Source organism: Gastrolobium bilobum, unplaced genomic scaffold (genome assembly GCF_033153095.1).
Source record: "Gastrolobium bilobum isolate Gb01-03AN ecotype WA unplaced genomic scaffold, APGP_CSIRO_Gbil_v1 utg146098, whole genome shotgun sequence".
In the NCBI taxonomy this organism is placed as follows: Eukaryota; Viridiplantae; Streptophyta; class Magnoliopsida; order Fabales; family Fabaceae; genus Gastrolobium; species Gastrolobium bilobum.
Genome location: NW_026898785.1, coordinates 1 through 61,264, shown reverse-complemented (window position 1 = coordinate 61,264; position 61,264 = coordinate 1). Strand labels below are relative to the sequence as shown.

At 35.3% G+C, this 61,264-nt stretch overlaps 3 protein-coding genes and 1 pseudogene across 3 annotated transcripts; all 4 read right to left on the bottom strand.

Moving 5' to 3' along the window:
* Positions 1 to 13,859: 13,859 nt before the first annotated feature.
* On the bottom strand, positions 13,860 to 17,375 carry LOC133284128 (phosphatidylinositol 4-kinase gamma 3-like; annotated as a pseudogene).
* Positions 17,376 to 18,462: 1,087 nt separating this feature from the next.
* On the bottom strand, positions 18,463 to 21,409 carry LOC133284126 (calcineurin B-like protein 4). The gene is made up of 8 exons (XM_061481115.1): positions 21,208 to 21,409; positions 20,382 to 20,464; positions 20,229 to 20,288; positions 19,874 to 19,982; positions 19,633 to 19,685; positions 19,152 to 19,232; positions 18,958 to 19,070; positions 18,463 to 18,834 (listed from the first exon to the last, which is right to left on the bottom strand). The coding sequence occupies exons 1-8, from the start codon at positions 21,287 to 21,289 to the stop codon at positions 18,801 to 18,803; spliced, it is 615 nt and encodes a 204-aa protein (XP_061337099.1). The 5' UTR covers positions 21,290 to 21,409; the 3' UTR covers positions 18,463 to 18,800.
* A 9,859-nt stretch (positions 21,410 to 31,268) lies between these two features.
* On the bottom strand, positions 31,269 to 39,377 carry LOC133284127 (E3 ubiquitin-protein ligase SINAT5-like). The gene is made up of 3 exons (XM_061481116.1): positions 38,669 to 39,377; positions 32,270 to 32,656; positions 31,269 to 31,938 (listed from the first exon to the last, which is right to left on the bottom strand). Exons 1-3 carry the CDS (start codon positions 38,909 to 38,911, stop codon positions 31,576 to 31,578), a joined length of 993 nt encoding a protein of 330 aa, XP_061337100.1. The 5' UTR covers positions 38,912 to 39,377; the 3' UTR covers positions 31,269 to 31,575.
* A 13,068-nt stretch (positions 39,378 to 52,445) lies between these two features.
* LOC133284129 (CLP protease regulatory subunit CLPX1, mitochondrial-like) lies at positions 52,446 to 57,225 on the bottom strand. The gene is made up of 9 exons (XM_061481117.1): positions 57,013 to 57,225; positions 56,772 to 56,828; positions 56,176 to 56,246; positions 55,977 to 56,076; positions 55,760 to 55,864; positions 55,385 to 55,447; positions 55,002 to 55,124; positions 52,772 to 52,924; positions 52,446 to 52,618 (listed from the first exon to the last, which is right to left on the bottom strand). The coding sequence occupies exons 1-9, from the start codon at positions 57,103 to 57,105 to the stop codon at positions 52,550 to 52,552; spliced, it is 834 nt and encodes a 277-aa protein (XP_061337101.1). The 5' UTR covers positions 57,106 to 57,225; the 3' UTR covers positions 52,446 to 52,549.
* Between the last annotated feature and the right edge of the window lie 4,039 nt (positions 57,226 to 61,264).

The following is a 61,264-nucleotide window of genomic DNA, read 5'->3' as shown; positions in this document are numbered from 1 at the left end:
CATATTTTCAAGGGCACCATGTTATAGTTCGTTCGGACTTGCCAATACGGCAGATCTTACATAAACCTGACTTAGCAGGGAGAATGATGGCTTGGGCTGTGGAGCTGTCAGAGTTTGACATATCTTTTGAAAGCCGGAAAGCAATTAATTCTCAAGCATTGACAGACTTTTTCAGGGAGCTTACTTCAATCCAAGAGGAGAGCCCGGCAAAGCCGAGCACATGGAAAATTTATGTGGATGGGTCCTCAAACTCTAAAGGAAGTGGAGCCGGGGTAATTGTTGAGAACCCGGAAGGAATCTCGGTTGAGTACTCTCTGCAGATGAAATTTGAAACGTCCAACAACCAAGCAGAGTATAAAGCATTCATCGCCGGGTTGCAGCAGGCCAAAGAGCTTGGAGTGAAGAAGCTGAAAATCTTTAGTGACTTACAATTGGTCACGTCGCAAGTCGGAGGAAGCTACCAAGCTAAAGAACCATTGCTAGCAAAATACCTAGATTCCGCAAGACAGTTAATGGCGGAGTTTGAGGAGGTAGAAGTTCGCCACATCCCACGAAATGAAAATGGCAGGGCCGACATATTGTCGAAGCTAGCAAGTACCAAAGGATTGGGAAACCACAGGACGGTGGGGGAGCAGAATATCCTGGAACCCACATGTATCATGCAGATATCTGAGAGCAGAGATTGGCGCAGCACCATTATCAGTTACATAGAAAACAGAATGCTCCCATCCCAAAAGGAAGAAGCTCGGAAGTTGGTTAGGGATGCTGCGTTGTATGCAATGATGGAAGGACAATTGTATAGGAAAGGCATTTATTCCCCCTACTGAAATGCCTGAGCTCGGATAGGGCAAAATATGTCCTATCTGAAATCCATGAGGGGATAAATGGCTAGCACATTGGGGGCAAAGCGCTAGCTCGGAAGGCCCTCAGAGCAGGATATTTTTGGCCCTCTATGGTTCAAGATGCAAAGGAACATGTGCAGAAGTGTGATCAGTGCCAGAAGCACAGTAAAAACCTGCTGGCACCGCCAGAGGAGTTAAGCTTGATCACAGCTCCATGGCCCTTCTTCAAGTGGGGCATGGATCTTTTAGGCCCATTTGCTGCGACTGAAGGCAATTAAAATGGTTGATAGTAGCTGTTGATTACTTCACCAAATGGATAGAGGTAGACCCAGTGGCTACAATTACCACCACGAGGGTGCAGCGTTTTTTTGAAAGGAATTTGATCTGCAGATTTGGGATTCCAGCCGAGGTGGTCACTAACAACGGAACCCAGTTTACAAGCAGAGCTTTTCAGGAGCTAATGGCGAATCTGCACATCCGGCATCGCTTTGCATCCGTGGAACATCCTCAGTCCAATGGCCAAGCTGAGGCAGCAAACCAGGTTATTATAGCTGGGTTGCGTAAAAGGATGAAGTAGTGTGCTAAGGGGAAATGGGTTGAGGAACTATGGTACGTACTATGGGGATACAGAACCACGATTCAATCCTCCACTGGAGAGACCTCGTTCAGAATGACCTACGGAATCGAGGCCATGATCCCAGTGGAGCTGGAAGAACCGTCACGGCGAAGGGCTCAAGCTTTATCGCAAACAGAAAAGGAGAATAGTAGCAAGTTAGCTATGGAGTTAGATTTCATCGATGAAGCTCGGATTACAGCACATTGCAAGAATGTCGCGGCAAAGCAACTAGTGGCGAACCGCTTTAATAAAAAGGTCAAGCCGCGATCATTTGATATTGGAGACCTGGTCCTTCGGAGGGCAGACATTGGAGGTCGAAATGCAGCTGAAGGGAAATTGGCCCCAAGATGGGAAGGCCTATACAAAGTAAAAGTTAAACACTCAAAAGGAGCTTATGTTCTGGAAACTTCAAAGGGGAAGCAAGTTAAAAGGACTTAGAACGCGGACAAGTTGAAGAAATATTTTAGTTAAATTTTTTTTTCTCACTCATAAATTGTAATTTTCCAATTCAGATTTCAATAAATGAAATAATCCGCAGTATTTGAAGACATAATAGTTGTGCAAAATCTTATTTCCAAGAAGAAATTTGAAGTATTGGAACCATATTGCCCATGGGCGCAGGTTGCAACGTCGAGGCGAACGAATTCCGGCTTATGGGCAGGGTTCTAGCCCGGCCAAGAACGTCGAGGTATTTGAACCTTCTAACCTACGGGCCGAAGGTTCTAGCCCAGCTAAGAACGTCGAGGTATTAGAACCGTCTAGCCTACGGGCAGAGGTGTCTAGCCCGGCCAAGTACGTCGAGGTATTGGAACCATCTAGAATACGAGAAGAGGTTCCAACCCGGAAAAATTTGTCGAGGTATTTGAACCCTCTCGCCTACGGGAAAAAGGTTCTAGCCCAGCTAAGAACGTCGAGGTATTGGAACCATCTAGCCTACGGGCCAAAGGTTCTAGCCCGGCCAAGTACGTCGAGGTATTAGAACAATATATCCTACGGGCAGAGGTGTCTAGCCCGGCCAAGTAAGTCGAGGTATTGGAACCATCTAGCCTACGAGCAGAGGTTCCAGCCCGGACAAATTGTCGAGGTATTTGAACCCTCTCGCCTACGGGCAGAAGGTTCTATCCCGGCCGAAAAACGTCGGGGTATTGAAACCATCTAGCCTACGAGCAGAAGGTTCTAGCCCGACCGAAAAATGTTGCGATAGTTGGCCAACTTCCCTACGGGAAGTTGGATTTAAACATCCGTGCCGACCTACCAAATTGAGGAGGGACTTAAGGGGACGCCCTTACTTCCCTAACATCCTTAAAGGAGAAGGTTCGTTGAACGAATACCGGCATGCATAAATTACAAATATTAACAAGGATAAAGGCAAAATTGCCATATAAAACATGTTTGGATAGACAAACAGAGTTCTCAACATTGATTGGAAAGCAAAAAAGAAGTTACAAAATAAATTGAATCCCAGTTCTTCACCCCGAAGCATCCACCTGCATCATCCCCCTCACCTCTGCCTCAAACTCGGCACCAGCGGCATCCATTCCGGTCTCCGCATCCCCTTGCGCAACCTCTGTTTGAGATGTGCTACTTTCTGGCAGACTGTAAATCGATGGAGGAGGAGGATAGTAAACGTTGCCGCGAACATAGCCAAAACATTCAAGCTGAACAAGCCGCAGAGGATATTCCGGGTTAAAATACCTCACCTGGTTTACCCTATTTTTAAAAGCACTAATAGCGGCCTTTTGCAGAGCAGACTGGCTAAAGTCATAGGCTTGCTGCAAATTTTGGAGATCTGACTTTAATTTTTCAACCTCGGCGGTAAGACCGGATACACTCGCACTCCTTTCAGCCAGCACGTCGGATTGATCTTTAAAAAAATCCAAAATATTATCTTTGCCGGGGGTAATACTAACAGCTTCGGCAATAGACTTCAGCTCAGACTGGGCAGTTTCCACAGCAGCTTTTAGTTCAGCAGAGCTGTTTGTTAGCTCTTCGTTGACAAGCACAGCTTTTCCATACCTCACCCGAAGCTCGTCCAGCTCGGTAATGGCCTCGGAATGCTTCTCCCAGAGCAAGGAGTATGGCTTTACCATGGAAGCAGCCTTAAGGGTGTACAGCTCTGCCTTCTGGAGTTCCTCCATCTCGGCTCTAGAAATGATCCCAGTTCCGTAGTATGCGGGCGGAGGACGAATGACACCCCAGAACTCGGCTGTGATCCCTGAATCCCATAAAGCACCTATCCTAAGCCCGGATGGGAGTACTGCTGGTGCGGGAGAACCCCGGGGAAGAGTAATTTCAGCATGAGTTCCGCCCCCACTAATCCAGGTCGAATGATGCGGAATCCTGCCAGCCTCGGTGTCTTCAACATCCCTAGTAAGGTCCAAGATGGAGACGTCAGAATTCACTGGAAACGTAGAAGCGGCCCTCACCGGGCTTCCTGTTTGGGGCCTCTTGGTTGGGGGAGCTTGTGGAGCAGCGGTTTGACCTGTAATAGACAAGATGTAGCCCAGACCTGGCCCCTCATCTTCTTCATCGAAATTCATTTCGGAATCTGCAAAGAAAAACAAGTCAAGTTGTAAACAATAACATGAAAATAATACATGTATCGAGATGGGAAGCACAACATACTGGCAGGTTCTGGAATAGGCTCTGGGGAAGAATGAGATCTAGCTACCAAGGAAGCTGCGCTCAAATGACCCTGGGAGCCCACATGATCCAGCAAGATCTTGGCATTAGTCTTGTCGGCTTGTGTTAGTTTTAATTTGTAGTCGGGTGGCTTGCGTCGGTGATGATCTTGTTTTCAGTACAATGGGAACTTCGGCTCCCCATCATCGCCAATGAACCATGGCCTCTTTCCAACCTCGGCCACTACTTTAAAAAAATAAGCCTTGAAGCCCTTAAAAGATTCGCTGTATACGGAGAACAGCTTGCGGGAGGGATTGCTAACTCTACCTCGGATGCTACTCCACCCCTTCAGTTCAGGAGGTTCTGAGCCAGTGTGCGAAGTATAAACAGTAAAGAAATGAAAAAACAAAGGCACGGTACAAGGAAGGGACAACGAGTCACAAAGGCTCGAAGGCAACAATATAAGCCCAGCCGTTGGGATGGATCTGGGCTGGTGCGAGCAGCAGGTGGTTTAGAAGTTGCACTTTGAATGAAGAAAAAGGAAATCGAATCCCAATCTTCGTCACCAGATCCCGGTAGAAGAAAAAAGAATGTGGTTCCTCAGGATTTCGGCCGGAGCAAACAGGTTCGTCATCGGCAGGAACGAAGGTGTTGAAATCAACCGGGTTGCCTAAGGGAAGCCCGGACACTTCTTCGGTTGTCATCTCAGAGGTAAAACTCAGCACTTCTTCCGTAACCCAGGGATATTAGGCACGAAGATGATCGGTTACTGACGTCGGACCCTTCTCCGCGGTACTAGTCCCGACCTCTGGACCCTGGTTGGAAGAAGCGATATTCGCATTTGATTATGTAGAATGGGACTCCTTAAATACCTAGAACAGTAAAATGGAGGATTAAAAAGCAACAATAGCACGTAGCAAAAGGGATACGTCCCGGAGCTAAACAAACTACTATCAGAGGAACTAGAATCACCAGATGTGAAGACAGGAGCAGGGGTTGGTGAACCCGGAACGTGTGAACAGCCACCTAAAACTAGATTGGCCATGAAGTCATTACCCCTCTCCACAAACTGGGCACCAAGGTATACACAATTGAAACAAGGCTTCAGAGTTGGGAATGCTAGGCCGGGAGGAGACTCTCACACTCTGGTTTGGAGATTGAAAAGGTGTAATACAGCGAACCGGGATGGAACTTAATGAAAGAGAAGTTGCCCTGGACGGGTTGCCCGATTTACGGGGTTCAACATCCTGACCCCGGGTGGAGGAACCAGAAACCCTTCTACCTTGAAGACGCCTCCCACGACCACGAATTGAGGAGCGAGATGAAGAAGCTCTCCCACGGCCACCACCTCGATAGCCGCCTAGCAGAGCAGCCTGCGTTTCTTCCGTGGTCTGAGGTCTACCAAACAACCAGTACCTCGAACTAGGTGGTAGGCTTTGAATGAACCTTTCCTCTTCTTGCGCACGTCGTTCTTCCTCTTCAATGTCAATTTCATCACCAAGACCGAAGACGCGGAGGCATGTGGGCCTCCCTTGAATAGCATAATTTCGTTCCCCCATTTCACGAACTATTCAGAGAAGGGTGCGTAAGGAGTGAGCCAAGTGCAAATAAGCTCACATAAAGTGCAAGACCAATACAAAAGGTGCAATCACATAGAGAAGCAGGCAAGTAAATAGGCTTGGAATAAAGAAAGGCATTATAAAACCAGCAGCCATGGCTATGATTAAATGTAAATGGAGAACATGCCAGAAAAGAGAATCAGAGTGAAAGAAAATACCTACGAAGGAAGGTGTTGCAGATACTGGTAGATACTGGAGGAGGAGGCTCTGGTAGGACGAAACCCTTCGATAGCGAAGAAGAAAATACTTCAGGAACGATTCAGAACAGCAACAGAAGCAAATGAAAGATAAATGAGGCAAGTGGTGTGAAACATTGAAACCAAAGGTTTAAACCCGCGAAAGCCAAAAGGCAGGGGTACTGCGGTAATTTTGCAGTGGACAAGACAGTTGAGGGACGTTTTGGCAGAGGCATTAAATGCCAAGACGGTGAGAAACGCACCACGCCAGACGTCGCGCCTATTAAGAGAGGGCACGTGGAAGGATAATCATTAGGAGGAAGGGAAACCGTTTCTCATTTCAGAGCAACCGTCAGATGGCAGTGACGCACAATCATATTCCGCGTTGCCGACATTTGTGTTTGCATCCGGGTTCACATGCTGGGTTTAAGATTGCGACCTACCTTAGACAAGGAACTCGGCTATTTATGCCTATTAGGCTTACAGAGGCCAGGAGTGACTTCCAGGGGAAGTTTTCCCTCTCAAGGCTAGGCAAGGGAGCCGAAATAAACAATCAGCCAGATGACCAACTTCCGAACTAAAGCATAGCAGTCGGACTGGACATCCCGGCAACCTGAAGAGTCAGTCTACCGGGCTGGGGGGCAACTGTTATGGACCAGAGAAAGGCCCACAGCAATATGAAGCCCAACCAACGTCAGCCCAGAGGTAAGTTCTATAAATAGGACTAAAGATCACATGTATGACTGATCTCTCTAACCCTATTTGATTGAAGACACGACAGTGCACACACACACCCCTTCTGGCTAAAGCCATCATATAGTGTGTAGTGATCAGTTGTCCCCAAGATACCTAATTCATAGGTATCTAGAGAAAAAGCTCTAGATCCAACATCAAAGACCCGACCTTCTGTCGGACATATCTGCTTCAGGCAGAACAGCATTGTTGAACGAAACGAAGAACAAACGAAGTGAAGAAAACAGTAATCGTCAGAAAGAGTTTTGGGGGTATTTTAGTCTCTGAAAGAGTTGTTCTGATTTCCCTTCATCGGTAATCGTCAATTACCACACAATTTTTGGTAAACAAAACAGTAACTTTACTTTGTAAATGAGATTACCGTAAACGTTGGATACCCGGGAACTGAGTTTTGTATTCTTGTACCAAATATGGTAATCTACCATTACTAAAGAAGGTTTATCGGTAATCTCTCCAAAACCTTGTACCAAACATACCCCTATAGTACACATCTTAAACCTACAAATATAAGCCCATTGTTATGGTGCAATGATTGAGACTTTAAGAGATTGACTATAAACCAACCAAGATATCCATATCTAAGATATATCTGAGCGCATATCATATAAAATAGTTCTACGATTCTTTAGGACCGAACAGTTAGTATAATTTTCATTTCAGTAATGTTCGGTCCTAGAGAACCGATGGTTTACACCAAGGAAGCACGGACACTTGTAAAAACAGGGAGAGTCGTGTCCGACACGCTCCGACACGGTGTCGGACACACGGTCAACTTTTCCCGACACGCGAATTTGACCGTGCCCGAAACGGTCAAATGACATTTTTGTAATTTTTTTGTAATAATTTTTTTAATTTTTTTTAAAAATTAAAATATATTAATAAAGCTTCCACCTGATCATATCAATTTTATCTTTTTGTCTTTTTCCCCCTTAAGTAGATAAGAGATCATCACAACATCATTGTTGTCAATTCCTATCACGCTATTGTTGTATCTCTTTGTCTCTGATCTCTCTCTAATATGATTTGATCTCTCTATCTGATATTATATCTCTCGCTCATCCCAGTTCTTATTTTTTTTATTAAAGCTTCCATCTTTATAACGTGTTGATGGGGTATTATTAATTTAGTTTTATTTTTTTGTTAAATTATTAAATATTAAATGTAATATACACTTTAATATTATTTAATATTAAAACGTGTTCCAACGTATCGAAATCCATAATTTTTTAGGATTGACGTGTCGAAGTGTCGTGTCGTGTCATGTCACGTGTCGTATCGGTGCTACATAGGTTTATACCATATGGTATACGCTCAAAGATATCTTAGAGATAGATATTCTGATTGGCTTATAGTCAATACTCTAATCACTGTGCACTATCAATGGGCGTGTAGCAAAGACGTGGGTATGTGCACATTGTTAGCAGTAATAGTAAATAGGTCAAAATTGTGTTCTTGATGTCTTTAGCCTCTTATTTATAAGAATTACTTTCATAGACTTGGTCTTTGAGATATTCCATTTGATATGAAATCTGCCTTGATTGATGGGTATATAAATCTTATCCATTGATTCATTCTTTTCTTGGAAATATTCCAATCGGTTCATTGTTTTGCAACTAATCCGATTCGGGGCGGGTCCATGAATAAAGCTTTAAACCCCTCCCAAAGGTAGTACTGGGGAGATTCGAACACACCCCCACCTGCTTAGCTCCCATACGTCAACTGAGCTACCACTATTTGGTCCTTTGATTCTTTCTAGATTATATGATTGTGATATTCCTATTAAATATTACTAGCAATATAATTGTTAGGATATAGATCCAGTACATAACCACGGGCATACATAAATATGAAAGGAAGGTACCATAATGGTTTCAGCATATTGACTGTTTCTCAGTAGGCTTATTATATTGTATCATGTGACAGACGTGGGTTGGCTCGTGTCGGGTCCTTCTTTCCTCTCTTTTTTAGGGTCCTGACTCCTGAGGCTCAGATTTGTTAGTCATTTTTGAATGGTGTTGGTAAGAGTCACCCTCTGTTTTCTACATTAATTAGACGACAACAAAATGTTCCTCGTGTGGTCCTTGTCGCAAGCCCAACCCACACGTCTAGAATTTGATTGGTTTTCTTCCACATGCTTTTCATTAATTTTTTTTTAAACTACGAGTTATTTTTATAAGTTCGGTTTTTTTAAATTATTTATAGAATTAATTTTCGCTCGATTACAAAGTATGATAATTACATAATATCTCCAAAAAAGTTATTTTCTCTTTTTTAAATAGAACTCTCATTTTCATTCTATGGATTTAAAATTTTTAGCTCGATCCACTCTTTGTGGTCATTTGCTTTTTGATTATTTGATATATTTAATAATCTAATTTCTTTCTCCCTTAAATCACGCCAAACACACAATCAATATAAGAAAGCTTTTAGATGAAATGATATTAGTCTTATAATCAGCTCAAAAAATTAAAACTTATGAGAATGTCTGAGAAACTTACTTAGCTCAAAGAAGTAATTAGGATTGATATAAAAAAATATATGATTGGAGACAAAAAAAAAAGATTAAAATTAAAAAAATGTAACGACCAACAACCTTATTTTTGTCCGATAGTTACTTAGTTGGGTCCTACTTACAAAACAAACATCTATTATCTTAAGCATATGGATCCTACTTAACTCCCTTTTCTCATGAGCATATAAACGAAAACAATTTTGTGATACTTCCACTATTTTCGCGTAAAATTAGAGTAAAATTTGGTTTAAAAAGTAAGATCAACAAATTATATTGGTACATTGTTTCAAACAATAATATTAAGAAATTATATCGTTACATATTACACATTATTGTCGAAAAATTTACATGAGTTTGGCATAAATTTTTGGTGTAAGAGCATTTCTTTCTTTGGCTTTCTTTTTTTCTGGCAAGAAGGGACAGAAGCCCAAGCTCTTCTGAACATTTCTTTGGCTTAAATTTCTTACTTCGTACATAGAAGGATAGTGTTGTTTATCTTGTCTAATATTTATCATGAGTGAAGTACAACATAGAATTATGTTGTGCAATATTATATTTATGGGTAATACTTTTCTTATTTTACATAAAAAAATATTATCTTCTACCGAAACAATAAATAGGAGAGTGAAAAGAGTTGAATATGAGAGAAAAAATTTATTGTGCCCCATTTGAAAAAGGGAAATGAATCCGTAATGTTATTGTAAAGAATCTTGAGATACACCACCCAAAAGCTAGCTCAAATGGTGGGAGTGCCCAAGGCCTTATAAAGGCCATATTAGTTGCCCATCCAATCAATGTGGGACTATATATCTCAACACGCTCCCTCACGCAAGAGCCCTTTAGGCTAGAAGGGTGGAAATTGCACAGGCCCATTTTTGTTTTTGGTTTACCTTTTGTGCTTTTTTTTATTTTTAATTCCACTTTAAAGCGGGGGACGGTGAGACTCTGATACCATGTAAAAAACATTGGGATACACCACCCCAAAAGCTAGCTCAAAAGGAATAAAAATAACATTCATATAGACACAATAGAGAGAGAGAGAGTGAGATGAGAGGAAGAAGAAAAAATTGTGGGCCCCACATCTTTATTGTATGTGCAGGAACAAACAATAACTTTTCTGTTACATGATACATATATAAATAACCCTTTAAAAAATGAGAGTGTAGTCATTATAAGGTGGTTATTAGGGGTGAAAGTGGGCTGGGCTGGGCCGAGCTTTGTCCCGAAAAGTCCAAGCCTATGCCAAAAAATTTCAGTTTGGCCTGGCCCGAGCCTAGTACGAGTCTAACTGTTAGCCTGACTTGACCCATTTATAAAAAATAAATGGTCTGGCTTGCCCCATTAGCCTGTTAATTTTTAATTTTCAAGCAGAACCATGAATCATCTTCACACAATACTTAAATTATGTTACTAAAACAAAAAAACACAATTTCAACGTCCAAACAGGATCATGAATTACAACAAAACTCATCACAAACTACATTTAAATCACTTTCAAAAGTAAAATGCTCAACATATATTTCATCAGATCCAACAAACAAATCTATACTATGTAAATTAAAATAAGTACATAAATCCAACAAACACATTATGATACTTGTAGTAGCAAAAAAATTATCTTCATCTTCTCTCCCATACAAGTATAATTCCAAGATTACATAAGTTGGTAAACAATTTGTAAGTGTAGAAAAGAAAAAACAAGAATAAAGAATAGAAACAAAAAAAAATAAGATTAAGAAACAAAAAATATTTTAATAGATTCATATAGGCAATCTCATATACTGAGATGATGGTTCCTCTTATATAAAAAATAAAGCCAAATTTCTATTAAAATTTAATAGAATATAATTAAATTATAAAATAATTTCAATTGATTAAATTTATACCTTTTGTTTTTTCTTAAGTCATACCTATTACGTAGCCAATCTCCATCGTATATTAACACTTGGATGGTATCTTCAGCCAAGTTAGAACTACAGGCATCAATAATGTTGATTTTTATGGTACTGTAGAGATTGGTACAGATCTTATGCAACTCTCAAAGATAGTATTGGTGAGGGAACGAACCTAGGTCCTTCCACCACCTACTTAGCTCATATGCACCAATTGAACTATATATCGTCATTTGGTACTACTATGAATGATATTATTTTATTTAATTTAAAATAAATAATATGATATAGGCCGACCTGTAGCTTATATGCCTGACAAGTAAAAAAAAGCCTATCACCTACTTTTAAAATAGACTTCTTTAAATGCCCGGGCCTGTTCTATTTGACTATATGTAATATGTCAAGCCCGACCTGATATAGGCTAGGCCGTAGGCCCCTGTAGGCCGACACGACCCACTTTCACCCCTAGTGGTCATTATAAAACAGTATAAAAGTTGTTAATAAGAGAATTTTTAAATTATCAAAATGACAAGTATCTCGTGCAAATATTTTTAATTTTATACAAAATATTAAAAGTATAAATTAAAAGGAAAAAATATTTACAAATTATAAAAGGAGAAATATATAATTAATTTAAGTAAAATATTAAAATTATAAATTAAATATATTTAAAATTATACAAAAGATATATATAATTAATTAAAAAAAATTAAAATTTAAAAAATAAATGCTAAAAATGACAATATTACGTGAAAATCAAATATATAACTGATAGTTCTTAACTTCTTATTTTTTTATTTTTTTTTTGGATTACTTAACTTCTTATTATTAGTATATACTACTGCGATGCCTTAATCATGAAGTTATTCACCTCCTAAATTTCTATCAAACAAATACCCAAAAAGTCTTTCACGTGAATATCTTATCAATGACTCATTGTATACAACTTTTTTTTATGTAACCAAAGCAAAAAGGCTCAGTGCAATTACATGGAAACTTATTGAGCATACATGGACAAGCCATTTATATATTAACGAGGATAGAGCACCACATTAAACAACCCACATGGTGGGTGTCCATCTTTTTTTTTTTTGAATACAAAGGAACTTAAAAACAAAACGGTGGGTGTCCATCTTTAACTAGGTAGTAGTTGGCTAGTTGCCCATCCACGTTTTGGTTCAATTACTTGAGGCTCTATATATGTTTAACTAAAGATTTTTACACAATTTTGTATGGATTAAAAGAAGGGGAAACATCATTATTACTTATTAAATAAATTAAATGATATTTCTGATAAATTTAATATTGATATATGCCTGATTAAAAAAATAATAATAAAGTTTCAATTTTTTTTTTTTTTTTTGATAACAATGTTTCAATTTTTATCAATATATATTTGCAATGTCGGAAAAGTATGCCTTGTTGGATTCCTCACGGCCTCACCCCAAATTTTGATTAAGAAAAAAGTTAAATAACATTAATAAAAGAGGACAACCGATATGATTATGAATATAAATATTCTTTGGACCTTTATTGGTGATTATAATGATTATAATTTATATATATGTTTGCAGTCAGATATTCTGCCAGCAATATGGTGATGACTGATGATATAGGTTAGGTTAGGTTAGGTTTCTACTATGCAGGTATGCGAAATGATGGTATTTTGGGTCCTTCTGTACTTGAACTTCTACGCTTTGCAAAGTTGAAACTGAAAGTGGTCAATTATGAGATGTTCATGGTGGTAATTAACCGGTTGGCAATGAGGGTATCCTAACAATTGGTGAGTTCCACTTATGTTGTTGCCTTGGTGGTCCTGAAATTTAAGTGCAATCTGATGCTTGCGAAATCTTGTAAAGGCTCCTCCATACATAAGAGTTAGGGAATATACTCTCAACAGCTGGCTTTAGATTTAATTATCCTTTTCTTTTCATCCGAGACACTTGACAAGCAAACCAAAAGTGCTCTTCTAAGATGAAGTGCTTCTTTAACTCAAATTCAGATTCTTTTTAAATAAAGGAAATATAATTTCATAAAATTATCAATAGTGTCAATAAGGGACTAAATTGCAAAAATTGATATATGGGATTAAATTGACAAAAAAATGTGAGTAACAAAAATAGAGTTTTTGTCTAAAATGTTGGCTCAATAAACGTCAACTAATAACTTGGCGTAATACTTTGGTTCACCTCATGTTAGAGGACCAAACCGTAAAAGAAGGTTGTATCTCTCTCTCCTTCTAAAATTGTTCATTCATCTCAATGATAATTTGCTCATATACTCTCTCTCTCTCTCTCCTTCTAAAATTGTTCATTCATCTCAATGATAATTTGCTCATATAGTAGGATCCGATTTGCCATCTAATGACCAAAGTACCTCATCGAACGTCTATAATGTATTAAGAGAAACAAGAAGCATACTTATTAAGAAAGATTATACTTACAACCTCTTATAACCATATCTTAACCGTTAATTTCCGTCAATCAACGTTTATTATTTTTACAAATCAAACTCATTAATTAATTATTAATTCACAATAAATAATAACCATCGATTGGCGAAAATCAATAGTTAAGATATGATTGTAAAAGGTTATAAATGAAAATATGTTATAAATATAACCTTCCTCAATGATTTTATATTAAAATCTTTAACACATCTACTCATATAAGAACCCTTAGCCTTAAACTTACCTCTTTAATTTTATTAGAAAATGGGGGCAATAAGATTTGAACACTATTACCATATAATGAAACCAATTCAATCAAATAACTTAAATTGATTAGTGATTATCATATTAATAATTTTATATCAATATCTCCAACAATATTGCAACACATGCATGCAGTACTTATATAGTTAACGAGCGTAGGACACAAGTTCTAACCACAGTACACAAAACGAGGTTGAGGAATCCACTATAACGACCAATGGAGCAGCATCATGTATCTTATCAACAGTAACGTAATTATGTGAACCAGGTGTATATTTACTCATGGGAATAGCACTTCTAAACGAATATCCATGAACAATGAAACAAGATCAAGAAATCTAGCTTCACTTGTTCCTGTAACTGTAGCTTCCTCAGCTTCCTGAATAATCTGCTCAATGACAGAATTTTTCTCCAATTTTTCCCTACACATGAGGCTTCCGATAGCAAAAGGAGTAAGTCCTCTCCCTGCACCTTTCTTGAGAAGCATGGTTGATATTCGAAGGATGCAGGCACATTCAGGAGGAATTTAGGTGCCATCCATAAAATTTCAAAAGCTTAATATCTTCTTCAGGATCCAGAGATTTTATGTAGTCAATGATGTCAGGGGAGTAAGACTCCTGAGTCCTGAGCTTGTGGCCAATATAACCAATCGAAAGTAGTGCAGTCATCAAACTACAAAAAGGGGAAAAAAATTAAGGAAAAGAAGCTTAGCCAAAATTTTAAATTTTTAAAGAATAGGATTAACAAAAGTGAAAGAGATTGTAGTAACGTTGGTTCAATTTTAAAACCCTTCCCAAGCTAGTTAACTACCTACGTCCAGTCTCAACCTTAAAAAACCATTTGCAATTGTAAACTGGCTCAAGGATGATAAGACAACATCATAAGCATATATTCATATATTTATTTTTTGATAGAAGAAGAAATTCATTATGACTACGAGAAGATGATATGATTCCAAGTAGTGACGAGACTAAGAGATCCTCCTTAAAACAGAGAAAAACAACAGAGAACCAAGAAAACATTAGTGAGGCAAAGCTACCAAGTCCCTCAACATAATGTGAGGGCAACCCCTTTAAAAAGACCATGTGTTTCACACTTGTAGAAGCTGGTCACCTAATGTTATCCCAAAGTTTCCGCTCATCCAAAGAAATCTCCTTAAAGATGTGAGTTACATTCCAACCAAATGCACCAAAGTGTGGCATAGATTGAACATTACCACAAAAAAATGGTTTCTTACTTCTACCAAAACCAGTTAATCTAGTCATAAAAAATTGGAAAAGAGACGGGGCTAATTTGAGAAATCAGGATCACAGAAACTTCAATAAAGGAGAAAGCAAATTCCGTATTAAAATACAAAATATAAAAAGAGAATGCATAAATTTAGTGTGTTCAAGAACTTAAGTTCTCAGGCAATAGCCATGATCAATTGGAGTAAGTATAATTGTACCATCTTCACCATCCTTTGTAACTAAAATGTTCCCAGCATTCCTTCTGCATTTGCCAACCTGATATCCAACACAGAGATCTTGTGCACCTCTTCCACCGGAAATGCATGAGGTCCGATGTCTTCACAAACTTCCAATATTTCTCACAAACATCTGAAGCGACCCTATTTTAACATTTCTTGAATAATACTTACAACCTTCAGGACGATGGAATCCCTTGTACAAGCATTTGACCAGGATCGTTGGAGGCACTCCAGCAAATCGCTGCTCCTCATTGTCATGATAAAAGCGAGCTCCTTTCCTAGGATGATCCAAAATGTAAGCTGCAACTTCTCTCAATGCACCTTGCCCCTTTTCTTTAACCCTTCGCCATTCACCGAAACAGGTAAGCCTCGAGGATTGTTAATTGCCATTGGCTCCTCATCAATAGGCTTGAAAACAAAAACATACTTTAAACCAGATGAATCTTGCATGAAATAAGTACCTCTTGTACCCTTTGAAGATTGAATTGGTTTATTGCCTCTCTCTAACCCTGAGAAGTGGTTTTAATAAGCTCCTGGATCACTAGCGGGACTCTGATAGTGGAGTTCACAAGAATCGGTTCCAACAGAAAATCTCTGATCAATTGCTTCCTCTCCAGAACCTTTTTTGTTAAAAACACTGGCCCCAACTTGTCTGCACCTAAATTTCCTACCGTATTGTGTGTGTATGATGCCTCAATTGATAATTCAACATCTTTCTCAATCGGTTTAGACCTTACCTTGGCATCTGATATTCTGACCAAAAGATGAATGACAGTATCTTTGTCCTTACAGATCTCCTCAGTGAGTTTATGGTCTTCAAGTGCCTCGCCATCAAATATCAGTTCTTGATTCTTGAGGTCCACAAAACCTTTCCCTTTCCTTGCAATATGCTGCTTCACATAACCCACACTCCTATTCTTCTCAACATAAAACCTGAACTCCTTTCCACATGTAGTTGTAACAGTAATTGCTTGAAGATCATAAAGCCTTAGCACCAAGTGCAGCACATTCTCATCTGCTACACCATAATCGCGGACACAAGATTTGTTGTGGGTCTATTCCTTCCCTTCAAAAACTTGTTTTTGTTTCTTCACAAAAAATCCTTTGCACGTTTGAATTCTCAGCTTCACAGAAGCAATTGAATCTGTCTACATAATATGCATGGGAATCACAGATCCACCAAGAGTCATGTAAATCAAAATTGAGTCCCTCAAATGAGGAATATTGCAGCTGGAAAATTCAACATGGTTGTTAGAATACTCTTCATACACTGGACAAAGCGCCACACTAGCCATTGTCAATTTAGAGGTTCAAAACCTTGCTAGCTCAAAAATGAACAAGCTATGAACTATATAATCAGTAGTAGAACGCAAACGTTCTAATCAGGGATTTAATAGGGAATCACAAAAGAGGCAACCTGAAAATTTCTTTTTAGTCCTTCTCTTAATTTACTTTTATTGCCTTTTACTCTTATAATAAAACCAGCCCGTGCCTGAACACAAGCATTAAAGAAGAAATAGAAGCATAAAATATCTATTTTATAGTTCCTTTTTCCTGCACAGTGCAAATTGTCTCTAGTTTCACATGAAAGCCGACTCAATTTTAAAATAAAAAATAAAAAATAAAAATAAAAAACAACGAGAATTTCTGCTTTCCTCATTTTCCTCTTTTTTTGATTTTTTTTTTTTTTACTAAATAACCACAGCAAAAGAGTAAAGTTCAAATAGCGAAATACAGAAAATTTCAAACTTCTATACTTGCTGAGAGAATCAAAATGAGAATCGTAAATCCTAAAACAAAAACATCAAACAAAAATGAATTGAATTTCTCACGGCGCGTCAACGAATAAATCATCTCAATCAATGCAACAAGATTTAAACACAAAAAATCCATAAATCTCACTCCTATTTGAAGCTAGCCAAACAAGCGACGCCGACAATTGACAATCCATAAAATGAGCATTAAAAGAAAAGAAGATCAGCAAAAATCTGAAAAAGGAAAGAATCAAAGTGAACGATCAGCTTACACAACACAGTGGAAGAAGAAATTCAGTTACGAAGAAGCTGATAAATGAATTTAGCGCCATTGCTGAAGTGATCAGAAATTCTTGTTCGCAGGTTTCTCAGAATCGGTCATTTTCCTAGCTTCCCAATTTTCCAGGAAAGACATGACTCACTATTGTTGTGTTAAGAAAATCGAAAAAATATTTCTCTGTGTATCTACATTTACTCGCGTCATTTTAGAATTAAAATATTAAAAAATTATAATAATTTTAAAACAAATTAAAATTATAAAAATATCATAATTTTCGTTCTAAAATAATATAATATTGAACTTACCGCAATAACTTATCAATAATAACTACATAAAAAGTGAGAAAATTATACTCTGAGATAATTATATTACATTCCAATTGTTTTATGTGATAAATCTGAAATGCCAGCTATTTATAGGGCTTATTAGGTGGTGGAAATTCATGACTTAAGCTGAGTATTAAGTATTAATCACACTTAAAATAGACGTTACCATTTTAATTTACTTCTTCAAGACGTAAATAATAAATATGTGTGCCAATAGCAATACTAAGTTACATTTTTAACATTTAAAAGGTAAAATTTCCAGAACAATAATTGCTTGCTAAGTCAAAGAAAGATAATTTTATTTTTGTAACGTGTTTTAATTGGTTTTTATTTTTTGCCAACTTTCTTATGCAAATTACATAATAAGTATAGCTCAAGCGTTCTTATATATAGATAATTGTTAATAAAAAGATATTAATTATTCCCAAAATTAATAATTAGTAGTGAATTTTTTTTATATAATTAAATTTCATAGTTACTAATAGTATTAATATATAGATAAAGTTCTTTATTATTCAAAAGTTTACAAAGTTAGATGTAGGAGTCAGATTGGTAACATTTTATCATAAAATAAATTTACTTTCAATTTTAAGGGAATTTTATTATGTGAAAGAAATATGAGATTTGGATAAGATTCATGACATAAACATGATTCATTGTTAATATATTTAATACCAATTATAATTTTTTAGTTAAAGAAGTTATTAATACATTGACAGTACAAAAAGGTATTTATTGACGGAAATAATTTATTAATAATTTAAGTGATTAAAAATATTAAATATTAAATTGATAGATTCTTATATTTAAGAATAATTTGTGAATAATTCATCAAAATTGTGGTTGTAAAGTTTGGTCGCGGACCACATAATGAACCAACCCTCCTTTTCAATACTATAAAATTCTGATACCACATAATCCACGTGGTCTAATTACACCTCTCGTACATACAGTATAACTGTACAAGCTTTGCATTAGAATAAAAAATCACAGCCACCATTCATAGTCCTAGATAGTAGATAACAACATAGATTCATTCAGCTAGTAGAGGAAAACTCTCAGTTGATGGATGACAGGCTGAGCGACCGTAGAACCCAGTGTAGCAGATTTTCTTTGGACCATGAGAAATTAAGGTGATGCTTAGTATCCATCTCAGGAGATGAAATCAAAGACAGCATCCTCAGTGAAACCAAAACCTCACACCTCTTGAGTCTTGGGTTTCTGTTCTTACAAAAAACTGGGAAATGCCAAGGTTGTATCCCTGCAAAATCGGGAGGGTACATCCATTAAAAGAAGCCCACTCATCAAAAGTGTCGTGTTTGTATCACAAGTGAACCAATGATGTAATAGGAAATCGTATTTATTGAGAAAAATGTTCACCCACTTTAAATATGGTAGAGTCATGTTCTTTATCAAGGATGGATGTTCAACCACAAATGCTTTCCATTCTTCTTGATCGATCCTACCATCACCTTTTGTATCAGCATCACTAAAAGTCTGCGGAAGAAGCTATGAAACTTTAGGAACACTAATTTTAACGGAGCTCTGAAATTTTTAACAAGGTAAAATTTTATGAACCTTATCCACAATGATTTCAATAACTTCATCTGAAAGTACAAGATCTGACTCGTGCAGAAGTGCTAGTACCATCTCCTTTAACTGCAGGTAAACCATTACTCTTAAGAATAGTACACACGTAGAAATGGAAGTACCAATTAATAACTAAAATTGTTCATAACATTAATTTAATTTTGATGTATATCCTAAGTAATATTTTTATAACACTTTTGTCCAGTCATACATTTCAACAATTAATGATTAGCCGAGTTTACGTGCCAATATATGATAAGATTTCATTACGTTAATTGCCAAGCACGTGAATCAACTGTTAAGGAATTGTTCCAGCTTAACTAGTAATTTCGAGTTCGAGTCTCTCATAACTCAGCTGTATTAAAACTTGATAGGAAGAACTTTGCCATGTTAAAGTTTACAATGACACTAGATCAAAATCAAACTCTCGTAATTGTTATTTGACAAAGAAGTTTGAAGAAAACCATACCTCCTCTCGTTCAATATACCCAGTTTGCCTCAGATCATACAACCTAAAAGTAACTGCAAGATCATTATACCCAATTTAATAAAATTAAGACAAAGCATCTGGTAGGTGACTCATAACTATCTGTGCAGTCAAATATAAATAATGAATGCATATAATTCTCGCAGATAGACGTCTTAATAAAGGAAACTGAAAATAAAAAATTAACATGAAATCTGTACGTGGGAGAATTAATTAATCTTACAATTAATCTTGTCTTCTACCGGTGAATTTGGGTGAAAAATACCCAATGATCGAACAAATTCGCCGAACTCAATGACCCCATTGCGCTTGACATCAAATAAATCAAAAATCTATAAATGAGGCACAAATATGAATATGCGTTAGTACAAGATAGTATTACAAGTGTGAAATAAGTATTTTGACATGTCAAAAGAAAGTGATTTTATGATTTTTTTAATGCCTAAAAGATGACATATCAACTAAATAAAGATTATGGAAAACGACATCCATAACAGCTTCAGATAAATTATCAGTCTCCAAGAACCTGAACAAGATTAAACAATCCTAAATTTCAAAGATGGGTCAGATTAACAAACCCTGTCTGCGAACAGATTATTCATGCTTTTGTTCCTGAAGAGTGCCAGCTGAAATTCTTCCTGGACGAGTATATGATCTAAAAGGTTAATTATTTAATGGAGAATAAAGGATCAAAGTTAGGGAAGTCACATTAATCTGAAACGATACCTCACCTTGTGAATAAGACCATCTTCAATAACTGAATTGCTCAACTTCTTATAGAGCTCATGTAAGGCCTCTACTTCACCCACAGTAACTGTAAACAGAGGAAGAAAGATACAATTTTATTTTATTCAGTCGCTTAATATCCCAACAATCTAGCCAGGTTTAAAACTAAAACTTCTAAAATGAAATTTTCTATATAAAGGGCACGATCCATTGCAAGTTTTGTGTCACTCAAAAGCTTAATACTTGATCTACAAAGGCCCAATGGTAACTGGTTCTAATTTCAACAACATTAAAAATACCCAAATTTTGTATACCAAAAGGAAAAACCTTAAATCCATAGTACACAATAATAAAAATTGGGTCCTAAAATCATAAACGGTTCTTATTCCACATGTAAGCAATCAAGTACCCATAAATCATTATAGAACACTAACACCCACTCCTTATTAAACTTTGATTGCGAGTCCGTATTGCATATTTGTAAAGAGACCATTAACCGAATTTAAATTATCATATGATATTAATTGAGTTGTACCTAATACCTATCTATTAAAATAGCATATGAAAAAAACCCTCCCTAATCTCCAAGTTGAATTGCGGCTGTCATTCACCCATCTTTAATAAAAACTCAATAAATTATCAAATACTGTTTCCCTAACATAAGAAGATATATTCATTCCATCAAGAATGGCATAAGAGGATGGGATAGGTGGTTGAATACAAATTACAAGGAAACACGGTTGCAAGAAGGACCATATACGATCGACAAGGCAAAGCAAAAATTCAAGCTATAAAGCCTAAGAATTTATCAAATTAACGATAGATACTCACATGGTGTCCCAGCAGCAAGAGTAGCAGGTTCCACCTCCACGTAACCGGGTGACTTAGCTTTCTTTGAATAGGAGCATCCCATTATATATATAAAGAACAACGAGATTCACTTTCCATTTACTTGACAACCGAATTAATTCACATTCCAATGAAGCCACAATATGAAAAACTGATCGTATTTTGAATATCTGCAAGAATATACCAATTCTCAATGGCAAACCATCTTAGTTATCCCAGTTAAAAGTTCCAGAGTCTTACCGGTTACAAGTATATATATATATATATGCTGCAAATTCAAATGAATGTAAACTATAAGCCAGATCTCTCATGCATGTTGTTATATTGTAAACAGTTGTTTCATGCCTAACCATTCATTTTTCTTCTAGAAACTAATTAACGTAGCATTTATAACTGTTTCAATTTAAATTGCTGACTCTCACTTGATGTAAAAAACTTAGGAGTACTGGTTAATTAACATGAAAAGCTTTTGCTTACAAATTGATTAGCACATGAAATAACTGCACAAGATAACGGAATACTTACGGAAAGCGAGAATAAATAGGGATAACAAACTTTACATTCAATTGGCCACCGACCTTTGCGCATGATCCCCCGTGACTTATAAAAAATATGTAAAGACTTATAATATACATATTTGCAAGTTCAGCTGAGACCGTTAATTTTTTTTTTTTTTTTTGTGTGTGTGTGGATAATCGACGTATATCTTTTATCTTTACGGAGAAAATCCTATTTGAGACGGGTTTACATTCACAAGGATGCAATCCTGTTCTAGTCGATAACATTTACATTATGGTAGAGCTAACTCTTCTAAAGATAAATTTTCGCATTCACAAAAATTTGAATAGAAAATCTTGCTTAAACGAATTTAAGTATATACCCCTTGAATCAATTTTTTTATTTTATTTTTCAAAATATAAAGAAAAAGAAAAATTATTGTTCTACCTGCCCCACAAACGTGACCGGGTGTCTAAAAGACACTTTACGAAAGTGCTTTGAGAGTGCGTAACGCCCCATGACCTTGACAAAAATCTCAAACAAAAAAACATTAATGCTCCATCTAATCTAATCTGATCCACAAAGATAGAAGCTTTGTGCACTTAGACCTTCCTTTTGCAAATAAGGTCAAAGGAGAGCCACAAAATACTACTTTCTCCTTACATACTCCGGAAAAGTCCTAAACGCTATGGTCCTGTATACTACATGCATGTTCTAATTGTATGGACAGTATTTTTTTTTCCCCTTTTATTTAAAAAAATAAATTCCATGTCTTCAAATATGCTCAATATACAAATAAAAATAATAATAATAGGAAGCAACATAGAAGGGGGAAAAAAAAGGAGTTTTTCACACGGTGAAATGCACTCCTTTACATTGCACATCAAGTGTGTAAATATTATTTTACAAATGACGAGGACATGAAAAACAATCAAATTCATAACAAGATGGGAATACAGTCATGTATGGTCAATGCAAATAAAAAAATAAAAAAATAGGAATCATAGTCCTAATCAAAAAAAACAAACGATGGCCTAATTATGTACCCAATCATACTGCGTTCATGAGTGTTGCCACTAGCGCTGAAACTAGGCCCGGCCGGTTATAGGGGTCTTCGGCACGGCCTACGTCAGGTCAGACCTGACCTAGTATATTTCGTAAAATAGGCTGGACTTGGGCCTTGAAAAAGCTTGTTTAATAAAAAGACCGTAGGCTCACTTTCACAAAGCCTAGCCTATAATTAGCCTACAGGCCGACCTATATTGTACTATTTATTTTAAATAAAATAGAATAGAATAACTATGACTTGAAGACAAAACAAAAGATATAAATTTAATCTATTGCAATTATTTATAACTTAATTATATTCGATTATATTTTAATAGAAATCTGACTTTAATTTTTAGGTAGGAGGAACCAACATCTCATCATGTTAGATTGTGTCTATGAATATATTAAAATATTTTTGGAAGATGTTATACTTACTACAAGCATCATGATGTGTTTGTTGGATTTATGTAGTTATTTTAAGTTATATAGTATGGATTTGTTTGTTGGATTCGATGAAATATATGTTATTTAGTTTGAGCATTTTGCTTTTGAAATAGACTTAAATGCAGATTGTACGAGTTTTGTTGTGATTCATTATTCTGTTTGGACGTTGAAATTATGATTTTTGGTTTAGCAATAGAATTTGAGTATTTTGTAAAGTTGATTCATGGTTCTGTTTCAAAGTTAAAAATTAACAGGCTAACGGGTTAGGCCATGTCAGGCCATTTGTGTTTTTTTATAAATGGGTCAAGCCAGGCTAACAGTTAGACTCGTACTAGGCTTGGGCCAGGCCAAAATGTTTTGACATAGACTTGAACTTTTCGAGACAAAGCTTAGTCCAGCCCAGCCCACTTTCACTCCTAGTTGCCACCTTTATCGCCTACCAACCGTACAGGTACTAACTTGGCGAATATCAAATATCATAATAGCAGGTTTAAAACCGTTTGATGTTCTTTTATAAGGAAAGGAAGACATATCATATAATATAATGGCTTACGCACCCAATAATGGTGTGGGTAGTGTTTAAAAATTTGATCCGGCCATCGACTCAGTTGAGATAGGTCACGGATTCAACTGAAATGTCACGGGATCACTTTACTGATCCGGATGTATACATTAAAAAAATATAAATATATATTCTATATAAAAAATTCAAAAAAATCAAACCACCAAATATTAAAGATTCAAAATATACTTAATATAATTCAAGCAATTACATCCACAAGTCAATATTATACAAGCTAATCAAAGTATCAAAATATAAAACACATATTTCAATGTAGTTAATGAAAATTTATATCTTTAAACCTAGACCCTCCTTATCCTTTTCATACACCTACAAGAGCATGTAAAGGAGATCCATTTACCCAAGAGAGAATGACGGAGGAGAGGTGGTGTCGCGATGAATCAACAGTGAAGTGAGAAGACCACGAAGGGGGAGGGGGAGAGAGAAGACCGAAGAGGATAGGAGAAACCACTATCACGATGGAGGAGATCATCAGATCAAGGAGACTGAGTCTGGGTCTGGGAAAGAAGATAAAAAGAGAAAAAGAAGAATGATTCATATTTCAAATCTAGTTCTAAATCTAGGCAGTAGCGAGTTTTTTTTTTTTTTTACCCACAATCCCATCTGATCCCTCTGACCCAGGAATCACGGGTTCAATCAAAGGGTTTCGGGGATCAAAAGGATCAACATGCATATAAGATCTAACTGCTGACCCCAACTCTCAAAGAGAGGGGTGTCAGTGACTCGGTAGAGTCGACTCCAGGGTGGGGCAAAATTTTAAAACACTGATAGGGAGATTAAAAGAACATATAAAAATATAATAAAACGAGACAAAATAAAACAAATAAAGAACAAGATAAATTTTAAAAAATTTAATTATTAGGGGTAGTAATTTTAAATATTTTTCTATATAAAGTGCTAATAACACATAACACACAAAGTTGAGCAGATCTGTCCTCCCCAGCCCGTTATATAATTAGTAATTATATATAAAAAAAAAATCTCAGACCAAAAAGAGTACCCCACTAGACCAAAAAGAGTCCTCATTATTTTAATTCCTTGATTTTGAATGCGTATCTACACCAATATTATTAAATTCAAACTATTGATCGAATGGTGGAGGTACCGGATTAATGAGTTATTGATTTGATGCTTAAATTAATTTTATATAAACATATATAATAAATATATAAATAAAAATAAGAATAAGTTATTTAATCTATCTTTTTTCTGTCCATTTTTGTCTACCATTCTCTAACACTGTTAGATTGGGATCTTAATTAACATTTATTTTTCTCTCTAATCTAATGGTATTGGAGAGTAATAAGCAAAGTAGACAAAAAATAATAATAGATAAAATAACCTATCCCACAAAAATAATATGATAATCAAAATAATTTAACTTATTGATTAGCATGTCACTCCTCTTTCTTTAGATGGGTGTCGAGTTCAAATTTTAAGAATACAAAATATTTTGCTACAATTCTCAAAAATCGATTCAACCAAAAAAACCAGTACCGGCTTAGTATCGTTTGAACCCAATTTTTGACCTGCAATTCACCATTTTTAATAGGATAGGCAGTTAATTGACTGAACTGAAATGATTAGGGATTGAGTTCCTAATTCAACCGATCAGACCGACCCAGCCGATTTTAATAACACTGAATATATACACTCATTTAGTGATAAAACCACAATACTCTAGGGTGGCTGAGCCAATGTTATCATGTACATTATTACCAAACAAAAAAGTTCAGTTCAAATTTTCAATGTATAGTTAAAGGGTTTAAATTATCTCCTTTTATAGAAGACAACTATCTCATGTTGGTGAGACATAAAAAGTTGTGTCATTCTTTTTTTTATTTTTTTTTTATTTTAAAAAGTGATGGGACCCACATAACTTGTTTCTATGCATGAGGTAAGTTATCTTCTACTGAAGGAGATTAATAAATTCCATAGTTAAAATGTAAATATCATATCTTGCTTAGTGATCGCTTCATATTGACAACGGAAAAAACATTAGCCGTTAATGATTTGCCTAGATTTAAAAAACCCAGAGATTTCCAAAAAAAAAAAAAAAAAAAGGTAAAATTAACAGTTAAGTATGTTGGAATTTATATATATATATATATATATATATATATATATATATATATATATATTATTTATTTATATAAATTGTGTAGACAATATATTGGTTATGAATAAGAAGTTTGGTAGTGAAAGGGTGTGTCTTTTCGTCGACAAACAGATGTATCTTTTCATCCGAAAGGATGTGTTGTTTCATCCGAATGGACGTGTTGTTTCATCCTTGAAGGGGTGTCTTTTCGTGTCCAACGGATGTGTTGTTTCGTCGTCGAATATGTGCCTTTTGAAATGTGACTTTACGTTGTCTATAAATAGACACTGACACCTTCAGAAAATGGATCCAATTTTTCTGCACTGAAACTCTGCCGGAATTTTTCTCCTTCCGGTTTTGCATGTTTCTTTTCATACTCCGGTGTAGTTTCCTCTGGCATTCAGTTGTGTTCGTTTGGGCTGTTAATTGGTAGTGCCATCATTCTTCAGACGAAAGACGAAATACGTTCTATCCTGGGAGACAAGTGTCCATCAACCTTTGGCATCAGTGAGGGGGCAAATTGTCCTAAGGAGACACGTTCTGTGAGCTCGGATTTTATTCCTATTAATATTTTTAATTGCACAGTGATAATTTTGATCATCTACTCCCTTCTGGTTTATTCATGGGTTCAAACCTCTTAGTGATTTAATATCACCTACCGTCTTCTATAACAAAGTATACTACGTACTTATAACCCACCAGACAAGGAATATGGAACAAGGAAGATGCAGGGAAGAGATGAAAAGCACACAACATTTTACTTTCTACTTTTCCTCCCCTTCTTCTTTTTTTCCGGAACCCAACAGAACTTCTATTGAACAGAAAGCGGAAAAAATGAACAAACACCAACCCAACATCGTTTATGACCTGAATGACAGTACACGAGAGAGAGAGAGAGAGAGAGAGACTGACCTGTTAATCTAGCAACAAGCAGGTAGGATAGAACTTGGGTTTACGATACGTTATGCTTATACAGGGTAGAGACAGAAGAAAGTGAGACAGCTAGAGAGATATGCAGAGTGCTAATTTTAAGAAGCACGAGGAACACATGGTGTTTTTATTACAGAATTCTGCACTAGTATAAGTTTTCAACGTTGTGTCTTGAGAATTGCAATTTGAGCTGCCACATGTGATATTTATAACGAGCCAGATGGACGGGGAAACGAAGTCGGTGAATTTGAAGTTCTCTTCAATCAAAAACGGCTGTTACCACCATATGATCATCTTTTTATGCTTTGTTTTAGGACAACTTTTAGCCCGATTTTATAAACCGTAGGGCTGAAAAGGATTTTTGATTTTTGTAAGAAAACATATATATATATATATATATATATATATATATATATATATATATATATATATACGGTGGAAAAATATTTCTACAGCCATTCATTGTTAACTATGTTCTCTCGGGAGAACATAGTTATAACATTAAAGTTGCTTTTCTCTCTCTCCACGTCAGCAGACATGTTTTGAAAATTAAATGAGGAGAGAGAAAAAAAGTAACTTTTAATGTTATAACTATGTTCTCCCGGAAAAACATAGTTATAAAGGATAACTTTAGATAAGCTTATCTATAGTGGTTGCAGAAATATTTACCCCATATATAGTTTCTCAAACTGTTTAAGATAATTTTATTTCCGGCTACTAAATCATAATCGTACAAAGAGGAATAAATAGTGATAAAGGAAGAGAGAGAAAAAAGAAATTATAACCATTCAAAGGTGAATCAATTAATATAAGAAAATAAATAAACAAAACGACGTAGTATTAAGGTAACCGAAGATAAATATTCTCAAACAGCTTGAGAAATATTTCTCTCTCTATATATATATATATATATATATATATATATATATATATATATATATATATATATATATTAGGGGTGTTCATCAACCGATCCAAATCGATTAAAATCGCAGTGACCGAACCGAAAAATCGATAACCGAATTAATCGAAAATCAAAAAAAAAAAAAAAAACCCACATATTTTAATTGGATTGGATCGGTTTTCGATTTGGTTGGTGAAAACAGATCCAATGTATTATATATTTATTATTTTTTAAAAATGATGACTTGGAATCTTGAATGTTATTGATAGCAAACTATCTTGTTTTAGATTTTTTTGTTGTCTATTAATTCATTTTAATTCTTCATGAGTTTGAAGACCTATTTCAGTTTGAAAACTTAAATTTTTAAGTGGTTTGTAACTTTCAATGACTTTATTTTGATTAGCTAATAATTTGTATGGCTAAAATTTTAAGCTTTTTGAAAAACCATAAATCTTATCCAAATTTTTTGGATCAGACTTAAAAAAAATTCAAATCGAATAGATGATTAAATGATTAAATCGAAGGGTTGAGATTAGATGATTTTTACTTCAAAATTGATCCAATCTAGATCGCAAACACCACTAATATATATTAAATTTGACATCAAATCTTAACCGTTGATTTCCATCAATCTCTCGATTATATAAATAGCCAAAACTTGAAGACACTTTTTAGATAAGAAATATGGCGCTATTTTTCTCTGGTGGGGATAGGACAGACTTATCAACTGTTGACAAACTCTTTCATGCTAGTGGTGACATCAATTTCAAACTTAGCCATGTTATGCCGAGCAAAACTTTCAATATATATATAGACATTTCAGCATTATGAAGAAGGGAAAAGTTCATAAATCCTTATGTGGTTTACTCTTTTATCATTTATATTCCTATACTTTTTTTCTTATCAATTACTCTCTATGGGTTTTTTCCCATCTAAGTCCACTTTTAATACTGTTAGCAATTGAGTTAACTTGCCCATTTTACCCTTGTTCTAGAAGTAACTTTTATGATAAGTATTACCAAATAAAGAATTGTGGGATTTTACATTGATTTCCTTTTTTATACCAGGGATTAATTTATTACTAACTGTTTCTATATATTCACAATCAAACTCCTGTTAAACATCTCTCTGATTACACCTACATGCTCCTTGTTTTCCCTTGATATTTTTCTAACCATCCCTGCTAGACACTGGACAATAATGGTACATCTTCAGTTAAGCCTCAAAACAGAAATTAAGAGAGATATTTGATATTGTCTTCTGTTTGCATGATACTCTGAGCATCATTTGTTTGTACTTCAATTCCAAAATTTTGTGTATCTCCTTATTTATTTACTTTTTTATGATATGAAGATTATTGGACCTAAGGATTTGAATAGAAACTTTTAGCATGGTATGATTGCCTAGCAGATGCTGAGGATAGCTGAAGTGTGATGACATTTGTTTAATATTTTCAAAAAGTTTGATGAAAAGATATATTTAATTTTTAGTGTTACAACTTAATCTCTCCACACATTTTAATTAAATGTTGTTTAAAAACCATGATATGAACTCAAGCTGTTGGGCTTCTTCGCAAATCTGAGTTTGTGAAGGCAAATTCGGGTACATGTATGTATTAGCAGAGGCAGATTGAGATACATGAGAAGGGGAGCAAGTGCCTACCTTTGAAATATGATATAAAAATACAAAAATATCCTTATCTTAAAATTTAAGTTTTTCCAATTTAATTTCGAGGTAGGATATTGTAACAATCAATTAGGGTTACTACCAATTAATTTCATAGTTAGATCGATTATGTTAATCCAAAGGTTATATTTATTTCCATCTTTGTATGATTATGATTCCCCATATTTAATGTAAAATCATTAAATATGGGAAATCATAACCATGCAAAGGTGAAAATAAATATAAAGTATTAAATATGGGGAATCATAACCATACAAAGATGGAAATAAATATAACCGTTGGATCAACATAATCGATCTAACGGTGAAATTGATTGGTAGTAACCTTAATTGTTTGCTACGATATCCTACCCCTTTAATTTCCCTCCTTCTATTTTATTTTTCTCCTCCACCTTCATTATCCAAACCTAACAACAGAGAGCTCTATTCCAGACCCATCATTTGCATCTACATTCTGATTCATCTCCTCTCAAATCTCAATCTCCGTTATTGGAAATTGGAACATTTGCTTCGTCCTCCATCATCGGTCCAGTTGAGTCGCAATCCTTCCAAATCTAAATGTAAACTAGACCCAACCAGTCGGCAACTGCTCGTAAGTCACGTTCCAGATCAGACCTAGATCTATATGTACTTGAACTTATTGAGTGTCCACCCTTCATTAATTTTCTGGATCCGCCACTGTGTATCAACAGCTTCTTTCTTTTTATTAAACTGTATTTCAATTAATGATGAAACTAATATTACCTTGGTCTAATGATCTTATGATGCATGTGATGGAATGAGTTGTCAAGCTAAAATTCTTCGATAAAACAAATTCCAAATATCAAAATTGTTTTATCCAACGATAAAATTTTTGTTAGTAGATCTCACTAGTGCCCCACCTACAGCAATGGAAATTCCTGGCTACGTTCATATATTATAATGTTTAAACTGAATGACCTTTTTAAAGAAAATAAATTTTCTGTCTTGATAAAATGATTTATTGTTTGATAAGTTAATTTGTGAAGATATTCGTCTGGAACTTAACGAAGTTAGAAAGGTGATAATATGTAAAGCTTACTTGTGAATGTGTATATGCTCATATTTTTAGTGAAATCTTTTTGCTCCTTTGATACTTTTAACATAGGGAAATATATTTCCTTAGCCGCTATAAAAACATTGTTCCGTGTAGCAGTCATATATTTTTCAGGATACGATTCCATATCCTAGAATTATTTACTGATACAATTCCATATCCTAGAATTATTTACTGAACCGTATCCTAAGCATGTGTCAGCTGCAGAAAACTTCTCTGCAGTAACAGAAGATTAATAGAACCCTTTTAACATACTAACATGGAAAGTTACATAAGAATAAAATGGGCAACTTAACTCAATTGCTAACAGTGTTAAAGGCGGACTTGATTGAAAAAAATCATAGGAGGTAATTGATTAAAACAAAACATAAGGGTGTAAGTGATAAAATGAACTTTTCACTGTTAAGAACTAACAAGACTGTTCTAGCAAGACTTTCGTCTCTCGTTTCACACGAAATCATTTTCACATAGGACCTCGACTCTCGTAATTTCTTATCTTGTTGTAAAGATCAACAAGTCGAATGTGCACTAACGCCACAGAATATCAGTTGTGTGAACGAGAAGAGGGAAACCATGGCTTCGTGCTCTCACGTGATCTTTCGTGCCATAGATGGTTTCCACTTTAAACCAAAGCTAGGAGGTTTGAGTATCACAAAAATAAAGTTCGTGTATTAAACATGAAAACAATTGCAGGGGTGTAATTTGTAACTGACCTAAAATAAATAATTTCATTGGAAACTATAATGGGATTTCTTAAATTGCAAGTGAAGGAACATTGACATTGGTAATTGGCATAGATGACATAAAAAGACGAGGAGAGATGAAGCCACTTACATAGCATTTGTACACCGATGGACTGTGAACATCATTTGTGGGGCATCAAAAAACGTAAATTTGGAACAAACCAAAATTGACAAACACAACTTTAAAGGAAGGAAATCTTGTTTTTTACACAACTTGAGAAAACTGAAAATTTCAAAGCCATCTTAGTGCCTTACTCTATTACAACATACACAAAGTTGGTGTATAGATACAGCAGTGGTGTCCCCACACACAAGCAATAAAAATACCCTCCAAATCACATCAGCTGCAAAGATTTGGTATGCACACCCCAGCATCTGGATTCTGTTGTTCTTTCCATATTCTTCCGGTAACTCTGAGTTTCAGCTCTTTCCTATCCCCACCAGAGAAAAATAGCGCCATATTTCGTTGAATAATTAGACCATCATGGCTATCCCTGACTTTACGGTGGCTATCGCGAATACTCCGCGGTGTGCCCTCCCAAATGAGTTTCCTGCCATTTGCCCCAACCTCAAGGCTATAGCTATAGTTCCGAGCCTCATTCTCATCACCCATAAAACGAAGGAATGCCATGTAAACAGGAGCCATGCCAAGCTGGAAAGCTTCAAAGTGAAGGCAGAAGTATTGGCCAAAACAATGAAATACCTACCAAAGAAAATATAAGTTGGCAAACATAAGAATCAGACTACAGTTGCACTTAAATGGATAGTTCTTTTTTACATTGTAATCATTCTTCAACACTTAAACAATAAAGTGAAAGAGAGGACATAGGGAATAAATAAAAAGATCACTTGTGAAAAAGAAGCATTTAAAAGGATTTCACATAGCATCAATTCCCTTATTTATTCCCACAACTTTTGATTGTTCCCCCCAATAGACATCAAGTTTGATGAGCAATAGGTGATGGTAGTGTATGTCACAGCGAACATATGACAGGGGGTGATAATAACCTATAAAAAAAATCTAACACACTTACAGTGAGCATCCAAGTTGCGTTCTCTACTTCACGGGGATTTGACTTCACATAACGATGGTTGAATGTGCATCCTGTGTGCATGTCCACCTTATGATCATCCCTCAAATGTGCAACAAGAAAGGGAATATCCCCAGCAACAGAGCACTCTGATCCGGCATAAGGACAATTGTATGGTCTAAAATTGCATACTGTCTCGTGCTTAAGCTTGCTGTAGTATGGAAAGATTTCTGGACATCCAAGGGAGTAGTACTTGCAAGGTAACTCAAGTGATTCAGCCACCTTCTCCAGTGCCAGACACCTAATATCTCCAAGCTCTTGTCTACAAGTGGGACACCGATTGTGCACCCTTGTTTTACACGTGGAACACAATGTGTGCCCATTGTGGCACTGCAACAAAGATATTTGTTATTTCTCTTTTTCCCTTTTTGGCAAATACGGACTTTTTCCAGTATGTGTCAAAGTATCAAATAAATGCTTAAATCATGATAAGATCAACCGTCAAAGACTTCAAATGAGGAAATTAAGACCAGAATTGCATAAACAAAATTAAGCAACAACCAAACGACAAGAAAATTTATTCTTTGCATATAGCCCCAAACAGTCCAATTGCTTACAAATCCACCAACCTCTGTTCATAGGCTTTTTTTTTTTCAATTTTTGTATTTTTGGGGAGGGGAAGGGGAAAGGGTGGGGAGTGAATTCAAATCTGAAATGTGATCATGGATGACAGCATGGTTACTGCTAACTCAGAACAGATATTAATAATACGCCAAATTATCTCTCCCTTTCATTTTTTAATATATTCCTTGTTTCTGGCTCCATAGCTGCTGATGGAAGACACCAAAAAGATCAAACCCGGTCTTGGCATTACTATTAGTATAATGTGAGTTGTTGGGTAAAAACACTGAAACTGTAGAGAGAGGAAACAAAAAAGTTTACGTTAATCTTTACAGGTTAAAGTGATTTTTTAAGCTAAAAGTCACTTGGCATTTAGAAAATATCCAAAAGATGATTTTTTTATTTTTTATTTTCAAATGGTGAAACTGAAAAGGAACGTTTATAAGCAATTGCTACATTTTTATTTCCTTTTTGGCGGGAGTGAACAAGTACTTGTTAGTCAGTTAATAAAGAGAGCAAGTAACAATAAGCTTCAATTTGACATTTTACTCCAACTATATCAGATTAACTACAACAATTACCAGACAATCAAATAATTGAACATCTTCTCTCACCACCCCAATCCAACACCACACACCCACACAAACCGTGCATGCTTACAGAGCTAATGGAGAGCAAAAGGGATACTACAACAATTCCCAGCGAAGTTTTGTAACTCCAGACCCAAAACTGAAAAGTACTATGCATTACGCAACAGGCACCCATAAGTCTCATCTCAAGTGGCTTACAGTATCACATTTAACCATAAAAGACACAATTTAATTACAGAGAAACAAAGTCATCAAAGGCCAAGGAGCATGAGCTAATTTAAGTGATGAACACCATCCCTCCATGCATGCGACTCTTATTGGCGATCAAGTGCCCATAAAATATAATTCAAATAAGGACCAATGGTAATAGAAGTAACCACAGCCTTTATTCAGGCCCTTCCCGGTATAACATACTTTGTTTCTATGTTGAATTTTAATTTTTTCAACTGGCTTCATATCTTACAGATTCTTTCTATCAGAGGAAAAAAAAAAAAAAAAAAAAAAAAAAATTTCACCCTTGCATAGATGGCACAAGCATACCTAGTCCAATTTAAAGTAAAACCCCAAACTTCCCCCTTAGTACAGTGGGCCTCACAACCACTCGAGTTATGATACACTGTTTAAACAATCAACCAAAACCATTAACTTCTAACTTGGGATTGGTATTCTTATGAGTTCCTAATATCACATGATCACAAATCGTCAACAACAACAACCAAAGCCTTTTCCCGCTACATGCATCAAACAATGCCATTGCGTTCTGTAATGAACCAAATCCTCACAAAATCAATTTAGATCAAAGTCCTTTTTAAATAGAGCTTTTGCAGTCTCCCCCTATCTTTAACTATAGGGCTATCCTGCATTTGGTCCACTATTCTTACTTACGCTTCTATTGGTCTTCTTCTCACATGGCCAAACCCCATTAGGCAAGATTCTACCATCTTTTCCTCAATTGATAATTGATGGAACCAGAAAAATAACATTGAAATTATAGAGATAATGGAGGCCATGCCTCTTTTACATACACTAATATGCAGAAAATAAACCCCAAGAAAGCCTCAACTTCCCCTCAAACCAAACACCTAGGCTCAAGAGTTCCCTAGAGGTCTCTCAAATTCCCACTAACCAATTCTGAATACATGCATAATAGAAATATCGCCCTAAACTTCTATATATACTAATTCCTAATTAATGGGCTTGGTTACTTTATTGAAGGCCCATCAATACTCCCCCTCCAAAATTCACCTTGTCCTCAAGGTGAAGAGAAATGATAGATACTTCCACCCGGGTCCCATTGTGTGAAGCATTTTGAACACAAAGGCCATTTCAATTCCACTGTTTGAGAAACTTTTCCACCGGGATCCCATTGGTTGAACTGCGATGGAATGAGTTCCAACATGCCTTCATCTTGCCCAGTTGCTAGCACCTTGTATGGTGTTGAGTGCAGAACAAGATTTTCTAACTTAAGCCAGCAATCCACTAGTGACACCATTTGAATCACGAACTGGTCCAGCCAAAGATTATCCCCTTTTTTATAAATGATTTTGCAAGTTCCACCATTTGCTGTACTCAAAGTAAAGCGCAAAGGATGCAATGCAGTTTCGGATATTGATGATTCTGAAGGTAAAACCCCAATAATGAGGACACCCGGTGCAAGAAGTGATAGTATTGGATCTTCAAAACAGATAAGCTCACAAAGAAGACCAGAATGTGACTGTTTAAGCTCTTCAATCTTCTTCTGGGTATTGCCACGAACATTCCATACATCTCTAGTGATTGAACACAACTGAGCAGTCAATTCTGTCTGACTTACCAAACTCCGCCACAGTTTAATCCCATCTTCCTCTCCATTCATCTTCATCATATGCTCTCCCAGAATTTCATAAGTGCAGTAAAATCGTTTGGCAGATGCAGTGTCATAAGGTTCAACAGCCGCAAACCCGCGAAGAAAGCTTACCCATTCCATATTGCATAATGCACGCATTTCCTCCGTCGTCCATCGCCTGTAAGATGTGCCGCCTTTGTCATTGTTGCCGCTGTTTTCCACACGAGTCTTCGGTGTAGACCCTTGGCTTTCCTCTTTCACGACTTGAGATTCCCCTAAGTTGACGTTCTTCTGTTGTCCAATTGCCCTGGTAGTGGTGTGTGGGTTGGGCCCCCTAATGTTTGATTGAGGCCCATTTCGCAATCTGTTCCCTCTCCCACCCATTGAATCCTCAGCCAAGTTGTTGGACCGGGTCGTGAGAGCAGCCCGCATGTGTTGACCCGAACCAAACCCTCCCTCATTAGATCTACTTCGGCCCAAATGCATCATCGTCTTCCCCACCACCGTTTCTTTCTCTTCGACCATCTGCACAAGCAACATCGACTCTTCCATGCTTTCCACGCGATTTACTCGGATTTCAGCTCGTTTTTCTTCATTATTTTTCCCCTCTCGTTTTTTTGGTTCTGCTCGTCGCGTAGTCTCCATGATTGTACCAGATCCGTTTGCGCGTCGTATCCCTCTTCCAGATCTGACTTGGACTTCCTCCTCTTGATCTCCTTCATCTTCTTGTGCTGCTTCCTCTTCTTCCTTTCTTTCTTCCACCTTTGTTACTTTTTCTATTTCTAGTTCGATTTCTTCTTCTACTACTATGCTTCGATCTGCATCTGCACTTTCGTTCCTTTTTTCTTCTTCTTTTTTCGTTTCTTTGATTTGGTTTTCTGTTTCTTTTTCCTCTTTTTTTCCTGGGCTGTCCGATACATCAATTTCTTCTACTATATAGATCTCAGGTATATATCTTCCTATAAACGCTCTATCAAAGCTCCGCCAATTTACATTGGGACTGAGCACACTCCAACGTTTGTACCAGCTGAGAGCACCGTCTCTCAACCCCTTCACAGCCTCTTTCAACATATCAGCTTCTGGAATTTGGTTTGCTTGAAAATGTTGTTCAAGCCCGAGCAACCATCCCCAAGCTTTCATTCCATCTTCTTCTCCATAAAATTTTGGAACCATTGTATTAGATCTGGATCTGTTGCTCAATTTTTTTTATTTTTTTTTTTGAATCTGGACCAGAAAGCACTCCCTAGATCGGAAATGCTCTGATACCAAATTGATGGAACCAGAAAAATTACATTGAAATTATAGAGATAATGGAGGCCATGCCTCTTTTACATACACTAATATGCAGAAAATAAACCCCAAGAAAGCCTCAACTTCCCCTCAAACCAAACACCTAGGCTCAAGAGTTCCCTAGAGGTCTCTCAAATTCCCACTAACCAATTCTGAATACATGCATAATAGAAATATCACCCTAAACTTCTATATATACTAATTCCTAATTAATGGGCTTGGTTACTTTATTGAAGGCCCATCAATAATACTCCTACTTTCTCTCTAATACATTCATTGCAACATCCTAATCTCTACAATACTAAGCTTATCCTCTTGTTGACTCTTTATTGCCCAATATTCAATACCATACAGCATCATGGGTCTTATGCTTGTGCAGTTAAATCTTCCTTTAAGCTTGAGAGGTTCCTTTCAATTACAAATAACACCTGGGGCATTTCTCCATTTCATCCACCTAACTTGAATCCTATGGTTTGCGTCTGCCTCTATTTCTCCATCATCTTGCATGATACAACCAAGATACTTAAACCTTGTCACTTGCGGAAGGGCATGATCTCCAATTTTCACCTCTAAGTTAGTGATAGTGCATGTCTTGCTGGACTTACATTCCGTATACTCTGTTATAGGCTACTTGTAGGATTTGAGTATGGTACATAAATGACCCTTGTGATGACGTGCATTATATCATTAGACTACGGGTTCTTGTTAGTATAACAGCTTGTCATACTCATATTTCAAAACCTAATCTTAATTGATCATGATCTAACTTCATGCATCACCAGACCTACCACCTTCCGATTTCCTCATCCATAAAGGATCCAGGAAAACATAAATTTGACCAAAATCACATAGAAAAAGGCATGGGTAACACCAAATCGTCAGATACTACTACCAGTTGCTCAAGAATTAGCTTCCCAAAACAAAATGAACAGAAAGACAGGAATGAACAACAATAATTTGGTAATTGAAGGGGAAAATATCAAGGAGATTCTACCTTTAAGGCTTAGAATTAAGACACATAAAATATGCTCCAAATACAGACAAAAAGATTGAGAAGTGGAAGGACCAAGACATATGATCATAAACCTCAGCAAATCTATTGGTACTAATTCAAGTTCCAAGCCACACACAATATTCCCTTGATTCGACAGATAGAGAAGTTATATCCAGGAAATTGAAAAATGTACTCAGCTTTTGAGACCACAAGAAGTTATTGTTAAGTCCAAACAACTCTCACATAACACACTTATTCTCAAAGGGATGATACACCTCTGTTTGATTTCAAGGATATCTTCCCATTTACTAACGTTGTAGCTTAAGGAAGGAGGCTTTAAAGCACTTCTGGTATTTAAGTGAATCACATGGACAATAGATACACTACTATACCCACACAATGGGTCTGGAGTAAATTTTCAGTAATTCTGTAATATATACTACACCCACTAAAGTTAGAAACACAAGGACTCACTTAGCATTAAAAATGAAGAAGTGGGTGGAGCAAATGCAGTTAGGTGAAATATATACTACAAGAGTACTGAAAATTTATTTAGAAGAAAAGGAAACGTTAAACTGCAACAAGAAGCTTTCCTTAACCCAAATATTTCTTCGTAAAACAAAGGTGAGATTGAAATTCGACACCATGGCAAATTCCTTGACTCCACCTTACTACCATTGCAAGCATTGTTATAATTCTACACTCATCTATCAAAGTGTCATCAATTCTGGTTCACCAAGCATGCTCTTTTATCCATAATGTTTTCCCCAATGGAATAAAAATCTAAACACCAAAACCAAATCCAAGATGTCCTCACTCCCCAACCCCAAGAGAAAGCCATCAAATACTAAAAATGGGATTCATCAAATCCACTCAATCCCACTCCAAAGCAATCAACTTTGCCAATTAAGTCACAATATATAGAGAAAACAAAGAAAACCCTTTTCTCACCCCCCCCCCCCCCCCCCCCAAAAAAAAAAAAAAAAAAAAACAACAAAAAAAACAACCCCAATATGCAATTACACGTGAAATTAAATATGACAAAAACATAACTAAGATGAAAATTGGTGCAAGAGATTGACCTGATGAATTGGAGGATACATTGAATTGGTGCAAACAGGGCATTCCAGCAACTCATGAACGCTGGTTGCCGGAGTAATAGCCGTAGTACCCATAACATTATTGTTATTAGCGCTGCCGTTGCGATGCTTCGTGGAAGAAAACTCAGAGTGATGATGGGGATGAGGATGCAAACTACGGTGTTGGATCTCATCCTCATCCATGCCATCAGAGGATGACACACACTCAATGCTGTCCAAGTCCATGGATTCACCAAAATCCAGTGTAGGAAACCGAAAAGGAAGAAATACCCAGTGATCAAAATCGAAAATTTCACCAATTTAATTACCTGGGCATTTCTCCTTTATTTTTAATTTTTTCAATCTTCTTCCCTCTCCAACTCTGTTTGTTCTTCTCTCTCTCTTCTCCCTTACTTTCCGGGAAAAAATTTATCAGGAAAAAGAAGAAGAAGAAAAAAACAGGAGAAGGAAGATGGGGATGGTGGTCATGGATCGATGAGAAGGATAGACTCCGGCAAATCAAACACCTTTCTGTGGATTTCTTCGTTCTCTCTCTCTCTCTCTCTCTCTCTCTCTCTCTCTCTCTCTCTACGTTCCTTAACCGAGGTTGTCTCGTATGTGAAGTTGAGAGAGAAAGAAAGGACGACCCTTGGATTTGGGAAATTAGATACGAGATTGATCGATCCAACGGCAATAGATTTAATCTTTGTTTTTTTTATGTCTCTTTGTTTGTTTTTGTGGGAATTAAACCAAAACTGACAAAAGCAGTATCACAAAATGAATTTGTAACGACTCTCGTACAAATTCAACAAAACTGTACACGTATTGATAATTTTCTTATTACATTGAAATTTTGTTCTGGGAAAGGATATTTTAATCATCAGTTACTATTAATATTATTATCAATCAGTTTTATCATTAGATCAATTATGTTATATTTATTTTTATTTTCGTATGATTACAATTATTTTATATTTATTTCTACCTTTATATGATTAGTGATTTTCTATATTTAATATGAAATTATAATCATACAAAGATAGAAATAAATATAACCGTTGAATCAACATAATTGATCTAATGATAAAATTGATTAATAGTAACATTAGTAGTAACCCTGATTAATTGTTAGAATATCCTACTCTTTTGTTGTAGCAATAAATATTTCAACTATATGAACAGTGCTAATAGTTGCAAAGTAGATCCCACAAGGGTTTGGCGGCAAGGGAAGAAGATAAAAATTCGAGTAGTGGAAAAGGCTTAATTATATTATTCTTTTTTTTTTAGAATTACTTAATTATATTATTCTATGCTTAAACAAATCAATCTCGTAGCTATAAAGAGTGTTGAAAAGGCCTAAAACAGAAGAAAATGACTTGCCAAATAAATAAAAACTTAATACACAATGAATGGATATTCATCCCATTAGCTGTCACTTAAAAAAAAAATATGGGAAGTTGCTATAGTTAATGGGTAACATATTTAGTGTAAGTTATCAGATACCTATTAATTAATAATTTCATAATAAATATTTAAAGTTTAACTAATTATAATTAATAGTTAACAACTACCTTAAATACAAATTGAGATCTTTGATTATTCACAAACTATGATTCATTATATTGTTGACCTACTTAATTTTGTACATTCTTGCTTCATAATCTTTTAGAGAAAAAATTGTTTAAGGTTTATGAGATGTGGCTCTTCAACCAACCATCAAAACATCTAATTAGCATAGCAAAATCGATGTTTTGACCGCTTATATAATATGAATATATAACGCACACCCACGAAGCTTTCATAATAGGATGACAAATTGCTTCATATTAATAACTTCTCATAATTTCACGATAAGTCGAACTCTTATTATAAATATAAAAAGGTTAAATCTGTACTAGCAATTCATAATCATCATTGTTTACAAGGTGCGCAGATTTCGTGCAGAATCTTTTTATATATATTCTTTTTTAACTGTTCACCTCAACGCTGCAGTACGAACAATATCCTTGAAGCTGGATAGTGGCAGATCTTTCAAACTATGTCTCAAAAGAAAATGAGAAGTGTGTGGGCACTCTCTCACTCATCTCAACCTCTGCAACTACTAAGTGAAGACTAGAGAATCTATAAGTTTAGAATATATATATGGGAAAAATATTTCTCTTGCTTAAGACAATGTTATCTCCAGCTACTCCAAAACTACGTAGTTTTGTTTATTTATTTCCTTATATTAATTGATTCACCTTTGAATGGTTATGATTCCCTTTTTCTATCTCTTCCTTTATCACCATTGATCCATCTTTATACGGTTATGATTTAGTAGCCGGAGATAACATTATCTCAAGCAGCTTGAGAAACGATATACTAAATCATAACCGTATAAAGATGGATCAATGGTGATAAAGGAAGAGAGAGAAAAAGAGAATTATAACCATTCAAAGGTGAATCAATTAATATAAAGAAAAAAATAAATAAAACAACGTAGTTTTGGGGTAGCCAGAGATAAACTTATCTCAAGCTGCTTGTGAAATATTTTTCCCATATATATAGGGTTTAGTGAGTGTACAGTGACTGGATACAAAATTTGGTCCAGTGCAGTAAGTTCTCCCGCGAGAACACAATTATAGTAAATATTATAACTCTGTTCTCTCGGAATTCATTTTTCTCATATATATATATATGAGGTAGGATCCTTTGACACCTCATTTGAGAGCCATTAGATCAAAAAAGATCAATGGTGTCACATGTTTACAAATCAGAGTCGTTGATCTTTTTTGATCTAACGGCTCTTAGATGAGGTGTCAAACTTTAAATTTGACACCGGGGTCCAAGGATCCTGCTATATATATATATATATATATATATATATATATATATATATATATATATATATATATATATATATATATGAGTTTCAAGAAACCATATTCCTAAGCAGAATGAGCTTTAGTTTTCTTGAGCTCGTCTTATACACTAGAGCCTATTAGATTTTAGTGAAAGAACAAAATCCTCGTACATGTGTAACATTCGAAAAATCTTTATGTTAATTAATTAAGGGTTTGATGTTTGTTATTTTAAATGACATAAGTTATGTCACTTAAAAAGAGAGATAGACACAAGAAATAGAAATCATGAGAGAGAGAAAGTGGATAATTTTTTTTAATTTAAAATTTAAATAAAAATTTTTCTTGTGTCTATCTCTCTCTTAAAATGACATAACTTTATGTAATTTAAAATGACAAACATTTTTCCCATTAATTATATATAATTATTGATGACTTATATCTCTTTGAATAAGGGAAGATATAAGAAAATATAATATTTTAATTGTTAGTTTCGAATTAAGAATAAAGAATTTTATAATAATCGTAAAATTGAAAATAACATTGCATTTTAAGGTGCATGAGGATTTTTTTTTTTTTGGTAAATAATGCATGAGGACTTAAACAGCGCTTAAGATGAGAGGTTTTAGTATAACTAACATAAGATTTACGAAAAATTAGGATAATTACATAATTAGATTGATTGATTATTTTGCCCTCGTTTTAATAAAAAATTATCACTTTGCCTTTTTTATCAAATTATAGGGGCATGATATATTTATCCTCAAAAAAGTTTACCACATTTACAACCAACCTAATCATCGTTGATTTCCGTCAATCTAACGATTATAATTTATTGGAAATTATCATTTATTAATTAATTATTAATTCCAATAATTCTCAATAAATTATAACCGTTAGATTGACTGAAATCAACGGTGATTAAATTGGTTGTAAAGGTGATAAACTTTTTTGGTAGTAAGTATATCATTTTCCAAATTATATATCAATTTGCTCATATTCTCAAAATATATATAAATCTATCCCTATTTCCCCACTACTGAGCCTTTGCAAAACTTTTTTTTCCCACTGTTTGGTAATGTCTTCATAATTTCAAAGGGTAGGGATTCAGTTCTTTTCTTTTTCATACTTGTGAGTTGTGTATGTCGTTCCCAGCTCCAAAATATTTAACATCTCTAAATTATCATAGCACATTCATTTTGTGACAACTAGTGAAGGTTGGAGGCTATTGATGACTTTGGCCTAGACAAAGATACATTTAAGGGTTTAAGTTTTCTTGTAGGATTATAAGAGATAAAAAAAGTAGAGAGAAGTTAAATGTGAGTCCCATATTTTATATTAAAAAAGAAAAGAAAAATTAATTGGCACAGAAAACGAATTAGTGTAAAAAAATGATGTACTCTTATATAGCATAAGAGTATTATTTTCCTACATTTAATATTCAATTTTCATTCAGTTCTTATATAACTTTTTTTGTATATATATATATATTGCAGTAGATAATGATTACCTTGAAGGGTGAGGATGGGGATTACTTGATAAATTAATAGTAACATTTTGTATTGCTTTCACTGTCAAAGAACTTAACATCATGTTTTCTTTTTGTTTTTATTGGTTTCCTCATCCCATCTTGTTTTTGTATATATGAAAATTTTATTATCTTTTTTTACCGGGGGTACATTTATGTATTGTCTTTAAGCAGATTGACTTGCTTTCATGGTCATTATGAAATTACAGATTAAAGAAAGTAAATGGCTTTTCAAATATTAAGTGAATGTTTTCTTTGATATCCTTGCTATATAATATATATATATATATATATATATATATATATATATATATATATATATATATATATAGAGTTAGGATCATTTTACACCAGTGTAAGTTACACTCTCAATCTTATACATTGATCCTATTTATATCTAACGGCTCAAATTTTTTAGTAATGTGAGCCATTGAATACAAGTGGATCAATGGTCAAGATTGAGTGTAAGACTTCTAACTCTTAAACCGGTGTAAGAATATCCTGTCTCATATATATATATATATATATGACAAAATGATTTCTGCAGCCGCTGCACCTACAGCAAGCCAGGATCCGCTGTCGGATCCTGTTTTTCTTTATTAAAAAGCTGTGGGGCCCACTTTTCTGTGTCAACTGCAGATAACGCTGTCTACGGCAGCTGCAGAAATGTTAAGGCCTATATATATATATATATATATATATATATATATATATATAAAAATAAAAAAAAATTTAATACCAAATTCTAACCATTAATTTAAATTCTAATCATTAATTTTCGTCAATTAACAATTATAATTTATTGGAAATCAAATTTATTAATTAATAATAACCGTTGATTGACGGAAATCAACGATTAAGATTTTGTGTCAAATTTTACAGTTTAACACCGATGTCTAAATCCTATCCCATATATAGATATATATATATATGAGAAAAATATTTCTCCAGTCACTGGATATAAAATTATCTCGAGTGAGCTCAAAACGATATCGTTTTGGGGTTATAAGATTAAAAAATGATAATTATAAAGACTAATATAACCCTGCAATATATTATAATTACAAAAATACTTTGATTTCTGCCCCAAATCGACGTCGTTTTGGGCTCAGCGGAGATAACTTATCTCCATTGACTGGAGAAATTCTTTACCCATTTATATAGGTAAAATCATTTCTGCAGCCGCTTTACGTACAACAACAACATGTGTATGGTTATGATTCCCTACATTTAATGCTTTCATCTTTTGTAAGGTTATAATTCCCTGCATTTAATGTTTTCACATATATATGGCAAGTATTTGATTGCTGCACGTACAACAGCTGCAGAAATGTAAACCCCATATATATATATATATATATATATATATATATATATATATATATATATATATATATGGGGCAGGTTCTTTTTACATTGGTGTAAGATTAACAAGTCTTACACCACATCTCAACCATTGATGGACGAAAATCATCGGTTAGTATTTGTAGCGTAATTAAAGATATATTAATTAATTCGTATGACTTCCTAAATTTTAACCGTTGGATGCACGGAAATCAACGGTTGAGATGTGGTGTAAGACTTATTAAATGAGCCTGAACTTATACACACACACATATATATATATATATATGGTAAAATTATTTCTGCAGCCGCTTTACGTACAACAACGACAGGTGTATGGTTATGATTCACCACATTTAATGTTTTCATCCTTTGAATGGTTATGATTCTCTGAATTTAATGCTTTTAAGTATATATATGTCAAGTATTTGATTGCTGCACGTACATCAGCTGCAGAAATGTAAATCCCTATATATATATATAGGATTTTGTGAGTGTACAGTGACTGGATATAAAATTTGGTCCAGTGCACTATGTTCTCCCCGGAGAACTCAGTTATAGTAAATATTATAACTATGTTCTCCCGGAAAAATACCATTATAATATTTAGTGCACTATGTTCTCTCGAGAGAACATAGTGCACTGGACGGTCCAGTCACTAAATATTCATTTTTTCGACACACACACACACACACACACATATATATATGCGATTAATGTTTCTCATATTATATGAGATAATTTTATCTCCTACAGACACATAAAAGTATGTGAAAATCGTATTTTTATTTTCTCTCTCTTCTCTTCATATAGCCTATGTAGCACCGATACGACACGCGACATGTGACACGACACGACACTCCGACACGTCAATCTTAAAAAATTATGGATTTCGACACGTTGGGACACGTTTTAATATTAAATAATATTTTTAATATATATAGTGTATATTTTATTTAATATTTAATAATTTAACAAAAAAATGAAACTAAATTAATAATACTCATTAACACGTTATAAAGATGGAAGCTTTAATAAAAATAATAATAACTGAGATGAGAGAGAGATATAATATCAGATAGAGAGATCAAATCATATTAGAGAGAGATCAGAGAGAAGAAGATACAACAAGAGCGTAATAGGAATTGACAACAATGATGCTGAGATGATCTCTTATCTACTTAAGGGGAAAAAAGAAAAAAAATAAAATTGATATGATCAGGTGGAAGCTTTATTAATATATTTTAACTTTTAAAAAAAAAAATTTTAAAAAAAAATTTTAAAAAAAAATAAAAAAATTACGAAAATGCCATTTGACCGTGTCAGACACGGTCAAATTCGCGTGTCGGAATGGTCAACGTGTCGGAAAAAGTCAACCGCGTGTCCGACACCGTGTCGGAGCGTGTCGGACCCGACTCTTCCTGTTTTTACAAGTGTCCGTGCTTCCTTGCATATAGCCCCACATGGGTCCCACACACTTTTATATGTGTGTAGGAGATAAAAATTATATCCTATAACATGAAAAACATTAATATCTATCCATATATATAAGATAAATTATTCTACTCACCTTTTTTTCATGTCTAGTCTACTAATCTCCAACACTATTAGTTATGATTCTGAGAAAGATGTTGGAAAGTGATAAATAAAGTAGATATGAAAAAAATATAAATAGAATAATCTATCCTATTTTATTATTTTTTATTGTTGGATGATATCTAAATCCATGACTTTTAAGCACATCAAATCTTGTTACTTGAAGAGAGATGAAAGAGGAGATAAAGCATGGCAAAAAAAATTAATTTATTGTTTTTTTAATAAAAAATTACGAAAAAGTAGTCGTTTTGAAATTAATTTCGAAAATATAGCACTCAAACACGCCCACATGGGGCGTGTTCCAATGGAGATAGGCACACTCATGTCGAGCGTGACCTACTGTGCAAACACGCTCAAGATGGGCGTGACCAGGGGGAGAGAGACACGCCCATGTGGGGCGTGACCTATGAGGAAGACACACCCATTCTGGGCGTGAGTGACCCATCTGCAGCCTATTTAAACACCCACCCTCTATAAACTCTTCACAACTCTTCTCCCTCAATATTCTTAAACTTTGCACTTGTTTATTTATAGTTTGCACTTACTTGTTTATTGATATTTTGCACTTGTTCATATTTTGTTTTATCTTATTATTTTTTAATTTTAAGAATGAGTTTGAATTCTGAATCTATTCGTGTTGTTCTATATTTTAACGGTAGGAAAGAGGAAGGTCATCGTGGTGTTATTTTTGTCGGGGAGAAAACGCGTATTTCTTCGTTGTTTCTGGACTTTCAGACAATGTTGTGAGGAATTTAATTTTTGCAAACCAATGATGCAAATTGATGGCACTTATCTATACGGAAAATATAAGGGAAAGTTGTTGATTGCCACAGCTCAGGATGGTAATAATGAATGTCTGCCACTTGCATTTGTCGTTGTTTAGGGAGAGACATTGGAAGCTTGGTCATACTTCCTTGCCAATCTTCGTCTGCACGTTACACTAGCGCATAATATATGTCTAATTTCAGATCGGCATGCTAGCATATTATTGGCTGTAGAGAATAATCCTACTTGGCTGCCACCCATAAAGCACTGATCAGGGCGGTATCGATCTGAAAGAAAAACAACAATTATAGAAAGTGGTTGTAACGATAATTTTATTAAGTAATTTAAAAATATACATACCTGAATATGACTCATACGTGCCACGTGTATGAAGCTAGCCTGGGTCAAATAGTCAGCGAAGATGTCTGGTATATCATCATGACGAGGTCCACCCTGTAGTTTGTCGCGCCTCGTCTTTAACCCCCTTACCTTGTCCTCGTTCCACACAAGCTGTGAAACGTGCGTGTGTTGCGTCCTTTTACGCAATACCTCACACCTATATGGTCCAGGAAGTACATGCGTACAAAGATCGGATGGCTCAACATCACCATCGGATCCTGAGCGCGGCGACTCTGACGAAGACGAATGGGCCATAATAGCATACTAGTACAGATGAAAAAATTATACACAAATTACTATTGATATTATATTAAATTACACTAAATGAAATTTAACTACACTTTATTAAATAGCATTTAATTGAATTGAATTAAGTTATATTAATTTCAATTAAATTAACATCAATAAAACTAAATTATAGAACATTACATTATTCTAATTTATATTTAAATAGATTAAATAAATTAAAATTAATTAAAATTAATATTGCCTACTCTATTATTTTTTTGCACACTTTAATTACAATGTAGTTAATTGAAAAGTCAATATGTCCATATGTGTCATTCATATAAAATTATTAATTGTCTCTAACTAATTTCTTAGTCTGTAACTAATTCCTATCACCAACATATACCAATTTATAAGTAACTAACTAATTTCTAAGTTCCTATCTAATTCCTAAGGTAGTGTTTGGTTGAAGGTTAATTTTAGGATTGATGAAAAAGTGTAGGTGGATATTGGAAAATACCACGTTTGGTTCAGGTTTTTTCAAGAAATACCAGACAAATAGGATAGATGAGAAAATGACTTTTGTGTTGATTTTTGGATGAAATTCACTGTTACAGAATACCACTTGAGATGTGGTATTGTGAGTTGACTGGGGAAATGAAAAAACAGGTGCAAAGTTTCTCCCGAACATAGATTTTGCATATTTAAATAAATTTCCCTGGTAATATTTGGGTCAACCAAACAACTTTTTTTACATTTTCCTATCAATTATATTTTCCTAGTAAAAAAAAATTTCTCCCGAACCAAACACTACCAAAGTTACTAATCATTCTCTTACATAGGTCACTAATATTTTTCTAACCTACTAACATTTATCTAAGTCACTAATAACTATCATATATTTTTTGCTGTTAATAAAAAATATAAACAAAAAATAAGGACTTACATGAGAGAGACAAAGCTTCGTTGTGCAAAACGCTCCAGAAGAAATGTAGAGAGTAGTTGGAGGAGTGGTTTAGAGAGAGGATGTGAAGGATGAAATGAGAAAAAAGTGAAAAATGAGGTATTTATAAACCAGGGAGGTCACGCCCCTGTTGGACGTGTCTCTCTCCTGGTCACGCCCATCTTGGGCGTGTTTGCCCAGTAGGTCATGCCCCACATGAGCGTGTCTCTCTCCATTGGAACACACCTCATGTGGGCGTGTTTGAGTGCTATATTTTCATAATTAATTTCAAAACGACTACTTTTTCATAATTTTTTATTAAAAAAGCAATAAATTATTTTTTTTTGCCGACAAACCATACCGAACTTTAATACTTGGAGAGAGAGAGAAAAAACAGAAGAAAAATAAAATACAGATATAAAGTAGTGGAATTCAATATATTTAGAAGCAATTGATTTAGATATTATCCAATAGTAAAAAAGTGATAATAAAAATATGAATATTAAATTGATAATGGGCATTATTGAGTTTTCCAGGCAGTCAAAATTATCTTATTTCTGGCTCGAATAAAATTATTCCTCGTAGAGAATACATATGGTTTATCTAAAAAAAATTACCTTAAAGGTTGCTCAATAATTCTTCCTATACTTGAAATTGGACATCAAGGACTTTTTTCAATTTAGAATACTTGTGCAATACCACCAAATATTTGTATCAACCGGTAGGGTATTGTTTCAACTTAATCGATGATCTTAGTTTAAGTCCTTGGAAACGCAACTGCATTAAAATTTGATAGGAAAAACTTTGTCATTCAGGTGTTTCTACCCAACTCGAATTGGACTTTTCGAGTAATTAATAAATCGATAAATAAACCATATGCACAATGACTCGTGTGCGTGTGTTGTTTACGTATAGGAGAAGAAACAATTTGAGTGTACGTATAATACAAGTTTGGTCTCTTTAACAGGAATACGAAGTATGTTTTTGTATGATAATTATGAGAGCGTGTCTGTGCTGCTGTATGCCATTTTAGGTGGGGGTGTATTAGTTTATAGGTAAAATATGCAAGATAGTAACCTCCAAGGGTAGCTCAGTTGGCAACTGAGCTCCCAAGGATTTGCTTGAGTCAGGGGTTCCACCCCTGCCTCAAGCAAATTCTTAGAAAATCTTTGGGGGCCAGAGGACGTGCCTCCCTCCTCGAATGGGGGATTAGTCTCATCCTCTAGTAGCAAAACTCAATGCACCCGCTGTTTCAATGAGGGGCTAGCCTTTAGGGTCGTACCCCGAGGGCAAGGTGATCGGAGGAGGTTAAATGGGGATACCTCCAGGTTAATACTAAAAATAAAAAATATGCAAGATAGTTTCTTAGTCCCATTACTAGTTTACTTGAGTTGCAATATGCTTATTGATTATTTTACCCTTCTTTTAAAATCAATTTACTTTTATTTATTTTTCAAACTATAGACTAACATATATATATATATATATATATATATATATATATATATATATATATATATATATATTCGGTTATATTTTACCAAATCATCAAAAACCGAGGGGGAAGGGTATGGGGAAATTTTGGCTACATTCAAAACCGTAGCTAACTTGCCCAAAAACCATGACTATTATGATTAACCACAACTTTGATCCCGTGGCTAATCGGAAGGATTTTGGCTATATTCAAAACTGTAGCTAACTTGCCCAAAAACCATGGCTATATGATTAACCACAACTTTGATCTCGTGGCTAATCGGAAGGAAAAACAATTACATCGCTATGAACACTAAATCATTGTCAAATCAGAAAAACAATCAAAATGATGTTAATCTTACTCGCAAAAAAGTGAGGCTGTTTCTCTAAAGCTATGTTCATTATTTTTAAACCACGAACGCAGTGGAAAGATCCTGACTAAATATTGCTCAACAACTTTTCCAGATTATGAAATTTTATATTTGTCTTCGGCCACACCTCTTACGAGCTAGTCTTGGTAAGAAGTTTGTTCAGCCTAGAGGAATCAAGTTTCGACTCGAAAGCTCCCGCATGAATCAAATAAAGAATAAATTGAGATATTCTAAAAAAATTCATACCAATTATGAAGTACATAAATGGTGTAAAACTCCTTTTGGAATGTATAATCAATACTACTATGAAATAAGAACATAGTAAGTTATGTAATATATATATATAGGGAGGGGCTATATTTACAATCCAAATAGTTTACAAACTCTTACAATCATATCATAACCGTTGATTTCCGCCAATCAACGGTTGTCATTTATTGTGAATTAATAAATTTGATTTGCGAAAATCTTAACAGTTGATTGACGGAAATCAACGGTTAAGATATAGTTGTAAACGAAAATAGGTTATAAATATAACCTTCCCCATATATATATATGGATAAATTATTCTATTTACTTTTTTTTCATATCTATTTTGCCTATCAATTTTCAACATTGTTAGATTAGAATTTCAAAAAGAGAGAAAAATAATAAAGATTAGTTGAAATTCTAATTTAAAGACATTAGAGAGTGATAAGCAAAATAGGTATAAAAAAATAGGTAAAATAACATATCTCGTAATAAAGATAAAAAAGTTCAGCCATAATATTATGATGTGTTCAGCCTGGAAATGGTCAAGGTCAAGTGCTAAATAGTGCATCCTTTATTTTTACTTTTATTTTAATTATTTAACAAGATTGATGAAGGTTTCAACTTTTGAATGCTACCGTTAAAAAACTACCCACATCGAATCGTTAAGATTTTTAATCATGGCAAGGAAAAGTTAAGATAACAAAATCGACGGATTCCATCAACACAGTACATCAACAAACCTGTATCCCTCCTCGACATCATTTTGAACAGTTTGAAGGCGATGTATGTGCATAGATTAAGGGATCATTTATTTGTGCCCACATAATTCACCTGGGTAAGAATCACCACTTCCAAAAATATTCATCAATAAAAAGTCGAATAAAACTTGCAATTTTTATCTGTTTATTGAACCCGTCAGCCGTTGCTCTATTCAACATGTTAACATGCAAAAAATATAGTTCTCGCCGATCCTTCTGAAAACGTACAAAAATATGGCATTAATACCACCCCACACGCTGAATGCAAGGCCAAAAAACTAACCTACAACAAAACTAGAATTGGACCTGTTATGGATATATATCATATCCTAACTACCAAGATACCCCCTAGAAGACCGTATTGCTATACCATAAGGTATGCGCTCAGAGATATCCTAGAAATAGATATCTTGATTGGCTTATAGTCAGTATCTCAATCACTGCACACAACCAATAGACATATAGCAAAGACAACCAATAGACATATAGCAAAGACGTGGATGTATGCACAGTGTTGCCAGTAATAGTAAATAGGTCAAAAAAGTGTTTATCAAGTGGCAAAGGTACACATAACGTCACCCGACATATCAGACATCGAAGTTATGCTCCATCTACCGACTTAATAAAGGGATACCTCAGCATGAGCAAGTCCAAGGTAACACAAACACCCCGACATTTCAAGCTTCGTAATACCGAGCTGGGGGATAACTGTTATGGATATATATCATATCCTAACTACCTACCTAAGAATCCACTAAAGAATAAATACTTAATTATCCTAACAATATCAAATAACAAAGCTATTCAAGATACAGCCCCTATCTCAACAGAAAGGAAGTTGAATCCTACTGCAATCGGAAAATCTACACAAACCCTAGAGGTAATCCTTAAAAATAAGGGGCTAAAGACCTCAGGTACACACTTTTTTGACCTATTTACTATTACTGTCAACACTGTGCACGCACCCACGTCTTGGCTATAAGCCTATTGCTTGTGCGCAGTGATTGGGATACTGGCTATAAGCCAACCAAGATACCTATCTCTAGGATATCTCTGAGCGCATACCTTACGGTATAGCAATACGATCTTCTAAGACTTAACAGGACCTAAGTTATTTTCGAATTGATATATTTTGATTGCGTACAAGGATTTCCTCCACCCCACACTTGATAATCGGGTTTAACGGGAAGTGATTTTTTGATTTTTTTTTTTTTTTTTTTAGATATATTTTGGCTAGACCAATATTTTCCCAAAACTAGCATAAACCAATCAGCTACTGCACACTTATGAAGCAAGGGGATTTTAGTATAACCGCATACTTAAATTATTCAATAAATATATGAACTCTTTATGTACAAAGATAGCTACAATAAACATCAGCAACGGGCTACATGCTGGCAACAATGGAAGGAAGTTCTGTATCTGCTTCGTGATCTCTTTCCAATCCCTCCGTGGTCTATACAGAGACACAAGCATGATTAAGTTTTATATTGTTTTGGGAAAGCAGAATGGGATAATAAGTAAGATACATCGTGCTAGAACAAAAGAAAAACGATCAATCAATTTGATAGAAGCAAAGACAAATTTATGTCATCCAAAAGATACATACCTCTGAATTAATTTTATGTTCTGAAAGATAACGATCCAACGCACCCTTTCCATAAAGGATTTTGGCCCCTCGTTCATTTCCCTCATATCCAACAGCCTCTTCGTCAACAACGACAGCGTCTATAATATCATCACCAGTTCTAGTATCGGGAATCTGCACAAGAATTCTAAACTCATAATCTGTGCCACAATTCCTGATGCAGTATAATCCAAATCCAATAAGTTAAATTCCCCTAATAACTCAAGCAAAATGGCAGCAATTCACAGAAACCTTTTAAAACATTGTCAAACAACAAAATACAACAGAACCATATTGCCTGAAAAAATCAAGTTATCAGGTTTTTATGACATCAATTGACTTTGACCAGAGACATTGAAGGACATCTACAAATAGGCCGTTTGAGCAATAAGAAATAAAATAAAAATGATATAGTAATTAACCCAACAATTCACATATAGGCTACATCAATGAACCTAAAAGCCTATTTTGGAAAGACCATTATCACATCTACCAAAAACAATAAACATATTCTCATTATATAACTCTCAGGCTTGTGTCTTGGTCTCATGGTCTCTCCATGCCCAAGATGCGGCATTTTCACTAAACAGGGTGTAGTTGAAAATCAATGTTCCCATTCTGGTGTAAGTTGAAGATTATTTTCCCACATGGTATAATATTTGTTTTATGAACAACTCTCCCAAAAGCTTAAGTTATTAGGTGAAAATACATAAATGATTTTATATTATATCTCTAAGGGTTGAAAATGGAAAATTTTAGGTAGCAAAGGAAGATAAAAGTTAATAAAGACTAAATAATATGAACTCGGTATTGATTTGTTGTTAGAATGTGATTCAAACTATAAAGCACCAATCCCTATTTATACAAAGCACTAATCCTTATTAATAGTAACATTAAACTCCAAATCCTAATTAAATAAGGAAATAAATCACAAAATGTAAATAAATAAGAAAACTATTCCTAAGAGCATAGTTATCAAATGCAGGTAGCGGCCAACCCCCAAAAACACTATAGCGGGTAACGGCCAACCAATAGCAGAGTTCTATGCGTGAACCTGTTATATAGATATACCACAATATAAATGCTAAAAATTTAAACCATAAATCATAATTAAATATATTATCATTCCAAATATGGATTCTAAATAATGTTTCAATTAAAAAGATCCAAAATACTATAAATTGAAATGATCTAAATATTATCAATTACAATGTTCCATAGTCAAATTCTAAAAAAGAACTAATTTGCAATAGGCAGTATACAAGGTCAAGGAGACAAGTAACTTCATTGCCTTCATGCTCTAGGGGAAAGGTACATATAGAAACTAAAGGTGGTGATTACCAAATTGAAGATGTGCCAAGACAACTTTACAATGTAGAAACTAGTGATAGTGAGGGTAAAACAGAAGCAATTATGAATATGTTAGAAGTGAAGATTCTTATTAGTTCCTTTTGAGAACTTAAATATGGAATATTGTAATTGACAATATTTAGATCCTTTCAGTTGACAGTATTTAGATATCCCTATTTGTTTTGGAATGATAGAGATTATATATTTCATTGTCAATGTCTTTATTTTTGAACATTTATATGTGTAGTATATTTAGATTTTATTCCACTATACCACCATACTGCAACCCCCGACATAGCATTTTCAGGGTTGGCCGCAACCCACATTTCATAACTATGTCTTGAGGGGGAATGCTATAAATATAAAAAAAAAAATTGTAATTATGGAATTTTTTTTATGATACGACTTGTACTTTTCATTTTGGTTCATCTGCCACCGACCCTAATTAATTTGGGATAAAAGTGTTGTTGATGTTGATATGAAATATTATAGGAGCTGTGATAGATTATATGGAAGATTTGTTTCCAGGTTATTTCCTTAGATTAAACCTCTTTTAGGAAAGTAATCACTGGTATACATCTACATAATATAACACCCTGTACATGAAAAATCAATAACATTCAGATTTTGAATTCCAAATTTCTACTTCTCTATATTCCCTAATAAAAAATAAAATATAGCAAGTTATCATGCACATAAGTGAGTGTCAACACTTAGTGCTTATATTTTGTTTTTCTGCAAAGGTTGACCGGTGTTATTAAGTTTTACCAAGTCTATAACCCTCCCAGATCCCCTAGGCAACATCTGCAGTCCATTTCATATACCATAATCAATTCATTCAACTGAAGAACAAATGACATACCTCATACATGGCATCTACCAACACATTCTCTAATATTGAACGTAAGCCCCGAGCCCCAGTACTTTTAGATATTGCTTTTCTGGCAATTGATCTTAGAGCGTTTTCGGTAAAATGCATCTTAACCTGAGCAACAAAGTACTTGTCAATTTCATGTCAGAATAATCATATCCAGCACAAGAAAGCCTCCCATCAAACATTCAAATTTTAAATTAGTAAATCCCCCCCCCCCCCCCCCCCCCCCCCCCCCCCCCCCCCCCCCCCCCCCAATCCTCAAAACTACCATGATCAAACAAGAAATAAGTTTATCGAAACAACAGTTTAAACATAAAGCACGGTTTTCTGTAAAACATACAAGGTAAAAGAGGAGGCTGATAAAAACTTACACCATTCATTTCGAACATCTTCTTGTATTGCTTCCCTAGAGCATTCTTCGGCTGTGTGAGGACCTTTAAAACATTAAAATAGCAAAGTATGTTAAAAGCACTTTTAAAATATAATGTAAGTGAACAACTTGATTTAACTTCTTGAATTCTATTCTATAAATTAAAAACTGACTAAAGAAAGGAAAGACGAAATTCAAAAAGTCAGGCAAGAAGAATCAATACTTTTATTAATGAGAATGCCAGTAATTCTGATTTTCTCACTCATTCAATATTGTAATGTGTCAATACATACATAATACACTACCTCATTCAGTTCCAAACAGCCAAATGAAAAGAGCACTACGTGTACAATTCTTTCAGGTTGATATAGCCTACCTGAATGAGTTGAATTTCACTTAAAGCTGACAAACTGACAAGGATAGGAAACCGCCCAATAAATTCAGGTATTAAACCATAGGCAATAAGATCACTACTTTCAACCTGCCAAAATAATAATTTTCAATGGTGATAATATCTAACTTGAAGCTAGTTGGTTAGGAAAAACCAGTACTCCTTAATAAAGAAGCAAAAAGATACGTCAAATGTAACTTACAGTTTCTAATAATGATGATGCAACAGCAGCATCAGTGACACTGCCTGCCCTCATGTTTGCACGTATAGGAGCCCCAAATCCAATAGAAGAATCTTGTCGCCTGCAAGGGAATCAAAGAGTTCTTAATTACAGAAACACAGCCCCCTCCATGTTATTATCACTAAGTATAAATTATTAAATTTTAAGGGTTTTATGCAACCTTTCGGAGATTGTTTTCTCTAAGTCAACAAAGGCTCCTCCACAAATGAAAAGTATATGCTTTGTGTCAATCTGTGACAGTTGCCATAACAGTTATAAATGAATTGAAAACCGAAGATGGCTTTTCACCATATAGAAGGAATCCATAGATGAAATTCAATCAACCCAAAGGAAACAGATATATTTACATATAAAAAAACTGTGTGGGTGGGGGGCGGGGGGAGAACAAGAGATAGTCAACCCCTGCACAAAAGTTAAAAGCAAAAACATACTTAACCAATTGAGGAACCAACGTGTGGTCATGTCCCTGCAGACCCAAAGCATAATGACGTGACAAACCTAGTCCAACAGATCATAGAGATGAGATTCATTGACATTCTGGTCAAGATCCCCAACATACAATGACGCCTTCTTGACTAGATTAGGAAGAGTTTATGAATTCCTAAAATTTAATCCTAAGTCTATATGGGATCGACCACATATTTGCTGGATTATAATAACGCATGATTCATGCACTTGCGAGTATTTTTAAGACTTGAAAAAGACAACTATGTCACCTGAACATTGTATGGAATGAAGATTATAATGTACACATACCTGAACATTGTCACCTCTAGGATGCTTTTGAGCTCCCTTCTCAGGAACATTGACAACCTTGTTGAAAACAATGCTACAGATCAATACACAATAAAGTGCTTAAAGTATAATAATAATAAAAAATTATTCATTAACTATCTTTTATGTTGCTATGCCTATTCCACAATCATAGTAGCAGTAGTTTCACAAATTTATAAAATCACTTGCACCCAAAGTTTCTGACACTATGAAATGCACTTACTGTTCCCTCGAGCATCTTCAATAATGCCTGCTGAACACCTTCCCCAGAGACATCTCTATTGATATTAAGGCTCTCAGCCTGAAAAGTAAACATTAGATGAAGAAACAGTAAAAAATTATTTGGTTTTGAAATTTTGAGAAAAAAATAAGAAGGAAATTACAGCTGTTAGCCATTTAGTATATAAATGTTAGCTTCATTTCTCTCTCTGTAATAATGATTCATTTGGTTCAGATTCAATAGAATAATGCTTTCTCTTCATCTCTTTCTCTCTCAACCTTTTCTCTCGCTTTCTCTCATTTTCTTAAGCTTTCCTTTAATGGATCTCTTCTAATATGGTATCAGAGCTCTCTCTGAGGGCCTGATCCGTTTAGATCTCTATCATGTCTTCCGCTTCCGACTCTGATTCGAACGCTTCTGACAACTCGAACGCATCACAACCTAGATCCAGATCTCAACATAGATCCAGATCTCAACAAAAGTCCACTTCAATGAAAATCAAGACAGCTTCTCTCTTCAATCTTCAAATTTCTGCAAAACTTACCGAAGATAATTACCTTTTCTGGAATCAGATCATTGAACCGGTAATTACTTCACACCAATTGCATCGTTTTCTTGTTAATCCAAAAATTCCTCTCAAGTTTGTTTCAGACGAAGACAGAGAGAATGATATTCTGAACTCCGCTTATGTCGATTGGCTCAATCAAGATCAGATGCTACTTACATGGCTCCTATCCACTATTTCTGAGTCTACTGTAAATGATATTCTACCTGTGAAGCACTCCTTTGAGGCCTGGGACAATATTCACAAACTTTTTCATGGAGTCATGAAGTCTCGAGTTCGTCAACTCAGATCTGAGTTGAAAACTATGAAGAAAGGCTCGAAGACTATTAAAGAATACTTAACACGTATCAAAACACTATGTGACTCGCTCAAGTCGATTGGGAAGCCTATTTCTATTGAGGAGCACACTGAGACTATTCTTGAAGGATTACCATCAGAGTATACTTCTTTCGTTATGATGATACATGGACGAGAACGAGACTGCACTATTGCAGATCTAACAGTGGAGTTACTAGCTCATGAACAGTTGTTAATCAAGCAAAACGATACTCTGTTGACTGAAGGAGCAACTATAAATCTCACTCAGCGTCTTCCAAGCTCAGATCGAGAAGTTATAGATGAAGAAGAAGACTCTGTTTCTGAAACCAGAAAACAGAGTCGAACAGAGCATCAAAACTTCAGTCAGTTCCACAACTCAAGTGGTCAGAATAGAGGACGAGGACGTTCAGGTGGAAGGTCTGGTCGTGGAAGAGGACGAGGCACCAGAACACATGTCCACTGTCAACTTTGCTATAAATTTGGACATGATGTTAGAGATTGTTGGCATCGATTTGAAGAGAATTTTGTTCCGAATCTACCTCCACCACAAAACACTCCTTATCCTCACTACTTTGTTCATCAACCACCTCAACCAGTGAGGTCCTTCCAGTATCAACACCAACAATCTCAACCAATGAGATCTTTCCAGTATACAAGACCAACAAGTCAGTCTCAGCCTCAAGCATACTTTGCTGCTCCTTCTAGTCTACCTTCCACATGTAGTTCTCCCCCTCTGGTTGAATGGTTACCAGATTCTGGTGCATCAAGTCATGTAACTGGTACATCTCAAAATATTATGCAAGGCCAGCAACTTAGTGGTACTGATCATGTTCTGATTGGAAATGGACAAGGTCTTCCTATAACAGCTACTGGTTCCTCCTCTTTTCAATCTCCTTTTGACTCTAACACTCACCTGCACCTTCAGAATTTACTTTTGGTTCCCTCCATTACTAAAAATCTTATCAGTGTTAGCAAATTTGCTAAAGACAACTCAGTTTTCTTTGAGTTTCATTCTGATGTGTGTTTTGTAAAATGCCAGGTTTCACATAAAGTCCTCCTTCAAGGTGCAGTGGGTTCTGATGGGTTGTACTATTTTCCAAAGTTGAAGCCCTCCAAAAGTCATACTTCTGCAACCAGTAACATCTGTGCTAGCTCTCCTGTGTCCTCGACTATCAACAAGTCTGTTAATGTTGTTAATGCTGTTAGTCCAAATAGCAAAACACATAGTCATTGTTCTAGAACTGTTTCTGATATATGTAGCCCTTCTAGCTCTTTGTATTCCTTATGGCATTATAGGCTGGGACATCCCCACTTTAATTCCCTTAAAAGTGTACTCAAATCTTGTAATATACACATCAATTGTGCAAAGTCTCATAGACAACATTCTTTACCATCTCATACAGAATACAAAGAGCCATTCACTCTTGTTTTCAGTGACTTGTGGGGACCATCACCTCTTAAATCCACTCTAGGCAATGCTTATTATATCTCATTCGTTGATGCCTGCACTAGGTACACATGGCTTTATCCAATAAAGCAAAAATCAGATGCAATAAGCATTTTCAAACAATTTCATGCCATGGTGACCAATCAGTTCCAACTCCCTCTAAAAGCTTTACAAACAGATTGGGGAGGGAGTTTAGAGCCTTTACTCAATATCTTAACTTGCAAGGAATAGCTCATCGAATCACTTGCCCACATACTTCTCACCAAAATGGTGTTGTTGAAAGAAAACACAGACATATTGTAGAGACTGGTCTAGCCCTCTTAGCTCATTCATCTCTTCCAATGCAATACTGGGACTATGCCTTTACCACAGCTACTTACCTTATAAACAGACTTCCTTCCTCTGCTATCAAATTTGAAATCCCTCACATTAAGTTGCACCATCAACAACCTGATTACAGCTTTCTTAGAACCTTTGGCTGTGCTTGTTTCCCTTTTCTAAGACCTTACAACAAACATAAGCTTGAGTTTAGATCTCAAGAGTGCATTTTTCTTGGTTACTCTATCAATCATAAAGGGTATATTTGCTTGAGTCCAGAAAACAGAATATTTATATCTAAAGATGTCCTATTCAATGAATACAAGTTTCCTTACACAGAATGGCATACTAACAAAACTTCTTCTGTTTTGCACCAGTCTACCTCTACTTCTACTTCTGTTCCTCTAACTATTTTCCTTCCACAAACTTGTCCAACCAGCCTCACCACTAATTCAGCATCATCTATTAATTCCTCATCAACATCTGTTCCTCACAGTGATCCTTCTTCTGACTCCTCCAACATTTCTCTGTCAGCAAACACTACACACCAGTCTGGTCATTTCTCGAATTCAGCCACACATTTACCTTCTTCCCCATCACCTTCTGTTCACACTCCTAATGTTTCCAGTCAAAACACCAGCTCTAGTTCTGGTCCTGAATTATGTTCCTCTGAGTATGTCCCATCAGGTCCTTCTGCACCTCCCTCTCCAACACACTCTATTATCACACGCTCTAAGGCTGCAACCAGAAATCTTGTTCTCCTCACTCATTCAGAACCCACATCAGTTAAGGGAGCCTTGACTAGTCCTCACTGGTTTAAGGCAATGCAATTAGAATATGATGCTTTGCAATCTAACCACACATGGTCTCTTGTTCCTTTACCACATGGCAGGAAGGCTATTGGGTGTAAATGGGTCTTTCGCATCAAGGAAAATTGTGACGGAACAGTTAACAAATACAAAGCCAGGCTTGTTGCCAAAGGCTTTCATCAACAGCAGGGCTATGATTACAATGAGACTTTCTCACCAGTTGTTAAACCCACCACAATCAGAATTATTCTCACTCTAGCTCTCTCTTATGGCTGGCCCTTAAAACAACTCGATGTCAACAATGCTTTCCTTAATGGAGAGCTTGTCGAAGAGGTCTACATGACACAACCCCCTGGATTTGAAACAGAGAATAAGAATCTGGTATGCAGATTACACAAAGCTCTTTATGGGCTAAAACAAGCCCCTCGTGCATGGTTTGAAAAGTTTGGAACTACTCTTCGACAACTTGGTTTTTACTCTAGCAAGTGTGATCCCTCTTTATTCATTCTTCACTCTAATGGGAGCTGCATATATGTATTAGTCTATGTGGATGATATCATCATCACTGGAAACAACTCAGCTCTAATTCAACAGATCACTGATCAAATGAACTCTCACTTTGCTCTAAAACAGTTAGGAACCTTGGATTATTTTCTGGGTATAGAAGTTAAGCCTCTTTCTCATGGGAGACTTCTGTTATCTCAAGGTAAATATGTGAAAGACTTACTGTGCAAAGCTGGAATGTCAGATGCAAAAGGTATCTCTACTCCTATGCCTAGTGGCTGCAAACTAAGCAAG

Coding starts and splice junctions, on each gene's coding strand:
- LOC133284129 (XM_061481117.1), bottom strand. CDS start 57,105: ATGTTTACTTTTCAGGCTGAGAGCCTTAATATCAATAGAGATGTCTCT. Junction 56,077..56,175: donor GAGAAAACAATCTCCGAAAG/GTTGCATAAAAC, acceptor ATTCCCTTGCAG/GCGACAAGATTCTTCTATTG. Junction 55,125..55,384: donor AGATGTTCGAAATGAATGGT/GTAAGTTTTTAT, acceptor TTTGTTGCTCAG/GTTAAGATGCATTTTACCGA.
- LOC133284127 (XM_061481116.1), bottom strand. CDS start 38,911: ATGGACTTGGACAGCATTGAGTGTGTGTCATCCTCTGATGGCATGGAT. Junction 32,657..38,668: donor TGTATCCTCCAATTCATCAG/GTCAATCTCTTG, acceptor TCTTTGTTGCAG/TGCCACAATGGGCACACATT. Junction 31,939..32,269: donor ACGCAACTTGGATGCTCACT/GTAAGTGTGTTA, acceptor TTTCTTTGGTAG/GTATTTCATTGTTTTGGCCA.
- LOC133284126 (XM_061481115.1), bottom strand. CDS start 21,289: ATGGGATGCTCCTATTCAAAGAAAGCTAAGTCACCCGGTTACGTGGAG. Junction 19,983..20,228: donor ATAATCTGTTCGCAGACAGG/GTTTGTTAATCT, acceptor CCTCATTTATAG/ATTTTTGATTTATTTGATGT. Junction 19,071..19,151: donor TTGAAATCATTGTGGATAAG/GTTCATAAAATT, acceptor CTTCTTCCGCAG/ACTTTTAGTGATGCTGATAC.